Raw genomic sequence first — 72089 nt, 5'->3', positions numbered from 1 at the left:
CATGCACGCACGGGCACACGCACGCACGCACGCACCCACGCACGCACACTCACGCATGCACACAAGCGCGTGCACACTCACACACCGACGATTTGTAACAGACCAAGAAGTCGCACCACCGCTTCGCCTTAGCCCTACATTATCCTTTTCTTATCCAACGCGCCAGTAACGCGCGTAGGCATAAAAAAATTGCGACTTTTTTGTAACGCCCTTTGATACAACGACGACTAAATCGCCCACTGAGTGATCACCACAAGGTTGGCTCCGGTGGAACAGAAGCTTTTCCCGCAATGCGTGAAGCTTCTCCGCAATAGTCACAATTTAAATCCTTCAGGAGAGAGAGAGAAATTTTATTGAAATGAAATAAACACAGAAAGGTCGGCCTGACGGTAGTATATCTGGCCAGCTATTCTGTGTGTGGGAAGGGAAAGTGGAGGAAAGAGTGTGGATAGAGGACGGGAGAGATGAAGATGGCGGAGAAATAAATGAAGGGCTATGTATAGAAGATGCCTATACCGATACGGTGTATGTGTTAAAGTTAAGCCGGACGGGCCTCAACTACAATATCTCTGAGAGGCCGCTGCTGCGCAGAAATGTCAGCACAGCTTTAAATGCACTGTAAGAACGCTTCGCGTCTGGCCAAGGTCCCAGCAGCACTTCCTCCGACACCACACGACAGTCCAAACGGGCCAATGTTCTCACTAATTGTTCTCGATGTTGCGCATAGCGTGGACAGCGGCAGAGAACATGCGAAATTGTCTCTTGTACATGGCATGTCTCACAGTCGGGGTCACTCGTAAAGCCAATGAGGTGCTTGTAGCGACGGGTAAAGGCTACGCCAAGCCGTAGTCGGTGAAACAGCGTGGCGTAGTTTCGCTGAATACCAGGAGGTAACCGAAACTTGCAGTCGGGGTCCAGGCGGTGTAATGTTCTATGACGATTGTCAGGGTGGGACCAGTGATTCGCCGAGGCGTGGCGGAGAATGGTAAACAGAAGGGCGGTCGTGTCCGTCCTTGCGAAGGGCAGACGTACAACATCTGCATTTGCAGAAACCTTCTTTGCCTCCTGGTCAGCCCAGTCGTTACCAGCTAGCCCGCAATGGCCTGGTACCCACTGAATGGTGAGGACATGTCCTTGTTGCAGTGCCAATGAGCATAATTCGAGTACTTCCGCAGCAAGGGCATAATAAGGTCCTTGCCTCATAACTCCGTTGAGGACCTGGAGTGCTGGCTTGGAATCACAAAACAGGGTCCAAGCTTGAGGTGATTCACGGGAGACTAAACGAATCGCCTCCCGTATGGCAACCAACTCAGTGGCAGTAGAAGTTGTCTTGTGGTCTAGTGTGAATCCTCGGGTAACGCATAAGCTTGGAATTACCACAGCCGCGGTGGACCGGGATGCAGTCACAGAGCCATCAGTATATACATGTACAGTTCCAGCGTACTTGTCTGTCAAGAACGCTAGAGTCAACTGTTTGAGGGCTATTGATGGCAAAGAGGACTTTTTCCCATTTCCCGGGATGGAAAGGTAAATTGATGGTTTTGATAGTACCCACAGAGGATCCTGGGAAACCACCATTGGGGCGAAACCTGATGGGATCTTATGTTGGTGTTGCAAAATGGCTGCCGCAAAACTACTTCTCGAACACGTAGTAGGAAGAGCCGATAATGAATGGTGTTCATGCCTTGTGAAGCATCTAAGGTAGACTAGAAGGGGTTCGCCCAAAAGAAGTGCATCCATTGGAAAAACACGTGCTTCGGCAATTGTGCCCACAGTAGAGGTACATCGTGGTAGCCCCAAGCATATTCTGAGGGCTTGTGCTTGCAAACCCTCCAATGTGCGCCGGGAAGAAGTTCGCAAGTTGAAATGGCTGGCAGGCTGTAACGAAGATGCCCCAAAAACAGGCTCCGGTACAACTGGAGAAGAGCGCTCTCAGATGGACCCCATCTCATCCCCGCCACGAAGCTAACATTGTGGAATCGATATACTGAAACCATGTTTTATATTTTGGTAGAATTCACTCTCAAGATAACATGATGAGAAAAGTATTGCAGAACATTTCTAAAATTACGAGTAATTGGGCTGAAAAGATCGCCGCCCTGAGAGTTACGCTCATTGCTGGTCGCCTGGTGGCCGATTGCTGAACTACATACCCTTAGTCCAACCTGTTCCCAATCCAACGTTTTGAAAACTTGTAAACAAGCTGTGAAAAACATTGAAGAGATTGTGTCGCCTTGTCTGACGTGCTTCCGTATAGGTATTTTACGGCTCTCCTTAAGGAGGGTGATGGTAGCTGTGGACCCATTGTAAATATCCTCTAATATTCTTACATAACGCTTTCTACACCCTGTTTCGGTAATGGCTGAGTGACTACTGAGGTTTGGACAGAGTCAAATGCTTTCTCATAATCTATAAAGGCTACATATGGGGGCTCAGTATACTCCGCGCACTTGTCTATCACCTGATTGATCGTGTGATATGTTCCGTTGTTGAATAGCCTTACGAAATCCTGCTTGTTATTTAGGTTGACTGAAACCTAAGGTAGCAGAAATTCTGTTAGTGATTACCTTGGTAAGAACTTGTAGACGACTGACAGTAACCTGATCGGCCTGTAATTTTTCGAGAACGTCATGTTAATTTTCCTGTTAGATTAGGATGATCTTCGTGTTCTTCCAAGATTTCGGTACACTAACTGTCATTAAACATTGGGTGTACAGGTTTGCCAGTTTTACTATAGTACAATTTGCCCGCCATCCTTCAAGAGGTCTGCTGTTGTCTGATCTCCACCAGGTGCTCTGTGCCCTTTCATTCCTTTCAAAGGCTTCCTTACGTCTGTTGTTACTGGTGGGATGTCTCCTCTGAACTACTTTCTCGCTCGGCATTATCCTGGATGTCCCGGATATCCTCGATCAGTAAGCGTAAGACAGCTGACATACGGAAGCATAATATGGAGAGCATCCAATATGCTGCAAAGTATGGAGGCAGCCAAGAGGCGCCTAGGCGTGGGGAAAAACAAGATGTATCAAATAAAAGCCCCGCAAAGCAATGCCATCACAAATAGGGATAAAATAGTCATAGTAGCCGAGGAGTTCTGTAGAGAAGTGTACAGTAGCCGGGATGAACATAAGGACCGGAGAACAAATTGTAATTATGGTGCACTAGCGGTAGTTCAACGTGGCGCCCGGGTGGGTCATTTTTAATGACAATAATGGGTATGACATGTGTTCATTTTTTTTTGTTAGTTCTTATAGTTGGCTAGTTAATTGTGAAGTGGTACACACTCAGGATCCAGGAGCTCCTGTCTGCTGTCAATGCATGGGCTCCAACTGTAGGCGCGTCGTTGTAACGTAAAACGAATGGCACTCATGTTTTACTGTGACTCTCTCTAAACAAATTGCACCATGATGGTGCGCTCGAGCGAGTGAATCAGTGAGCGGAAAACGTTTTATTGAGCCGGTGAAGTGTCAGTGGTTCCCAATTTGAGAAACCCATGTGATGAGCGGGCAGCCCTTGGAGGAAGAATTGTCTAGATATCCAGTTCGCTGTTAGTCACCAGGTCCTCCCACAGCTCATGGGTGGGAAGAGTGGATGTAAGAACGAGAGGGTGTTTTGCTTGCACTCTTAATATGATATGAGGAAGAGTGCCAAGTTGTAAGTAAACACAACTTCGATTCGGCAAGAGATTGCGCTGGGAACACACGATGCAGGCCGACTGGGTGAGGGGTATTTTTCATGATGGGAAGTGCTATCTCAGCAGATATGAACGATGCTCCTCGGTACAGTTTCGTGATAAGTAACATGGGCTTCCTACGGCAGGCGCAGGGTTGCAGGAAGTCTCAGCAGATGGTGAGCGCTAACCTTTCCGCTTTTTACCAATCTGCCTTCTCTTTTAGATTTATAATAAATGACAAAGCTAATACGGGAGAAGCGTGGTTGCAGAAAGTGCCAACAGATGGCGAGCGCTATGCGAGTGCAGAAAATTCAACTGAATTCGACATCTAGAGGGGTGTAAATTGGAGAACTTTGCTTGCCTTTTCATCCGCATGTTGGAAAACAATCCTGAAATTGATTTTTTTGATTTTTGGGAAATTGGATGGGCAGAATTTGCAAGCATAAACGAATACGATATATCAACTGACTCTATGGTTATCGACAAATGTGTAAAAACACAATGTGTTCCAGAAATCCTGCTTACCTCTATTGGGTGGGTGTTATAGAAAAATGTTTTAGAACAGTGTTTAGATACAGAGAAAGTTACCTATCTCAATAAAAATTAGTTCAATATCTCAAATGGCCCGCGATAAAAAAAATATCTAAAAAACTGTTTTACCGCTTTTCACTCACCTCATTGTGGACTTTTTCTACTTTCTAGAAATATTCACCTCCAAATCCATTATAGACCTCCAATATTGACCACCAATGTTCACCTCCAAATCCAAAAAAAATCAGAAGCCGTTTGAAACAGCAGTTTGGCTATGCGTGGACATCACCTGTTAGACCTTTTTGGCTCGTCAGCCGTGTCATTTGTAAAATACAATTGAGCCACTCTAGCGCCGTCGCAGGGCAAAGCTATTAAAAATCGTTTTCTGCAATTGTATGAGTAACATATACTAGATAAAATCAATTAGATCTATGAATCGGTGCAAGATTTATTTAAGAAGCTTTAGGAACAACAAATTTTTTCCGGAATGCGGAATCCCGTTGATAGTGTTGGTTAGGACGATATGCGAAAAACTACATTTTAAATATTCTTAAGGGGTACATATATCAGAGAAAAGCGCTTGAAATGTGAATGGGTGAAGGAGGTAATCATGAATTTAGGAAAATACAATTTCCCCCTTTCTTATGTTTAGGAGTACAATTTCCAGAAGTTTGCCCTTAGTGAGCTTTTACGCCATGTCGCAAAAGTACTCCCGGTGTTTCAAGTCTCTAGATGTAGCAGTTTGCGCTGGGCGCTGATAAGTCATTCAGTGAGTGAGTGAGTCAGTCAGTCAGTCAGTCGGTCGGGCAGTTCATTTTATAGGTATAAATGACAGGGCTCCTGCAAGAGACGCAGGGTTGCAAAAAGTGTTACACATGGCGAGCGCTATGCCAATGCAGGAAAATTCAACTGAATTCCAAGTCCAGAGGGGTGTAAATTAAAAAAAAACATCGCTGGCCTTTTTATACGCATGGTAAGACAAAATCCTGTAATTGATTTTCGGCCAATTGTATGGGGACCATTTGGAAGCCTAAACGAATAGGATATATTTACCGTCTGTGTGGTTATCAACGAATGTGTAAAAACACCGCGTTTTTCCGAAATCGTGCTTGCCTCTTTTGGGTGAGTGCCATCGAAAAATGTTGGAGATAAGTGTTTAGATACCCGACTAAGTTACCTCTCTAAAAAAATTACTTCAATACCTGAAATGGCGTGCGATAAAAAAATAATATCTAGACAAAACTATTTTACCGCATTTCACTTTCCCCACGGTGGAAATTGCATAATTGCGGCAATTTGTACCTTGAAGACCTTAATTACAATGTGCCCACAAAATCTGAAGCCATTTGAAAGAGCAGTTTGGCTAGGCGTGGACATCAACTGTAAGGCCTTTTTGGCTCGTCAGCCGTGTCATTTGTAAAATACAATTTGGCTCCTTTAGCGGCGTCGAGGGTGAAATCCTTAAAAATATTTCACGGTTTTTGTATGAGTAACATATGCTAGCAAAAAGCAATTGGATAAGTGAGTCAGTTGAAGATTTATTTGAGAATCTTTAGGAACACCAATTTTTTTCCGGGATGTGGAATAACCACGATGGTGTTGGTTAGAATGAAATCAAAAAACTACTTTTTAGATAACCTTAAGGGTTACATATTCAGCAAAAAGCGCATCAAAATGTGAAGGAATGAAGGAGGTAATCACGAATTTAGGAAAACACATTTTTTTCTTTTTTTTGGTTATTAGTAGAATTACCGAAATCCCCCATTACTGAGCCTCTACGCCATGTCGGAAATGTACTCCTGAATTTTCAAGTCTCTAGATGTAGCAGTTTTCGCTGGGCGTTGATAAGTCAGTCAGTCAGTGAGGCATTTCATTTGTAAGTAAAAATTGAGTCTGCGGCGTGCTTACAGCGTTGCTAATTATGGACACGAACGTTGCGGGGCGGAAGCGTATTGAATCTCCCGATGTATATGAGTCAGTCATTACCATTGTCATCATGAAAGCAGCCTGGTCATAAACGTGATCGTCCCCGCTAAGGGCAGCCATGGCCACAGTCTGGCTTCAGTCGTCAATAGTATCTCTGGTGCTAGTTTTTTATTATGACGTGCAGGTAATGCGTTCGAAATTACCATTTATAATTAAGGTACAAATGTGTTTTCTTTGCGGAGGCCGAAATGACAGCAAAATAGACGCTACATTCATGCACGTTCGTGATAAGTAACCGCAAAAATGGTTGGTTCCTAAAGTACACCGCTTAGCGCCGACTTTGTTTCCGTTCATTTTTCTGGATTTCCACTTTTTGGTCTTGTGAACTAGGAGTTGTAACACCGCCACAGGAAAACCAATGAACCGAGAGGTACACATTTTGTCGTCGAGTTGAAACACGTCTCAGGCAGGGCCGAAATTATGATACATCTGAGTAGGTTTTTAGGCCCCTGTTGCTCTCTTTGCAGGTCTACATCAAGCTTATCAATCAACTAAGACATCTCGGAATGCAAATGTAGCATGGTTCGTGCAATAATTCACTTCATAAGTGTTATTTTCAGCCGTGCGTTTTAAACTCGATTGAGTCCCCAAAACCTCACAGTGAAGCTATTCCCCCCAAAACGATGATCCAATGTACTTCTTGAGAAATAGTGCTACGAGTTTTTTTGTGACAGTATTTCGAGGAAAACTAGATATAATATTGAGAAAGGCTACTGCTAGCGTCAGTAAGAAGTCTTATTTGATGCACTGTAAAGTTAAGTTTAAAATATTGCGTAAATCACATTACAACCCATAGATTGGGTGTCTTCATCATCTGAAGCACCTTGTTAACAACGTAAAATATAAATGGTGCATGATTTGGTGCATTTCATAATAGAAATCTCGTGTCATTGATTTAAGATGTTCAGTACTTATTAAGATAACAACCCTTGGTGTACTTCATGTACCTTGTTATGCCGGACCTTTATAGTAAATACGGGAGCCAAAAAGTAACAAAGGTACCGTACGCATTTCAGTATGTTTGCGCGCAGTTACCGAATCTTCGTTTTATTCTTGAAAAAAGGACCTCCTCTGATTAAGCTAGTCATGCAGATGACATCAGAAATGACGCAGCAGACGACCGCCAAGGTTTCTTGCTCCCGACTTCGGGGGTTTTACAAGTTTTCCACTGGTTGATCAGAGCGGGGTTGCAAAGAATTTAGCTTGCCCTATATGTTTAACACGCTCGTCAGGACTAACTTCCATGAAGTCACCAGATACATTCCTAAGAGCACAACAACAGCATGATAAGGAAATGGCATTTTTGACGAGCATTGTATGACCGAATCAATATTTCAGAAATTGCTTAACAGATAGTTTAGCGTGCTTACATGTGGCACCTCTAACAAATTGTAAAGATAATTGAATATAATGAAGATAACCGTATTTCAGTGCTTCAGCAGTGAAGTTATGCCAAGACATCTTTTCTTGAAACTTTTTCAGTTGTCAACCGGTGACCTTAGTCTAGAAGGTTTGTCAAACGTAGCTAAGTAATCGGCCACATAATGGAATACTTTCTAACAATACCGTGAAATTATTTGCAAAGAAACGGTCAACTTTGACAAAACAGATATCGTTTATTACAGACAAAACACGATCGAACAAAACCCGACCTTACGAATTTTCCGGTCTAACAAATAAGTCCGGATTCACCCGCCAGTGCCTAAACTGGTCAACGACTTTATGAATTCGAACCAACGACATTGATTCAGCGCCATTCCCGACTTAACGAATGCTTTGTACCTCCTCAAGCGTTCAACACGAGCACGAAGAAAAAATCCCGCAGTTCCTGGGAACAGCTTCTTTGGCATAACGAGGTGGCAGCAGATCCGAGCTTTCACAATTATCTGAGCGTCGACGCAAATTGGGACACCTACGCTACAGTTGTTTTGAACGATGAAGAAATCGTACACAGTTTTTCCCACACACAAGAGCTATCAGGGGAAGCTGAGGACCCACAAACTGCTGACGCACCTGTGCCCGCTCCCAGCTACGTGACGGACGCCATAGTGACTAAGCTCAGGTGCTTTGTTTGGGTTCACGAAGGAACAGAGGACGTGTTGAACACCCTTACCTGCTCCAAAAAATTTGTCCGTTCGAGAGTAACAATGCCCACGCAGGCTAAAATCGCAACGTTTCAACATTGGAGCTGTTGTACAAGCCGTACGTTCGCCATTTCAGGAAGAAATACCACGAAAGTACAGAGCGCTCCTGAGTGGTGCCTCGTGGAGGCCGCCGATATGCCCGTGGCTTGTCTGTGGTTATAGCAAAAAAACTTTTAGCGATGCCGTAAAGCGCCACCGCTTGGTATCAGAAACACGACTATATCGATGCATATTGCGATGACTACTTCTAGCACAGTGAGAAGTCCCGAGGAAACATATAAATAAAGCATTTCAAACTTGCAAAAACGCGTGGTGATGTGTCGTTATGTGCTACCGTAAAAAACAAACACTACAGCTTCACTATGGTTCAAGCCTTGCGCGACTTAGTGCAGGCTTCGCCAGATGAGCTGGTCAAAGTGTACAATGCTCAGGCTGAATTTGCATCCACCAATCGCCACGAAGAAGACGGCCACCTCTTCGATGGTTATGATGACGATTACTAACACCGCAACTATGCACTAAAGGATGATGTGAAAACTTGACTAGGGGTCCGCCAATTCTTCGCCATTCAAGTCCAGCGCGTGAGTGCAGGCATCCCTGAATATTGTTACGGAGCAAATAAATTCGGTTGCCCCGGAATCTCTAACGTTTTATTGTTGGCAATTTCACCGCCGACTTTTAGCGCGTTGTTCGATTATCCGCACACGAGCGCCGCGGCCGCCCTAATTACGATGTCATGGTAGCTGCTGGGTTGCGCCTCACTAAGATAGTTGATTTATGTAATTAACTGCGTGTAAACTGACAGTCCCAATTTTACGATTTTCTCAAATTAACAAAATACTTCGCGGTTCCAGGTGACTTTGTTAGATAGGGTTTTAGCTGCATTGGGGCCAGTCGCGGTCCAGTAAACATCAGCGACAGCAGCGCATCCAACTCAGTGCCGTGCAAAAAACCAAAGAATTCAAGCAAGAGTAAAGAATTTCCATAGAGTCTTGGATGGTGGTGCGTCTTGCATTCTTGAAAGACATTTCCAATAATTCATTGTTTTATTTATTGATTGATTATGAGGCTTACGCAGAGAAGCTACACATGCTGTATGAGGGGTGCCCTAGATTAATTTTGACCACCTTGGGACCTTTACGGTGCGCGGAAAGCTAAAGCCACTGACTTTATCGCTTTTCGTCTGAACTTGAGAAGCTGACACTGCGGCTGTTGAATGTTATTTGGTTGTTTTCGTAATATATTGGAATTATTAAGGCTCTCATGAGGAAAGTAAGCATAGCAAAGTTACTAAAACATACCTTCAACGTCAATTCAAATTGCAGTTGAATCTGTAAGGCTATACCTGTTGATGTAGTTCACTATAGCACGGCAATTTGTGACAAGAAAAGGGTACTCCTCGTGCAATACCGGTAAACATTTCGGAGAAAGCCGGGACAGAATGCCGTCTCATATAACGCTTACTAATGATACCACGTGAATAGATGACAGGCCTATTACTGTTGGCGGTGTAAAAAGCACCCAGGTGAATCTGTCAGCATTTTTGGCCGGCTGCGCAACTTTAGAGAATTTGCCACTAAAGCTGGCTTCCATTCGTCTTGCAGTCAAATTAATACCCACCTTTCTTGAGTTTTTTGCACTTCATCTGACACCTTGTAACCAAAAGCAGCATCTGCAATAAACACAAAAGAACCTTCCTGTCAGAATCAAAAAACAATCACATCAAGATCATTGCATACAAAATGTTTGACTAATAAATACAGGGGAAAGCGCCACGCATTAGCCATCTGACCTCCCGGCCACTGCTATGCAATCATTACAGCTGCACATTTCGAGTTCTCGAACCCGAGCACTGACTTTTATTCCCAGCGCCACTATCTCAACAGGATCACAAGGGGTTTCAAGAAAATCTTTGGTCCTAGTGGAAGAAGCTTCTGGTGATTTGTCTGAAGCTCAGAATCACACATAGTGAGCACATATACACGCGTGTGACGAAATAGCTTTTTCGCGCCACATTCAGAAAAACGTATTACGATTGCTATGTTTCGAATTTTTCAAATTTTAAGTGTTGGTTGCACGCAGTCTACGGTGCTTCAGTTGGTTCAGTGAACATTTGAATCCAGTCTTGGCAGGAGCGGTGACGCTACCGCAGTGGGTACCCAAGCCCCACAGATTCGAGAGATAACAGCGGCAAACATTTACTCATCAGCCGCTTGAAGAATTCACAGAATATTTTGTATTACTTTCAGAGCGGCAAAACCATTCGGAACTGGAGCAAAAGTAAATCCGTGATTTCGTCCCTTTTCGGATAGGATAACACAAACAAGAGCGGCGAAAACTACGTCGGACACAGGTGATCATGACTCGTTTTGTATCGAGATACCCGGATGTCACCTCCCCCTCTGTGGATCGCCGCCCCACCCTCTCAGTTTCTTTACCCATACGCACTCCATTCTTCGTTTTCTGCTCACAAACACTGGTAAGGCTTGTTCTAGAAAATGTCAGCTTCGCTGCAAAAGAGAGCTGTGTTTTAATCAAACCAATATGGTTGCGTAGTGCTATAGCATGTCACTTCTAAATACAAACAGCGCTCTCACGCGTGCCAAGTTAGCGAGAAAATGTAGCCTGTTCGGTAGCAAGGAAGCAAGGAGGATAAGTTATCTGTTACTTCTAATGGCTGCGGCTTCCCTTGCTACTGGGGGGCAACATTGTCTTACTAGGTATTGTTGGCACAAACGCGTAAAATAAGGCATTCTGTTTTGAGTCCTCTGCCACAATCACGTCTACTGCAAAGATCTACTGCAATGTTCTACTGGTGTTTATTATCTTGCATGCTTGGTCAACTTCAAAAAAGAATGAAACTAGTTTCCCTTTACGCCAAAAATAATTTTTTTTCTTAGGACACCCTACACAGCACAGTAAAAAAATAACGAAGAATAAACATAAAAGCCATTAGGTGGCCTATGTGGGCCGCAGACGGGTAGAACATACCTTTCACACGGGGAAGAAACAACCAATCTGCGTTGTTTGCCTTCAAGGTTTACAAAACCAGTGGCAAGGTAATTAAAACCGCAGTCGTGTTTCAACTTAATTCTCAACTCGTAGCGGCATTTTGTGTCTATTGTGCCATTCACTGTGTTCTTAAATTTGTTGTCCCAAATTACGGTCGATTATACTCTACAGAGTTCGGAGTAACTGTGGAGCTCGACATTTGTTTAAGCAGTTTTTTAACAGTATTGAGACAACCGCAGTCGCCCACCCCCCCTTTCATACGCACGTGGCTCAAGGTGAAAGATATTTAGAGCATTCAATCATCTTTGCAAGTCAGTGACCTCAATGAAAATTCAGCTCACTGTGTGGGAAGACTGGCCCAGTGGCTGCCGGGGATTAAAAAAATTAAGTGGCGTATTTAGGTACTTTCTAATGGGTATATGATTGACTGCCGAGCAAAGGGCGTCTGCGAGAAGCCAAAGCGAGAGACAGTTCTTTGTCGGGGCTGGCTATCTTCACACTTGAACCGGAAACCCCGGTACTTTAGCAGCGTTACGTTGCATTTTCTCCTCTATTCGATAACGCTGCAATTTCATTTTCTTGCAAAATGGCCCAGTGTGTGTTCGGCTGAATGTATTTTATTCTATATCCAGGAGCATAAGGAGATCTAAAAAACAGAGTGGCCGAAACTTACGTTTACGCAGAAATATTGTTCGGGAACACATTTATCTCCTTCTGGGATACGCGAATCGTTAATGTTGCACAACAAGACAAATAATCAGCACTTTATCGTAGCCAAAAACGTAACACGTAACCGCAAAATAAAGTACAAAATACAGTGTTACCAACGTGGTAACTCCATTTTAATTTTGGTCGGTCTTCTAAAGGGGAGTTATAGGCGATAAAAGAGTCGTACAGTGCTCAGTCTCGGCGGAGGTGTTGATGCACGGCCGATGAAACAAGGCGCTACTACGTCATAAAAGTGTTGCGAGAAAGCGGTTAGTGCAGCACTGGTACATCTCCAGATTTTTTGATTGCAAAGAATATTTGCTTGCAGTTTCCCTCTAATTTCCCGTAAAGTTCGTATTACGACATTGGAGTGTTTTGAACGAACAAACCTCGACTTTTTTCGTAATCATGTCGTTAGAAAAAACCTTTGGAAGTCCTTCTTCAAAACGTTGGTAGCACGAATGTTTTTCTCCGACTCTTTTAATCGTCTCTCTCGCGGTTATCGTTCCAAAGTAGAGGTGTCCTTCTAGGTTTAAGAACAGTTACTATAGCGCGACCATTGCTGCGACAATATTTTCGTGGTATATACTTTCAGCACTGGCCAAAGAAATAATTTACTTCTAAACCGTAATTTGGGGGTCATCTTGTGACATTTGTTTTTTTTATAGTTCCAAAGTATTTTACCACTGACACTTTCAGACGGATCCGGAAAAAGCAACGAACGGCAGAACAAAACAACAAAAACTGTAGTGAAACCGGAAATTCTTCTATCAGCTCTCAAGATTTCTTCTTGCAGTATAAGAGGTATGTCTAAGCGCAAGCATGGTATCTTTTGAGGTACTGCAAACTTTAAAAACTAAACATTTTGTCTCAGTTTTCCTCTGGGTCCTGATATTCATCACATGGCAAGACCCCGCCGTCTGCGCAGACCTTCCTAGTAAGCTTGTGCGCAACGTAGAAGGCGCTGTCAAATAGGTCTCCATGACGCGACACTTTCCCTTAGAAGTGAGAGCTCTCTGCCTCAGCAGACCTATTTCTTTATCTCTTAAACACGTTTTTCAAACCAACACCGTAATCGTGGAAACCGGGTGTCCAAGGCCTGCAGATTTTTAATCGTTCTTGTTAAAGCGCTTGTTGGCAGTTATCGTTCGTTTCATGTGTTTTGCGAACAACCTTTTGCCAAAAGCAAGGCCAGGGCCTCGGATGGTGGGTTTGAGTTGGCTTCAGTGGCAACGTTTGTTGTCCTATACAAAGCTGAGTTTCAGGCCGGGCTCTGTGACGTCTTTAAGCCATTGCGTAACTCATTTGTGAGTGTTACGACATATGGTTTCTTGCCGTGCTCCTCTACCCGTCTAGCCAATGGTGTTGCCTGCAAGGGAAAGGGAGTACGGTGTGAACGTTGCTGTCGCCCCATCCGCAGCACTTCTGGTGATGATTTTGGCAGGATGCCTCTAGGGATTGGCCTAGGGATTGGCCGCAAGCTTCGCTTGACTCCGATTGTGCTTGCGTTTGACTCCGTGATTCTTCAGATGAAGTAGGATGGAAGCAACAGCCCCGTCAGTGAGTGTGCTGACGCAATTAAGTGAGAGCATCAGCGCAAACACTAACAGACCTTTAGATACCACTTCAATCTCGTCTCACTCGCGTATAAACGCTGTGATGAGTGGCTCGGTGGGGGCACGGTGAAGGTAGTGAAAGATTTCGCATCGCGGGAGACACCAAGTGGCGGCTGGGAAAAAGACAACCCGGAGAAGAAGAAGACGAGGGCATGGTTCGAGCAAGCGCTGTGAACCCGGGATATGCAGGGCGACTGAGACAGGGCACGGTTGGACTGGGCATTTTCACGTCAGACGTCCGGCCAACGTGCTGTCAGCTACGAGACCGTCGCCATCGGTGACCAAGGCCAGCTTCCGTCTGGGTGCGGCTCGGGCACGAGTGATCGCAAGGCTCTGCAGCGTCGTCACGTTCCGGCTCAAGACAGGGTTTCTGCTGCTGCGAGGCCGACGTTCGTGGTGCGTCAGCGGCCCCCTGCTCCTGCTCGGACCACCGGGTTGCTAAGTCCTGGCCACGACTTGCGGCCCTGGTGTGCTTGGTCGCGGAGGTGTTCCGGAGCGTCCCACAACAGCTCGTTGGCGACCTGTCCGTGAAGCGGCTGGCCAAGTTTGCGAACGTCACCCTCGAAGACCACTGCGCCCCAACAAGGCATACCTGTGAGCCGTGCTTAACGCAACAGTTTTGCGGGTCTATCGACAGCCACTGCCGTGGAAAGCTAACCGAACCCCGTTTGCGAAAATTTCTTTTTTGAGCGACCTTCATTTCCTTGAGTGGCTAAATATGTTGTAAATGCATTCTGTCCTGTGTGTGCATCCGGCATTCCTCTCATTAGGTTCTGCACGATCCTAGCGTAACCAAAGTGGCGAGCCTGCCATGATCCGCCCATTGACATCCGCAGTACTGAGATGGATGCCGAGCGCATATTCGTGACGTGAGTGTACTAAAAACATGGAAGTGGAGAAGTTATTGGAGATAGGGACGCAGTTAGGACTCTCGGGGCAGGAACTTCGGGCGTGGATCGACACGTAAGGTACGGAGCAGCTTGCTGATAGGGCGGCTGAGAGAGGTAGGCTTAAGGAAGCTGCGAAAAGAGAAAAAGAGAGGCGTGAAGCCGCCTTAAGAGCTAGGGAAGCAGCGGAGAGGGCAAAAGAAGCTGCGGAGAGTGAAATTCGAATCCTCGAGCTGAAGATCAGTCTTCAAGAAAGATCGCGAAACGCCTCAAATGTCACTGCCGAAAGTTAAACTAGCGCCGCTGTATCCGTGATAAATCCTCAAACGCTCCTACCCCTATTTGACGAAAGCGCGATGATCTTCACGCGTACCTTCAACGGTTCGAGTGCGTGGCAGCTGGACAGGGGTGGGCACAGGACAAATGGGCCGTTGCACTCAGTATGTGCTTGTCAGGAGAAGCACTCACCGTGATTGGGAGGATGACTGCGGAGGAATCACTGGACTGCAGCAAAGTCAAAAAGGCATTGCTGCAACGGTTCAAATTCACTGCCCAAGGATACCAAGAAAAGTTCCGCAAAGCCCGGGCAGAAGACGGCGAAACGGGACGGCAGTTTGCAGCCAGGCTGTCGAGCTACTTTGATCATTGGGTTGAGATGGCCAATATGTCTAAATCTTTTGAAGGCCTCCGTGACTTAATGATCTCGGAGCGATTTTATCGATGTTGCCATGCAAAGCTCGTGGTGTTTTAAAAAAAACGCGAGTGCAACAGCTTGGAGGGGTTAGCGGATGTTGCGGACCACTTGCTGGAGGCACAGAACCTTTCTAACCTAGAGAAGCTTCCAAGTGACGCGCCGGAAGGTCCCAAGAGTGCGGCCCACACACCGATAAGAGCAGCACAGAAGTGCTTCTTGTGCCATCGTCCCGGACACCGCGCACAGGACTGTCCCACTGTGGCCAGAGTAAGCACCACCTGTTCTGAGTGTGGCAGATCAGGTCACAGTGCGGATAACTGTCGAAGGGGATCGGAAGGCGAAGACACGGTAGCTGCATGTGGCATTTACGAGACTCCAAGCAGAGCTTCGAAAGCGATGTCCTACACGAGCCAGCCGTCGCACGCGAATGGAAGTGATCCCAACTCTAAGGACGTCAGCGACAGGAATTCACCTTTTCTTGCAAAGGGGCTGCCAGTCGTTTCAGGACGACTGCTTGGTAAAGCCGCTAGAGTCCTCAGAGAAACCGGGAGCAACACCGCCATCGTCCGCCATGACCTGGTCTACGACGACTGTTTCAGTGGGAAGACACGCCGTGTTGTCCTTCTAGACGGGACCGCGAAGGAACTACCGGAGGCGAAAATCCAAGTGCAGACGCCGTATTTTGTAGGAGAGATTAGCGCTGGCTGCATGGCCTGTCCCCTTTACGACCTGGTTCTTGGCAACATTCCAGGCGTAAGGGAACCTCACGATCCAGATACTGACTGGGAGTACTGAGATATTGGCGACAGTAAAACGGGTACGAGCAGCCTAGGGCGAACGCTGCCTTTGGAACCGCACTACCTGTTTTCCGCCGTGGCAAGCGCTGAAGCCCTGCAGGACATACGCTTAAGAGCGCCACTACTCCGGCACCCTAAACTCAACCGTGTGAAACTAGCCCAGGAACAGCGCGAAGACCCCACTTTGAGGTCTATTTACCGGAAAGTTGGAAAGGAGTCTCGCTCTGCAAGAGGCCACCACTACACTTTCATCGAAAGTGAGGACCTCTTGTATCGGGTCTGTTGCCTGTAAAATGGAAATGAGTTCAAACAGATAGTCAGGCCCCAGACCTTCAGAGAGCCAGTCCTTCGAGCTGCGCATGAACGCCTCTTGCCTCGACACGCCGGCATCCGGAAGACGACTTATCGGATTTTATAGGAATGTTACTGGCCGGATTTAGGACGAGATGTGAAGCGTTTTGTGCGATCATGCAACGCCTGCAACCGGAAAACGCCTGAAGCACAAGTTGCTTCGGCATTTCTGCTCAACGTTCCTAATACCGTAACTTGCCTGCAGCACACCGGTATCGCAATGGAAACGTGTAATGAACTTCCCGACAACCCAGGAGGTGATGCAAGCAGGCACGATACACGATCTAGACTCCGACACCTGGATACGCAACCTTGTTTCTGGTGTGGCATACTCCGTGCACCTGCCACAGAAGCCGATGGCAAAAGATTTCCCGCAAGTGAACAGGCGTCCAGCAGTGTCGTGTTGTGCGGGCGCGTGTGTAACGTGACGGTGACATAAAGTCGTTCATCGTAGTTTATTGTTAAGTGACTGCATGCTGGGCGTGATTGCATTAGTATAAGTCCCATTTTTTTGCCCTGCCTAGGTATTAGTAGAATAGTTGTTTGGTCCCCTAAGAACTTTCTTAAGGTGGGGTGATGTGATGAGTGGCTTGGAGGGGCCACGGTGAAAGTAGTGAAAGAAGATTTCACATCGCGGGAGACACCAAGTGGCTGCTGGGAAAAAGACACCACGGAGAAGGAGAAGACGAGGGCGTGGTGCGAGCAAGCGCTGCGAACCCGGGATGTGCAGGGCGACCGAGACAGGGCACGGTTGAACTGGGCGTTCCCACGTCAGACGTCGGGTCGACGTGCTGTCCGCTACGAGACCGTCGCCATCGGTGACCAAGGCCAGCTTCCGTCTGGGTGCGCCTCGGGCACGACTGATCGCAAGGCTCTGCCACGTCGTCACGTTCCGGCTAGAGCCAGGGTTTCTGCTGCTGCGCGGCCGATGTTCGTGGTTCGTCAGCGGCCCCATTCTCCTGGTCGGATCGCCGGGTTGCTAAGTCCTGGCCAAGACTTCCGGGCCTGGTGTGCTTGGTCGCGGAGGTGTTCCAGAGCGTCCCACACCAGCTTGTTCGCGATCTGTCCGTGAAGCGGCCGGCCAAGTTTGCGACCCTCACCCTCGACGACCACTGCGCCCCAACAAGACATACCTGTGAGCCGTGCTCAACGCAACTGTTTTGCGGGTCTAGCGACAGCCACTGGCGTGGAAAGCTAACCGAATCCGCTTTGCGAACATTTCTTTTTTGAGTGACCTTCATTTTCCTTGAGTGGCTAAATATGTTGTAATAAATTCCGTCCTGTGTGTGCGTCCGGCATTCCTCTCATTGGGTTCTGCTCGATCCTAGCGTAACAAACGCATGCAATAAAGAAAATTACACCCATATCCCCGAAGGGAACCATAAATAGGATATATAAGCATTACGGGGTTCTTTACATATCCACCAAATTTGGCTAACCAACATCACGAAAACGCAAACAGAGCCCCCATGACGCTCCGCATCCTACTCATGGTTCTCCTCGGGGAGATGGATGTAATGTTTTTAGATGTGTTTTACTCAGTGGCCTTTTCATTCTTCTGCACTTAGCTCATTCTAAATTTGAAATAAATCATTCGGGGACATGCTCGCCCCTATTGGTCGATGCATACTTTTTGACGCCTAACTCTTTAGGCAGCTTGCCAAATAATTTATACTCCTGCGGTCTCCCACTTCCTGAAGGTTGTGCATAATTATGCATAAATAAGTACGGAATGAAACTTATTCCACCCCCTACTGGAGAAACATGGAACGGTTTGCAAGGACGAACTTAATAAATTCGATCGGTACTCAGGAAAATTATAGCAAATGTATTCATTGACGACACTGTTCGTAATTTGCTTGAAAAAGTTGGTCCGATTGGTAAATAAGCTTTATAAAAGTACCCCCTCTTCAGGAAATTGGTTACACGAAGAAATAAGCGCACTAATACCCTAGTAAATTATTTCAGTAAAAATTTGTATCTATACGTTACGCGACATCCTTAAATAGCGGAAGGTTTTATGTGGCCTGGCAGTGAGAAAATTCGTTCACGCTGTTTTCTAATAGTTAAGTATAAATGATTTCTTTAATTTTTTGTGTAGTATTTGGGACACCGTCATATAAATGCTAGGTGCTTTTGCAGGAATGTAAAGTTGTCGAAATCCGTGTGCGGAACGGAACAGAGCCGAAGGGAATACCGGAACCGTGCCGATATTTTGCCATAATTGAATCCGATATTTCCATGCCATTTTTTAGCATGTCCGGAGCTAAATTGAAAACACCAATTACAGTTACCGGTTCAACAAGAGGCGGTTCCAAACACCGTTTTTGATATAGCGCTATCAGTGTAACTCGGGATTTTCCTTCTTTGTAGGCCACGAGCTTAGTGATCATCCACAGTAAGAAGTTTAATTTCCTGTTGTCTAATGTTAAGGTTGATATATTGCGTAAATCACTTCACAACCCCATCTATTTGATGCTCTCACAGTCCGAGGCACCTCTTTGGCAACGTAAAATATTGAAGGGTGCCTGATTGCATCTATTGCGTAATAGAAATCTGCCATCATTGCTTTAAGATGTTAAGATTTTATAAGATTTTATTGAGATTAAATTCCTTGGCGAACATCAATTACCTTGTTATGTCGGTGCCTGTATATTAAACATGGGAGCCAAGCAATGACAAATATACAGTGGGCAATTCAGTAGGGTTACTCGCAGTTGCGGAATCTACGTTTTACGTGTTGGGACAGGGACCTCCTCCGATTAAGCTAGTCATGGCAGATTATCGCAGAAATGATGCAGGAGGTGACCACCCTTTTTTTCTGCTCAGACATAGTGATAATTGCAAGTTTTGCACGGGTTCATTACAGCAGGGCAGCCGGCATTGAAGCCTCCCTTCTATTTTTAACTTTCCCCTCAATATTAGCTGCCATGAAGTCATCAGGTGACTTCGTTATAGCGAAGCGAAAACATGATAACAAAATGGCATTCTTTATGAGCTTTGCATGCCGGGACAAATATTGCAGAAATGTCTGAACAGATCGTTGAACCCATATACATGTGTGAACTCTCACTTTGTCAATATAATTTCAACTATCTTTATATCGCTAAAAGGTAGCACCGGACAGGGATAATTGGAGATTAATCGGAAAGGCCTTTACCCTGCAATGGGCGTAGATAGGCTTAAATTTTTGAATTTTTTTTAAATTTTTAAATACCTTAAAAAATTATATTCAATCTAACCGTCTTTCAGCGCATCCACAGCGAAGTCATGAAAACAGTTATTTTTTTAGCTTTTTCAGAATTCTCCTTCAGCCTAATGGTTAGGCGCCTTGTCAAACAGCTAAATAATCGTCAACATTATGAAATATTTTTTAACAATATCGCTGAAATTATTTTCAAAGGGCGATCAGCTTTTCTAGAACAGATATTTTTGAATAGAGGAGGCTTTCACGGTTCAATTCACCTCCCCGACTGCAGCACAGGCACGTCGCTCCCATGCAAATACCCAAACATTTAGGCAAGTTTACAGAGCTTCTATAAAGACCGGGATGATTGTGCCTCTTGCATGCTTGAATACCCATTCCATTCATTTATTGAATATGGCAGTTAACGAGCAGAAGATACACCCCCTGGGGATCTTTCAAATGCCTGGAAATATCGACACACGGGCATTACGCTTTTCTTCTGAATCTGAAACGGGGCCAATCGCTTGTTGAATATCATTTCGCCGTTGTGTAATTTAATGTAATCTCTAACGGCTGGCATAAAGAAAGTGAGCATGACGAAGTTACTCAAAGTTAACTTCTTCATCAATGCTAATTGCACTCCTATCTGTGAGAGTTTACCAGTTGAGCTAGTACGCCATTGCAAGTGAATTGGGGACAAGAAAAGGACCCTCCACGTGTAATACCCATAAAAAATTTGGAGAAAGCAGGAACACAATACATTCCCGTGTGTCGCATCGTAACAATAGCACTGCAATAAATGTCAGGATCGTTAGTATGGGCGTTGTAGACAAAATCAAAGTAAGGTTTTCAGCCTTTTTGGCCGCAGAAGACATAGAGATTTCGCAAAAAAAGCATGGTCCTGTACCTACTACACACAAATTGATATCAGCCTTCATTGCGTTTGTTTGCATTCCCTCTAAGGCCTTCTCAAAAAAACAGCATCTGGAATTACCCCAGGAGAACCTTTCCTGTGAGAGTCATGAAATAGGCACTTAAAGAATATTAGATTCGGGGAGTTTGAATAATTAAGAGAGGCCAACACGCAACGGATTGACCGTCCGGCCTTCCCACAGCAGGAACGCTATCATTACACTGGCGCCTTTCAAGTTTTGGAACCCGAGCACTCACTTTTACAGTTAGCGTCACCATCTCCTCAAGTTTACATGTGGTTAAAAGCAAAGCTTTGGTCCCGGCTGAAGAACATTCCAGGGAACGTTCAGAAGCTGAGAATAACCTGCCGTGAGAACGTATACACGGGTGTTACGGAAGGGCCTTTTCCGCCACATTCTGGAGAGCTTTATTACGATTGCCCCGCAACGTTTTCTGCTCGCGAACATTCGGAGGGTTTGCCTAGGAATGAACAGCTTTTCTGTAAAGAGCAGCTGGATTTCAATCGAAAGCAACACAGTTGCGTAGGGCTGCGGCATGTCAGATCTCATTAGAAACAGTGTCTTAATGGGTGCCCAGTAAGCGAGAATGCACTCTGTTCGGTATTAATATGGAATGATAAGTTATCAGTTACTAGTAATTGCTGCAGGTTGCTTTGCAAAGAGCTACAACATTTTTTACCGAGTATTTTCCGTACGAACGCGTTAAATGAGGCATTCTGTCTTGCGTCCCACGCCACGCACCTGTCTATTGCAAATCTCTACTGCAAGGTTCTGCTGCTTTTATTATTTGGTATGCAAGGCGAACTTAGAAAAATTCTATTTACGCCAACGATAATATATTTTATCTGCTGGCCCTTGCAGATGAGAGTAAAACCACAGCGAAGACTAAAGAGAAAAGCCTTTTAAGCTGCCTGTGTGTGCTGCACCCGTGGAGAGAATTCCTTCGACACGAGCAAAACAAAAGCATGAAGCAAAATAATCAAAGCACCATCGAAAGGACCAATCGGCAGTGTTTACCTAGAAGGTATCCAAATCATGTGCAAAGGAAATGAAAACCCCATAGCTGTTTCCAGTTAATTTTGAACTCGTAGTGGCGTTTTGTGTCTATTGTGACACTTTTCTATAATTTGTTGCCCCAAATTACTTTCAATTATTCACTATAGAGTTTGGAATACCTGTCGAGCTCGCCATTTGTGGAAACGGTTTTTTAGCAGTAGTTGTCATTCCCCGCAGTTTCCCTCTCCTAATACGCGCGTGGCTCAAGGTGAAAGAATAAATTGGCGCATTCAATCATCTCTGCGGGTAAGTGACCTAAGAGCTAATTGAGGGCACTCTCTGGGATCACCGGCCAGCTGGTTGCCAGGGCGTAAAAAATTTAAAGGGGCGTATGCAAATACTTTCTAATGGGTATATATTTGACTGCCGACCAGAGAGCACCTGTTGAAGCCAGTTCGGAAGCGAGTTCTGTGCCGTGGCTAGCTATATTAAAATTCAAACCGGAAGCTTACGTACGTTAGTAAGGTTACAATACAAATTCTCCTGAATTTTAAAACGTAAGTACTTCCTTTTCTTTGAAAATAGCACGGTGTGTGTGAGGCTAAATGCATTGAATTGTACACCCAGGTGTATAAGGACATCGTAAAAACAGTGTGGTCAAAACTAAATTCAAAGTCAAATTAGCGCTCGGGAACACATTTATCTCCTTGCGAGATGCTGGAATCGTTAATGTTACACAAAAACGTTAGTAATCAGTGCTTTACGTATCGTAAACCACAACGTAACAAGAAACAGCACAAGAAAGTACAAAATCCCGTGTTATCAGCTTGTTAACTCCATTTTAGGTTTAGTTGGTACCCTTAAGAGAAGGTACAGGCGACACAACAGTCACACAGTCTTATTCTGAGCGGAGGTGTTGATCCATGGCCGATAAAAGAACAAGGCGCTGCGATGTCATAAAAGTGTTGCCAGAAAATGGTTAGTGCGTCGCTGCTAGATTTCCAGATTTTGTTGTTTACAAGAATAATTACTTGTCCTGAAAAGTCTGTATTAGGACATTGGATGGTTTTGAACGAAAAAACATCGACTTTTGTCGTGATCATGTCGTTAGGCCCACCACCTGTAGGAATTCCGCATGCCAAACCTTGGTAGCGGAACATTTTTTGCTCATATACTCTGAAACCTCCCTCACGTGGTTATCGTTGCTAATTTGATGTTCCCTCCTGGGTTTAAAAGCAAATAAGATGACGCGATCACTACGGCTAGCATATTTTAGCCGTGAATAGTTTACGATCAAGCGAAACTAATACTTGACTTCTAAACTATATTTGGGCACTATATTTGTGTGGTTTGTTTTATATTGTCCCTAATGTTGTTTTACCGTTTACACTTTCAGACGGATTCTGTTCTTTCCATTCATTCCTTTTTTTTACCTGTATCTATCTGTGTACCAGCACCAAGGTCTCACGGCTGTTCCTGGGCACAATAAATATACATGATTGATTGATTGATTGATTGATTGATTGATTGATTGATTGATTGATTGATTTGATTATTATGGGGAAGCCAGGCGCTGTGTTTATATCCCTCGTATCTTCAATGATTTGCCGGTTGAAACTTTTTCGGCAACATCAAAACAGGCATTAAAAATCTCGGTTTTGTTACTATGACATGATTTCTTTTTTTCACAAGGGTGCATGATAAGTATTCATAATCATGTACACAACGTTGAAGTGCAATCGTATCCGCGTTGAAATATTGTTGCTTTTTTGGTCATTTCTCGTTGATTTTAACTTTCCTATCTTGTTTGACCTTCGTCATTATTATTTTTGTGTTAACATTGATGTAAAATTTTCTGTTAACTTTATGCTGATACTTTCTGTGATATTGCACATCTGGCCGCCGACTTCGCCGGCCAAGTTCCTCAAGCCACCAAAGGCTTTGACACGCCCGTCTCGTTTATCTTTATTCTTTATGTGGAGTAAACGTTATTATTATTATTATTATTATTATATTATATTATTATATAATAATATTATATTTATATTTTATCGTCATATCGTCATAGCTGCAAGAAAACAAAGAAGACAATTTTTAATGTACGAAAGAATAAGTGTGCGCAGAAGACGAGGACGAAGAGACAAGAGGGCAGGACGGGCGCATCCTCGGCATCCTCTACCGCATAATATTATATAATATTATTATATAATTATTATTATCTGGTAGAGCCGCTGGTAGAGCACCCCAAAACCCCCGTAAAATTGTCAACCAAGCCCAACTTGTGCCAGCCGCCGACACCAAGGCCTGAAGCCGGAGTTTGGACTACTGCCGGATAAACTGAAGGCGGAAGACGTGACATCTGGTGCCATGAACAACGCATCCACGATGACCAACGCAGCGAGATTTCCTGTAATTCTGGAGCAACCCCGGGAGCTACCATAATTTAGGGGTCACCTACGGAAGAACCTGAGGAATGGCTGGAGAATCTTAAAAACGAACTAACGTTTAACCGATGGGATGACGAAGAAACACCCAGGTGAGTATTGTTCTACCTTCAAGACTCCGCACGCATTTGGGAGCACAACTAACATACACTGACGACTTGGGAGTTATTCAAGTCCTAACTTTTGAAAGCGTTCACCACTGTGGTACGCAAGGAACGGGCCGAGCAGCTGCTACAGACACGCACTTACCATCCTAATGAAAGCGTGCTCGTGTTCGCTGAGGAGTTGAAGCGACGTTTTCGCCGTGCGGACCCAGAAATGAGAGAAGAAATGAAACTAAGGTTTCTGGTGTGGGGGGTTAAGCAAGACCTCTCCGCGTGCCTTGTCCAAAACCCTCTGAAGACTGTGGCCGAATTTGCGTACGAAGCGGCAGCGCTGGAAAAGACGCTTGAAATACGAACGAGGCAGTAAGACCACCCTCTCAATGCTCTCGTTTCAGAGAAATGTGGTGCCACGGCTTTTAGGTCCGACACACTACGCGAGATCATCCGTGCAGTGATGAGGGAGGAGCTTCGAAAACTTTTTCCAACGAGACCACAACCTGAAGTTGCCTGCCTGACCGACACGATCCGCGAAGTTCAACAGGCATTGCGGAATTCTACGCCGTCCGAAGAACCCCTCGGGACCCAAGCAACGACCTTCTCCGCGGTTATTCGTCACCCTGCCCTGGACCAACCCGGCCTCAAGAAGTCCTGCCGTACCGCCATCCACTGTCACGCGCCAGACCCCGTGCAGCCCAAAACAAGACGCCGAGGAAAACCGACATAGTGATAATCGTCCGCTGTGCTACGATTGCGGACAGGCCGACCATATGTACCGTCGCTGCCCCTACAAGAGACTCGGTTTGCGGGGGTTCTCCGTTTACGCACCACACCCCCTACCCGGCCAGCGCCGATCTGTAATCGAAGAATACTTGTCCACCACCAGCCCTAGACTAGCCCGTTTTAACCGTTGGCCGTCGCCCTACCCATACCAGCCACCGAACCGCCGTAGCACTGACGACTTCGTACATGGAAGGTTCCCCAGCCTAGGCGGGGGAAACTAAAAGCAGCAACTAATGGAAGTGTAGTTGTGTAGCACCCTCTGGTTAGTGCTCCTAGCCGGTGCCTTTGCGCCGGCTATGAAAGAGAAGAATAAAGAAACGAGCGGCGCGTGCTGGGTGCGCCAGCACGGCAGTGGCAGTTCGATTCGGAAAGCCTGCCACGCTGGTACTTTGTCCCTTGCGCTGCGCTGCGACCCCGCGGTACGCTACATTGGTGACTCCGGACTAAGACATGACCGACCCCAGCAACCTCGCGCCCTCGGGCCCTCTTTTGCCTGACGTTTCCTCGCGGCCGCCGGACGTCGCAGTCGTACAGCTCCGTCTGCCCACCTTCGTACGCAAGAACCCACACGTTTGGTTCGCCCAGGTCGAAGCCGTCTTCGATCTGCACCGCGTCACCTCGAAGACTACTCCGTTTCGCCACTTGCTTTGCAACCTGCCGCCTGAGGTGGCTGATGAAGTGGCAGACGTCATTGGTGCACCTTTGAATGATGCTCCATACCAGCGGCTCAAGCAGCGTATTCTGGACCGAACCACGGCGTCCGAGAGCGCGCGCCTCCGGCACCTGCTCACCCACGAAGAGCTTGAAGATCGCCGCCCTTCCCAGCTGCTCAACACCATGCGACAGCTCGTAGGCGCGAGCAACGTGGACTCGAACGGTGCACTTTTAAAAGAGCTCTTTCTGCAGCGCTTGCCACAGTCCACTCGCACCCTTTTGGCTGCTGCAGGGGACTTGACCCTCGACCGCACCGCCGAGCTTGCCGATAGAGTTCACGACGCGACTTCTCCCTCAGTCACTACCCTCGCTTCGACAGCAGAGTCATCGGCCGTGTCCCGCTTGGAGGCTCGGATCGATCAACTGGCCGCTTGAAGCGCTTAAGACGTCCTCTGATCACCGATGCGGCTCCTCCCCACGTCCTGGCCGTCGTTCGTCTTCCCCGGGAGGTTCTTGCTCGCGCAGCCCTCGAAGCTCGTCTGTCTGCTGGTACCATCGCACTTTCCAGCACCGCGCCCGTCACTGCACTTCCCCATGCAGCTGGTCGGGAAACGCGAGGCGAGATCACTGATGGCGGCATGTGACCTCACCTTACAACCCGGCCGCCTTTTCCTGGTCACGGATCGCATTTCTGGTTTGCGCTTCCTTGTAGACACGGGTGCTGAGGTCAGTGTACTACAAGCCACCAAGGATGATCGTACGTCTAAGTCACCTGGGCCTACGCTTCGTGCAGCCAACTCTACCTCTATCGCCACGTATGGTCTGCGGTCCCTCACCCTTAACCTTGGTTTGCGGCGTGCCTTCCGGTGGGTCTTCGTAGTGGCCGACGTCAATCAGCCCATCCTCGGCTCCGATTTCCTGACCCATTTTGACCTAGACATCAGCATGCGTCACCATCGCCTGATGGACAGCAAGACGCGCCTTTCCATCCTGGGCGTACTGTGTACTGTCGCTCCAACTGGCAACTGCACGCTGCTTCCCTCGTCGCCGTACGCACAAATCCTCGAAGACTTCCCTGAGGTTACGAGACCCTGCAACTTAAAGCAGCCGCCCAAGCACAGCGTTACCCACCACATCGTCACGCGTGGTCCACCAGTCGCAGCTCGGCCGCGCCGCCTCTTCGGTGAGCGTTTGGCGACTGCTAAACGCGAATTCGAGCACATGCTGGAACTCGGTATTATCCGCCCGTCGTCCAGCAACCACGCGTCTCCACTGCACATGGTTCCTAAGAAAAGTGGAGACTGGCGTCCGTGCGGCGATTACCGGGTGCTCAACGCTCAGACTGTCCACGACAGCTATCCCCTACCCCACATCCATGATTTCACAAGCCACTTGGAAGGGTGCTTTATCTTAAGCAAAGTTGACCTTGTCAAGGCATATCACCAAATCCCCGTCGAGCCTGCCGATATCCCGAAGACGGCCATCACTACACCCTTCAGTTTGTTTGAGTATGTGCGCATGCCCTTTGGGCTACGCAACGCAGCTCAAACATTTCAAAGGTTCATTGCCGAGGTGACGCGCGGCCTTCCGGCTGTATTTGCGTACATTGACGACATCCTCGTCGCGAGTCCCACTCCACAAGATCACGAGAGTCACCTCCGAGAACTCTTTGAACGCCTTCAACAATTTGGCCTGGTTGTCAACGCCCAGAAATGCGTCTTCGGGACGTCCGAGCTCGAGTTACTGGGCCATCACATCTCGGCGCAGGGAATTCGCCCTTTACCCTCTCACGTTAAAGCCGTGAAGGATTTCCCCGAACCTACCAGCCTCCGCCAGCTTCGTGAGTTCCTGGGCCTGGTGAATTTCTCGCGACGCTTTATACCCCACTGCGCCGAGCTTCTGCATCCACTGACTGAGCTTCTACGCACAACCAAGAGCTCCTCATCCGCGATTTCCTGGTCCCCCGAAGCTCAAGCCGCTTTCAACGCTGCTAAGCAAGCCGTCGCTGATTCGGTGCTCCTCATCCACTCGAGAACCGACGTCCCCACTCGCATCATGGTGGATGCATCCAGCGTTGCAATAGGCACTGTTCTCCAGCAGAGAATCGATTCCGAGTGGCACCCGCTGGGTTTCTTTTCTCGGAAGCTCCAACCCGCCGAGACGCGCTACAGCGTTTTTGGTCGTGAGCTGCTCGCCATTTACGCCACCATCCAGCACTTCCGGCAGTTTTTGGAGGGCCAGTCTTTTTACGTCCTTACGGACCATAAGCCTCTGGCGTACGTTTTCCGTACAAACTCCTCCAAGTACGTCCCACGGGAACTCCGTCAGCTCGCCTATATTTCGGAATTCACGACGGACATTAGGCACATCAAAGGCACCGACAACGAGGCTGCTGACGCACTTTCACGCATTACCTCCATCAGCACTGCTGCATCTGCTGTAGACTGGGAACGCCTAGCTCAGGCGCAGATTGAAGACCCTGAGCTGCAGGCACTGCGGGACCACCCGGGTTCCCTTCGTCTACAACTTGTGCCTCATCCGTTCGTGCCTGGCTCACTGTGGTGTGACATTTCAGCGGCGATGCCTCGACCCTTCGTTCCGGCTGCCTTTCGTCGACATCTGCCACCCCAGCATCCGAGCCACGCAGCGCCTCATTACACAGCGGTTCGTCTGGCCGAGCATCAACACTGATGTCCGCCAGTGCGCCCGTTCGTGCCTCGCTTGTCAGAGAGCCAAGGTGACTCGCCACACGAAGACCCCAACGCAGCCTTTTCTGCCACCTAGCTGTCGCTTTGACCACGTTCATCTCGATTTGGTCGGACCATTTCCTCCCTCCCGTGACTGCCGGTACATTCTCACAATGATTGACCGCTTCACCCGTTGGCCCGAAGCCGTATCAATTCCGGACATCACGGCAGAAACGGTCGCAAAAGCCTTCGTTTCGACATGGGTTTGCCGTTTCGGCTGCCCCGGCATTGTTACCACGGATCGAGGCAGGCAGTTTGAATGTACTCTGTTCACTTCCCTCAGCCGCTTGCTTGGCACTAAACACTGCCGCACCACGGCATACCACCCCTGTGCCAACAGCATCGTTGAGCGGCTCCATCGCCAGCTAAAAAGTGTTCTCACTGCGCGCTTGGATAGAGAGCACTGGGTTGATCACCTTCCTGTAGTGCTTCTTGGCCTGCGTGCCGTCCTTCGTCGCGACCTCGGCTGTTCAACTGCTGAACTTGTCTACGGCGCAACCCTGCGACTTCCTGGTGATTTGTTCTTCCCTACGGCCTCCTCGCTTCAGCCGCTTGAGTACCTCCAATGAGGTGGGACCGTCCCACCTCGGTCTTCTGACCACCGCATTTTTGTGCATCCCGACCTGGCGTCTTCGACACACGTTTTCCTCAGGCGGGACGCTGTAAAGGCGCCTCTTACCCCCTCCTACGATGGGCCGTACCGGGTCCTTAAAAAGACCCACAAGTTTGCCACCATCCTCTTGAATGGCCGCGAAGAAGTCGTCTCGTTGGACCACCTCCAACCGGCCTACCTCGAGACGCCCAACGAACTCCGCGCACACATCGCAGGCCTAAACTCACCACTGTTCGCCCCCAAAACCAACGCCCACCTACCTCGCCATCACGTCACGTTCGACATTCCGTCTGGGCGGGGGGCCCTGTAGCGCCCTCTGGTTGGTGCTCTAAGCCGGTACCTTGGCGCCGGCTATGAAAGAGAAGAATAAAGAAACGAGCGGCGCGTGCTGGGTGCACCAGGACGGCACTGGCAGTTCGATTCGGAAAGCCTGCCACGCTGGTACCTTGTCTCTTGCGCTGCGCTGCGACCCGGCGGTACGCTACAGTTGCACAACGGTGGCAAACCGAAAACCTTCCAACGATTTACCCACGAAAAGGAAAAGGCAACGATTTACCCTAGACGATAATCTAAGACATGCCCTCAGCACGACGACCTGATCTAACCCTCATGTGACTCCCGAACACGACTGCAGCAACACAGATCGACGTGTACCAGACATGACCCATCCTGCCGCTACGAAGACGACGACGACGACGACGCATAGTACCCAGCACCACCACCAGATCACGAAGCCAAAGACGACGCAGTTGTCTTCAAAGAAAACAAGTTTATTGTGGTGCATTCCTGCTCCCATAACACCTCAAAGAATACACAGGCGGCGAAGCAGCAACCAACAAATTGACGTGCGCAAGCGAGCGTCGGCGAGTGCACTGCCGTGAAGGGGCTGCTCCTGAAGTGGAAGGTTTTGTAGAGAGTGACGAAAGTTTGCTTCTCGACCGTGGTGTCTTCTTCGCAAGAGGCATTGCGCGCTTTAAGCAACGCAAACCCCACATCGTAGTCGCTAATTTCACCTAGGAGTAGCAGCATTTAAACAAGGTGCAGCAATTGGTTTCCTCGACGAAACGCAAAACGCACGTGACGTGATCGCGGTCACTGATTAAAAACGCGCACCCGAAGACACCTTCAAGCTTCCGCATCCCTTCCACTTAAATTCGCACTACCGCAAGAAGAACAGAACAAAAATATTGGCTTTGCTTCGTCGCTACAGCGAGTGTTTTTTGTCGAACTAAAGATTACGTCAGACACCTCTTGCGAAGCACTAAATAATTACCGGTAATGGAGGCCGACCTACCCGATAGTCCCCGTACCGCGTCTCTTCACACGAACGGGAAGCCATCCGGACTCAAAGCGACGATATGCTCAGCGACGACTTTGTACAGCCATCGAAAAGACCCTGGGCTGCGCCAGTTGTACGCGTGGTGAAAAAAGCCTCCACATTAAGTTTCTGCGTTGATTATCGGCGACTGAACAAATTTACCATAAAGGACGTGTACCCCCTGCCGCGAATAGACGACGCCTTCGCCCACCTCTGCAACGCAAAGTACTTCTCATCAATGGATCGGAAGACCGGCTACTGAGAAATTGAAGTGGACGAGAGAGACCGAGAGAAGGCTGCATTTATAACCCGGACGGCTTATAGGATTTCAGGGCGATGCCAGTTCGCCCGTGCATGGCGCCAGCAACGTTTCCAAGAGTCATGGACACTGTGCTAGCTGGCCTGAAGTAGCACACCTGCCTCGTATACCTCGACGACGTCGGGGTATTCGTCCGGATTTTTGGCGAACACCTTGGAAGGTTGGAGTCTGCACTCGAGGCAATTCCACGCTTGACGAAAAATAGCACCCCATTCAGTTAAGAAAACGACCAAGAAAAAGCATTCTGCGAGCTGCGAAATCGCCAGCAAAACCCACCTGTGCTCGCACATTTCGACGAAGACTCCGAAACGGAAATGCACACAGACGACAGTGATATAAGCTTGGGTACCGTCCTTGTCCAAAAGCAAAGCGGTTGGAACACGTAATCGCCTATGCCCCCTGTGGTCTGTCGAAGGGGAGAAAAACTACTCCGCCTCTGAGAAAGAGTGACTTGCTATTATTAGGGCGATTTCAAAATTTCGCCCATACGTGTATGGTAGACCATTAAAAGTTGTGACAGAGCACCATGCACTTGGGTTGGCTCGCCAATTTGAAGGACCCCTCTGGCCGTCTTGCGCGGTGGAGCTTGCGCCTACCAGCGGTCGACGTTAGAATCGTCTATAAATCCGACAGGAAACGCTCAGACGCCAACTGCCTGCCCCGCGCCCCCCGTCGACCCACCACCACAAGCGTCGGACGAAGACGGCACGTTCTTTCGGACGAAGACAGCAGCGTGCCGACCCCGACTTACATGTCATGATCGACTGCTTCGAAGGACGCAACATCGCCATGCCTAGGATCTACAAATGCAGCTCCGCAGCATTCAGCCTGAACAACTCCGTCCTCGTGTAGCAGAATTTCAGCCCCGGGACGAGAAATAATTATCTGCTTGTCATCCCCGCATACCTTCGCGACGAAATTTTGAAAGCGTGCCACGACGACCCGTCTTCCAGACACCTCGGCACAGCTCGCACAATTGGAAAAATCAAGGCGAAGTACTACTGGCCCCGCCTTACATCCGACGTCACCCACTACGTCCGGAGCTGCCGTCACTGCCAGCAACGAAAAACGCCTCCGTCGAAACCCGCCGGACTTCTGCAGTCGATCGGCGTCCCATCTAGGCCCTTCGAACTGATTAGAATGGACCTGCTGGGCCCGTTCCCTACATCCCGATCGGAGAAGAAGTGTATTGTATAGCGACAGACTACATGACGTGCTACGCAGATACCGCCGCTCTTCCGAGGGGCACTGCACAAGACGTCGCAAAGTTCTTCATAAGCCAAGTTGTGCTGCGACATGGAGCCCCGGAAGTGTTAATCAAAGACCGCGAAACGGCGTTTACTGCGGAGCTTATGCAAGGAATCTTACGCTGCAGAAACACAAATCACCGAAGAACGACGGCGTACCACCCCCAAACGAACGGACTAACGAAACGTTTGAACAAGTCGATCGCGGATATGCTGTCCATGTACGTCGACGTTGAACATTAGAACAGGGACGAAGTGCTCCCGTATCTCACGTTTGCGTACAACACGGTTATCCAGAAAACTACGCAGATGACGCTGTTCGAGCTTGTCTACGGAAGACGGCCGACTACGATGCTTGACGCCATGCTTCCACATGTTGAAGACGACGAACTCAACGCCGACGTCCAAGGATACCTTCAGGGTGCAGAGGAGGCCCGCCAGCTCCCTTGAGTTCGCACAACGGACCAGTATATTGGATTCCCGACGTTACAACCTCCGTCGCCGACACGCCGAGTACCGCCCAGGGGATCGTGTGCGGGTTTGGACGCCCATCCGACGACGCGGACTCAGTGAGAAGCTTCTCCGACAGTATTTTAGACCTTACCGGATTCTACGCCGTGTTGGACAAATTACCTATGGGGTGATCCCCGATGCTGATTCCGGAACATCGCGACGACGCACGCGGCCCGAAGTCGTCCACATGGTTTGCCCTAAACCTTACTACGCACGATGACTGACATTTTAGATGCGAAAGATCTCATGGATGGGGCTATGTCCCTCCCTTGTCGTTGTCGTTGTTGCGCCGCCCACAACCCCACTACGCATGCTCGGCTTGCTGAACCCCCTGTGCTAAACCCTTCTATGGCTCCTGGGGCGAAAGTGTTGCCTGTGTCTTCATGGGCCGGCAGGATACGAGCACGCTTCACGCGCCTTCGACGTTTCATTGTCATTGGCAGCCGCGTGCGTCGGCGAGTCTCGGCGTCCCGTGGTTACAAGCAGCCAAGAACCATCCGGGGAACGTGGACCGACCTCATCTTCAGCAACTTTAGGGTTCATCCACTACAACAGCCCTTGACTTTACATTTCACAGACCATAAGGCGATCATAATCAAAGCGGAACGCACATCACAGCTCGACGTCGCCTAAGTTGAACATGATGATGATAATGCCTAAATAAAGAGAAACCCATACCCCGTGAAACCTCTCTCTCTCTATCTTAATGCCTCTCCATTCTAACACCCCCCTACCCCTACAAAAAAATTTCACCATCTTCCCATAGAGGTACCCTGAGTTGTATGCGAAACAGCCAAGGGGTCAACGAAATTTTCCATTTCGTAGTGCCGGTAAGTGAAACGTGTGGTAGTTACCATGGAAACCAAACGGTAAATATAACGGTAGCTACGTACCTCAGCCTCACGGAAACGACGAATTGAAAACTAACGGGCCCTTGAATCCACCCCATTCCTGCTTCGTATACTACCCAGGGTTCCCCTACGGGCAGATGCTGTAAGTTTTTTGTTGGTTTGTTTGGACTGCCTTTTTTTGGCATGGAATCGATGCACCATCGGAAGGGGGAGGGTAATGCCGTGAACGTTGCTTTGGGTTTGTTTGTTTTTTTATGTTTTGTTTCTACCGCTGGGTGGCGCCGGTCTGTGTTATCTGTGTGTCAAGTGAAGCACTTGATCAATTCTTTATTTTTATGCCGCACGTGTTATATACTTTGATAGGGAGAGCATTTCGAACTAACGTCAACCACCTAGAATAATCTTCTTTGATCCAGAGTGTTCTGGATGTAATTCAGCGGTTCGAGAAACATTCGCGCCCAAAGATAAATTCCCGCAGAGTAGGCGCCGCGGTATTCAACTCGCTGACGCTCGCTTGCGCACGTCAGTTTGTTGACTGCTGCTTCACCGCTTGTGTATTGCTTGAGTTGTTAGGGGAGCACAAGTTCGGTCCAATAAAGTTGTTTACGCTGAAGACAACTGCGTCATCTTTACCTTCGTGACAATATTGTCTACCAATATCGCTGAAATTATTTTCAAAGGGAGAACAACTTTTCCAATACATACATCGTTAGTTACCGCGGCCAGTCGCAGTTCAATACATCTCCCCGACTGCAGCACATGCATCTATCAGCCGTGCAAAAAAAAAACTTCAAGCAAGTGTACAGAGGTTCCACGATACCGGAAGGATTGTGGCTCTTGCATTCTTGAATACCAATTAAATTAATTCATTGAGTATATCATTTAACGCGCAGAACATACACCTACCCCATGAGGGGCGCCCTAGTGGAGGACTTCATAATAATTTCGACCACCTGGGGATATTTAAAATGCGCCGAAATGTCGGCCCACGGGCGTTATCGCTTTTAGTCTGAATCTGAAAAGGAGCCAAACACTTGTTGAAAGCCATTTCGTCGTTGTGTAATGTAATGCAAACTTTAACGGCTGGCATAAGTAACGTGAGCATGACGAAGTTGCTCAAAGTTAACTTCTTCATCAATATTAATGGCAGTTTTCTTGGTATGAGTATACCTGTTGAGCTAGTTCACCATTGCAAGTGAATTGGGGACAAGGAAAGGACGCTCCACGAGTAGTAACGAAAAACACTTCGGAGAGCAGCCGAACAATATAGTCCCGGGTCTCGCAAAGTAATAATAGCAATACAAGGAATGTCAGGCTTGTGAGTGTTGGCGTTTTGGACTACATCAAGGTGAACATTTTCAGCGTTCTTGGCTTCCATCTGAGGCCTTCTCACCAAAAACAGCATCTGACACAAGCAGAGGAGAACTTTCCCTATGAGAATTAAGAAACAAGCACATGAAGATCATTGGATTCGGGGCGTTTCAATAATTAAGAGAAGGGAACACGCAACGGGTTGACCGTCCGGCCTTCGGACAGCAGCTATGCTACCATTACATCTGCACCTTTCAAGTTCTGTAACCCGAGCACTGACTTTTATAGTCAGCGCCTCCATTTCCGCAGGTTCACATGTGGTTAGAAGCAAACTTTTGGTTCCGGCTGAAGAGAACTTTCGGAAGCTGAGAATCACCTAGAGTGAGAACCTATACACGCCTGTTACGAAAGGCCTTTTTGCTCCACATTTAGCAGAGCTTTATTACGATCGCTATGTTTCAGGGTTTGAAAGACTTGGTCGCATATAATCTACACGGCTTGCGTTATTTGCGTGAACATTTTAATCAAGTCCTGGTTGAAGCGGGGACGCAACCAGACTGGGTGCCAAAGCCACGCAGATTCCAGGGACATCCGCGGAAGAAATGTTCTCATCGGCCCCTTGAAGGAGTTTATTGAACCTTTTGTATTACCCTAAGAGCGGCAAGGCTATCCGGAACTGGAACCATGCCGAAAGCAGAATTTTGTTTCTTCTCGACTCGCACATCAGAAACACAAATGGCGGAAGCTGCGTCACACACTGGTGATCATGGCGTGTTTCGCAAAAAGATACATTGATGATTTTTTTTTCACGAAGGAAAGAGAAACAGTTTCTTATAAATGTGCACTCCACGCTCCGGAACGTTTCAAGCTCGCAAACAGTAGGAGGGTTTGCCCTACAAATACATAGCTTCGCTGTAAGGAAGCGCTGTATTTCAATCGAAAGCAATGCAGTTCCGTAGTGCTGCGGCGTGTCAGATCTCAATAGAAACAGTGCCCTAATTGGTGTCTAGTAAGCGACAATGTACCCTGTTCGGTACTAAGAAAGTAAGGAGCGATGCGTCATTCGTGACTAGTAATTGCTGCAGGTTACTTTGATTTGGGGTCAACATTTTATTACAGATCATTTGCCGTACGAACGCGTAAATGAGGCGTGCTGTGTTGAGTCTCATGCATTGCGATTGTCTCCCTCAAAGCTCTACTGCAAGGTTCTGGTGGTGTTAATATTTTGCATACATGGAGAAATTAAAAAATTCTATTCACGCCGACCATAATAATTTTTTTTCTCAGGACCCCTACACAGGAGAGTAAAACACTAGCGAAGACTGAATAGAAAAGCTTTTAAGGTGCGTATGCGTGCTGCGCACGTGGAGAGAATACCTTTGGCACGAGCGAAACAAAAACGTGAACAAAAAGAATTACCCCACCTTCCCGCGAGGGGAACCCTGTGGAGATGCGACGCCACAGCGAGCATCGGCTGCTCGCTTCAACCGTGTGCGTTCGGTGTCACGTTTACGAAGTTCGGAATCGGCTGCTCGCTTCAATCGTTTGCGTTCAGCATCACGTTCACGCCGCTTCGCAGCCTTGTCTTCAGTGGTGCTAGCATTCCTGTTATCACAGTGATCGGTGCTTGTTACGCTTGCGCGGGTGATAGCAGAATTGTTAGGCTCCATTCAACGCATCGATGGAAATCGGAACGCCGGTGCTGGAACGACCGTGGCTATGACGCAACGTGGTGCGGATATGACGCAACACAATTCAACAAAATCCACTTTAATCCAATCCAATCCAAATCCAATCCAATCTAATCCAAGCCAAGCCGAGCCAAGCCAAGCCATGCCAAGCCATGCCAAGCCAACCCAATCTAATCCAATCCAATGCCCCTCGCGAGAGAGTGTTCGCTATCGTGGAGGAGAGGGGGTGAGCAGCGGAGAGTGCAGCTCGCGCGGCGAGGAGAACGGGGGAGGGGTGTGGACGGCCAACGACGCCGTATGGAGGGAAAGGCGAGTGAGGGAGATGCAGTCGCATCTAATTATCACAACACCATCGAAACAACCAATATGAGGTGTTTGCCTACAACGTTTACAAAATGAGTGCTAAGAAAATTAAAACCGCACAGGTGTTTCGGATTCATTCTGAACTTGTAGCGGCGTTTTGTGTCTATTGTGACACTTACTGTTTTCTCAAGTTGTTGCCCCAAATTGCCTTCGATTATTTACTATGGAGTACGGAATACCTCTCGAGCTCGGCATCTGTCGAAACGGTTTTTTAAAAGTAGTTGTCATTAACCGCACTTTCCACCTTTTCATTCGCCTGCGGCTCAAGGTGAAACACTAATTTGGCACATTCAATCATCATTGCGGGTCGGTGACTTCAGAGCTAATTCAGCTCGCTGTGTAGGAACGCTGGCCAGCTAGTTGCCAGGGCGTAAAAAATTTAAAGTGGCGTATGTAAATACTTTCTAATGAGTATATATTCGACTGCCGAAAGGAGAGCCCCTGTTGAAGCCAGTGTGGGAGCCAGTTCTGTGCCCTGGGTAGCTATATTGAAAATCGAAGCAGAAACCCCCGTAAGTTACATTATATTTTCTCCTCGATTTTATAACGCGGCCACTTTTTCTTTCAAAATGGCAGGGTGTGTGTGAAGCTAAATGCATTGAATTGTACACCCGGGTGCATTTAAGGGCGATTACACGAGAGAACGAACATGCGTGTGCACGACCAATTTTGTTCATTCTTTTTTTTTTTATTATATATGCGCACAATCTGGAAACCCCCGAAGATCAAGTTTGTTTTCTCCTGAGGTGCGTAGTTCGGGAGGAAAAAAATGTTTGAATGTGCCCGGAGCGCAGCGGTGGTTCCGGAAACTGCAGAGTTTTTCCAGTTTGCGTCTCTGTGTAGGTCAAGGAGTACCAGGGCTGTGTAAAACATGTTTCGGGCCATAAACTATACCAGAATACTAACCAGTGTAACGCTACATCAGCGTCCAGAAGCGAACAAAAAGTTTTTAAAAAATTTTGAAATTGGACCAGACTATAGTTTGTTACTGTTTTTGACGCCCCCTATCTACATTTCTTCTTTTCTGAAAAACTTGTAAGTCAGCCATTTTGTTGGCCATACGTGTCTGCACGCATCAGCAGAAGATAGGGTTTGTAGAAAATTTATAAGTACTAAAAAAATTGAATAACTTCGGCTCTTTTTCAGAAATTGCGCAAATTCAAAACTCAATATAAAAAAACCCCATACTCGATTTTCTTCAAAATTGCGGAAACACACAGGAACACAGCAAAAGGCGTACGTGCGGGAATACAACTCAAGTAAGATCTTTATAATATCTGCACCACAGCTTCCTCGGGCGCTCATACAGTCAAGCACAGGAAACAAAACGGGCAAATGGCAGTGGGCTCACTTTCAGCGGTTCTGGCGACAGTTAAACGCTATTCGTTTGGGTATTCCTTCGTGACAGACCACACGCGCCAGGACTGGATGCCTCGGATGCGTGGCAGACACTTCCATTCTTCGCGCTTTTCCATGCGAAACTCTTCGATGCCTGCAGCAGAAGCGTGAATCAGGGTCACCTTCTTTAGCTTGCTTTACAACTCGGCAATCATTTCAGCTGCTGAGCGAATGACGTTAGTGCTGCCTGCTCTCAACGAGTTTTTTCCGTGTCCGGTAGCAGAGAACAGCCACTTCGCAGATGTGTAGTTTGCTCTGGAAATTTCGTACAGCTGATATTTGTTCTTGAAATGGGTGGCTGCACCGCCACTAACGTAAACAACGTGGCCGTACACAGGGGCACTTTCTTCCAGGCATTCGTGCACCTTGTGGAGCGCATAGTATGCATGTGCGGTATCGTGTTGCATGTGATCGCTGACTACAGCGGAGCTCTGAACTGATTTTCTTGTAGTTACAACGCACGTAAACAGCGAAACCTGTGTTTTGTCCCAGTGGAACGACTGGACTTCATTTGGCAGAATAACTGTCCAATTTTCAGCGAAGTCGAAGTGCAGTACAATGCTTGATCGCCGTTCGAATCTTTTCGCTTCGTTTATGGCAATGGCCTGGGTCCGCCTCATATATTGTCATGGGAAATCCACTTGGTGACCCATTTGCCTAGCTCCTTCACGAAAGCAGCTGACGGTGCACTGTTTTTTATCAGAAAACCATTTTTCCATACGGCGTACGGGACGTCTTCTTCGTCCGAAACGCCCAAAGCGGACATGGTAAGGTTGTCGGCCATTGGGCATTGCCGGCACTCGCACAAGAAACACTGCTCGATGGTGAGGTGCAAACACAACGCGCCTTTAAGTTGCTCTTCCTTCGTTCAACCCCTGTAACGTTTTGCAGGGCCAAAGCAGACAGGTCGGCATTAGCACAATAAACGCAGACGCACACCTCATGCTGGGGTGAGTACAAGACCCATTTCAGGCGCAAAGAATAAAACTGAAGGTCAATTCATTCCCTCCCTTGTAACTGCCCGTGCGCCATCTGTTTCGGTTGCCTACGCATCGGAGGAACCTTTGTTTTTTTTTTTTGTTTTGCATCCCACAAAACATTGGCGCCGCAAAGGAGCGCTTTCCAGCTGGTATCGGCCAGAAAGTTAGCTCGTTAAAGAAAACATTAGGGAAACCGAGGCGGGCAAAAAAAAAGAAGAATCTCCAGAATAGTTTTTTTCGTTTGGAAATATTGGAAAGAGATTGACCGTGCCGCCATGTGGCAGTGGAATGTGAATTACCGCCCGAGTACACCCGCGCAACGTCCGGCAACAGCGGCCGGAACTTACCGCGGCACGCCAAGACGCATCGCACGAGCCCCAAGTTTGGCCTCTTATAAATTTGTTCTGAACAAAATGATGCAACATGTTTTTCCACAGTTTTGTTGTCCAAGTAAAGGAGTCTTGTTTCCGCAATTTTGAAGAAAATCGAGTATGGGTTTTTTTTTATATTGAGTTTTGAATTTGCGCAATTTCTGAAAAAGAGCCGAAGTTATTCAATTTTTTTAGTACCTATAAATTTTCTACAAACACCATCTTTTCCTGATGCGTTTAGATACGTATGGCCAACAAAATGGCTGACTTACAAGTTTTTCAGAAAAAAAAGAAATGTAGATAGGGGGCGTCAAAAACACTAACAAACTATCGTCTGGGCCGATTTCACATTTTTTTTTAATTTTTTGTTCGCTGCTGGACGCTCATTTTGCGTTACACTGATTAGCATTCTGGTGTAGTTTATGGTCCGAAATATTTCATGCACACCCCTTGTACTCCTTCACGTACACAGAGACCAAAACATGGAAAAATCTGCAGTGGCCGGAACCACCGCTGCGCTCCGGGCACATTCAAACATTTTTTTCTCCCGAACTACGCACCTCAGGAGAAAACAAACTTGATCTTGGGGGGTTTCCATATTGCGCGCATATATAATAAAAAAAGAATGAACAAAATTGGTCGTGCACACGCATGTTCGTTCTCTCGTAGAATCGCCCATAGGAGATTGCAAAAACAATGCGGTCAAAACTACAGTCGAAATAAAATTATCGCTCAGAAACAGATTTCTCTCCTTCCTGGATGCGCGAATCGTTAATGTTAGAAATGTTAGACAAAAAGGTAAATTATCGGCACTCCACTTATCCCAGCCCACAACGTAACAAGAAACAACAAAAGAAAGTAAAAAATACAGTGTTATCAGTATGTTAACTCGATTTTAGTTTTAGTTGGTCCCCTTAAGGGAAGGTATAGGCGACACAACAGTCGCACAGTTTGCAGTCTCGGCGGAGGTGTTGATCCGTGGCCGATAGAAGAACAAGGCGCTAAGATGTCATAAAAGTGTTGCGAGAAAGTCGTGACTGCAGGGATTCTACATTTTCGGATTTTGTCATTTATAAGAAGAATTGTTTGCAGTTTCTCTTTATTGTCCCGAAAAGTTTGCATTAGGACATGAAGTGTTTTGAACGAAAAAACCTCGAATTCTGTCGTGATCATGTCGTTAGGGCAACCACCTGTAGGAATTCCGCATGCAAGACGTTGGTAACCGAACGTTTCGTCATATAGTCTGAAAGCTTTCTCTCCTGGTTATCGTTTGAAATTTGAGGTGCCTTTCGAGGTTTAAAAGCAGTTAAGATAGCGACCGTTACGGCTGCAATATTTTGGTACTGGATAGTTTATTCACTGGCCAAACTAATACTTGGCTTCTAAACCATGTTGTCAGGAGTGCGCCTGCTATGAGGCGGAGCCACGAAGACGACGCACTCATGACAATATTTTGGGCACTGAGTTTGCGTGCTTTGTTTTTTATTGTTTCTAATGTGTTTTACCGTTTGCCCTTTCAGACGGATCCTGACAAAGCAGTGGAGGCCTGAACAGAAAATGTTCACCATTCAGTAAATCGCGAGAAGTCAAACCGGCCATCAAGATTTTTCGGTTGAATTGGCGTCTTGTGTACGCCCAAGCATGGTAGCATTGGAGGTATTCCAAATTTTACAAACTAGACTTTTCGCCTCAGTTTTCATTTGGATCCTGCTATTCATAACATGGCAAGAACCCGCCGGCTGCAGAGACCTCCCCAATCAGATTGTGCACAACGTAGAAGGTGCTCTCAAATATGTATCTCAGACGCGCCTACGACAAATTCCTTTAGAAGTAAGAGCGCTTTGTCTCAGCAAACCTATTTCTTCAGCTCTTAAACACGTTTTTCAAAACTACACAGTAATCGTGGAAACCGGGTGTCCTAGTCCTGAAAATTTTTTATTCATTCTGGTGAACGCGCTTGTTGGCGGTTATCGTTCGTTTGTTGTGTTGTGTGAATACCCTTTCGCCAAAACCATGGCCTGGGTACTGGATCGTCACTTTGAGTTGGCGTCAGTGGCAACGTTTGTGATCCTGTATACATCAGAATTTCAAGGTGGAGTATGTGGTGTCTTTAAGCCATTACGTAACTCATTTGTGAGTGTTACAACGGATGGTTTCTTGCCGTGCTCATACGAAGAGACCACAGACTGTCCGTCTAGCGACTGGTTTTGTCTGCAAGGGAAAGAGCTTATTGTTGGATGTGGGTTTATTGACAACGCTGCCTGTGACAAACCATCAGGTAAGGCTATACTTAATGCCCTTGGCGCGATCAACGTGTCTGTCACAAAAAAGCATCCGAGGGGGACTATGTCTTTAATTGAGTCAGGAATTGATGTTTCGCTTTCCTTTGGTTCCTTTCACTACGCCACCATTGCCACTTCTGCTTTGCCAACAAGTATGCGGGTTACAGAATTATGGTACGTCTTTGCTATGCGCCCTGATCTCGACGCTTATAATACAAGTTTCAACCCCCGTATCTTAAAGTTCGGAAGCGTACTTTTACGATTATGTTTTATCTCCGGTGCTAGCTGGGTTGTGATTTTCTTTCTCCGAATCTTTCATCATTTTCAGAGGAGGGATGTTTCGAGCCGAACGGTAACTCGTTCAAATTTTAATACTCTTGGATACAGAAAAATATTATCCACGAATAAAGCCCACGACGACATTGTAGGATTTTCGCGGTTCTTATGGGCTGTAGGCTCACTATTTGTATTGATTTATGCGCAATGTCTCATAACATCTACCGCCATCGTTCCATTGAAGCGCGAAGTAATATTTAAAGGACGTGATATTGAAGTCCTGTTCAAACAAAATCCTGCTTGTATCTGCACAGATTTTGACACATTTCATTACATAAGTTACTACAATGATAAACTCGCCCCCTCAATCAGATTCACTCTCCACGAAAATGGTTCCTGCCAAACTCCTGATCTCATGATACTGCCCGACTGCCTCGAAGGTGTCTCTCTTGGTAGGAACCTAGCAATCGTTCCTAAGGAAGTCAAATGCGACCTAGAGCGCCGTTTCGGCATAGACGCTGTAATGAGCGACGAACCAGTGGCGACCATTTTCGAGAACACACCTGTGCGACGAGGTTTCCGGCATGCCAAGTCGTACGCAGCTCTAGTCCGGAGAATGCTCGAGACCGGCTGGTTCACACATGAGGATTCGTTGCATAAACCTGACAGCTGCGTGAAATCTTCCAACGAACGACCCTTGGACACAATTTTAGCAGCAGCTGTTCTCGCCTCTGGAAGCATTTTAGCGGCATGCATTTGCTTCCTCGAACATATTCTGTGAAACCGCACTACCTTACGGCAGGTGAACTGAAGAATTGCTTTGTTTTTTCAAATATTTCTCACAAGGTCTCTCTGGTAGCAGAAATAAATATGAGGTTGCTTTCTAAATTCTTGTCCATGCTTTGCTCAGACATTCAGAATGTCTCCGAAACATGCATTGCTGCATTGTGTATGGCCCATCCATTGTTGTAGAACGATTTGCAGCGCACAGTGTTCTTCTTTGTATCACTTACGTTCTGCAATAAACTGCCATCAAATCGAAGTTGCCGTGGTCTTAGAACTAATTTTAAAGTGTAAATAAAGAATTCGTCAACATGCTTACAAGTTTCTGTCGATACATGTTGTTAGACGCCTGAAATACCTCTTTGAGTACCTCACCAAATAATTATATGTTTTCATTGCCTCCAACTTCTAAACGTTAAGGAAAATAAGGCATACAGAACGAAGAAACAAATTTATTCTGCTCACTACTGGAGCAACCTGCAACGGTGAATCAAGTACCGAATTACTAAGTTCAAAAGATACTCAATAAAACGATTGCCAATGTATTCACTGTCGACCCTGTCCGAAATTTGATTTAAAACGTTGGCAGAATCGATAGGTGAGCGTTCTAAAACTAACCCGTCGGCAGGAAGTTGGTTACAAGAAGAAATAACCGCAATAATATTATTGTAAAATGTTTAAGTAGAAATTTGTATATATACGATACACAGCATCTTTAAATCGGGGAAGGTTGTATCTGATTTAGCAGTTAAAAAATTTGTTGGCGCTGCTCTTTAATAGATAACTGTAAATGATTTTTAATATTCCTACTTTTCCTACTGAAGACAGCGACAAATAAATGAGCGTGCATTTTATAAGCTAGGTGCTTCTGCAGGAAGGTAGACTTGTACAAACCAGGGTGTCGAATTGGAATCAAAGCAATTGGAACACCGCGACCAGGCCTCTACTTTGCCGGAATTGAACCCGATCAGAAATATGATCCTTTTCGCATGACCAGAGCTCAACTAAAAACATCAATTACACTTACGGGTTCAACACGAGGCGGTTCCGAACTCCGTTGTTGATAAAACTCGCTCAGCGTAAGTCAGAAATTTTCTTATTGATGTGCCATCAGCTTAGTAGTTCACAGGCTTTTACTTCGTCGATTAGTTACAGCAATGTATCGCCGCCCTCCGTATTACTCGGCGCAACTCGAGGAAACAAGTGCGCTCAAGTTTTCAAATCGCCCGTGGCTACAGGTGGCGGTATACAATGTATCACACTTCCGCCTGTGGGCAGGCGATATAAAACATACGCTTTTCCCCTCCGGGTACAGGTCTGGCTGTTAGAAAGCGAAAATTGTACGTCGTCACAAAATGTATGTTAAACTAACGAAACACCATATTTTCAAGAACTTCCTTGCATAATATCTTTTTAAATTTAAACAAAGAACCGAATAAAAAGTTTTGATTCAATTCTTTTAACCCGTTTATTTTCGACAGCAAATTAACGATACTGAATAAAACCTTTATTTCGTCCCAAGGGGTAGGGGATGGTGGAATATTTCTCCAAGCGGGTGGCCATAAGTTCACGCCTTCCAGCAAACTGCAGCGCTTTTGTCACGGCTCAAATTTGCATTGACCGGTCGCGGCTAAGAAAGGCGCCCTTCCGGTGCTCTGAACTAAGTAGTTGTAGACTGCTATAAGAGGGGTCCTCGGGGCATCAATCGGTTATATGATCTGATATTGCTCTTTCGGTTCTAAACAGGGAGCATAACCGTCGGCAAGATCCTGGATAAATACAAGATAATACGCAGGTGGATTAGATTATTATTTCGGGCCTTTACTGTTCGGCCCTTTACCTATGTATGTTAATGTGGTTGGGAAGTGGTCACTACCATATGGTCTTCAGAAGGGAAAAGGTTTGGGCGTGTTGGTTCATTGTCACACGGAAAACAAGCGCTAAACAAAAACACAGGACGAGGAGTAGACGGGACAAGCGCTGACTTTCATCAAAAAGTTTAATGCCGCTCCAGCGCTTATAAACAAGTCTGGGAGCACGAAGAGAGGGGAAAAAGAAAGGGAAACATCAAAAACGGAGGCCAAAAAAGAAGAACAGTGACGTGCCACCTACGATAAGAAATCCAATTCGCGTTTCGATAAAGCCACAGACGGCCTGCTGACGCATTGATCTCCCGACCTCGCTATCTCGGCCGCTTCCACAATTTCCCTTGTGAGGGCCGAGCGGTGAAAATACAAGATGGTAGTCTGGTCGTACAGGGGATGACACTGGTTACCCGAGACACATTTTTTACAGTGGGCAGCCAGCTGGCCGTCGGTGGCAACGCTCCTGACCTTGTTCTTGTGTTCTTGTAAGCGAACGTTCAAGCATCTGCCGGTCTGCCGGTCTGGCCGACAATGAACCAACACGCCCAAACCTTTTCCCTTCTGAAGAACATTTCTAGTACCTTGGGCCTTTCTACTGCTTCTTCGGATCCTTGCTCCTTCGTGTCGCTTGCCGCCCATGCCGAGGTTCAAGCTCGTGTCCTATCCTTCTGCATACGCTCCAAGATCCTGCCTCCAGTTATTCTTGCCCTGTTTGGTGGCTTCCCCCCCTCACACAACCATGGAGTAAGGCTGTGCAAGATTCTGCGCAGCGAATGGAGGAGACAGGCTCGGTTCTACCGGGACTGTTTGCACTCAAGTATCTTCAGTGACGACAACTTGGGACGAGCCCGGCAGAGATGGCGTGAGTTTTCCCGGTTACTTGACCAATCTGCTGAATCCTGTTGGACCAGTGTGTTGGGCGGTCTCCGTCGCCTGGTACCTCGCAAGAAGGATGCAGGGAACAGCTGCAGGATTCACTGCGTCGGTGATATTGACCTCCCGCAAGACGTCTCGAGTACGCTGAAACTTGGTCCCAAGTTCGCAGTGCAGCCGAAGAAGGACGCCGCAGAGCTTCTTACATGTGTTCGTGAAGTGGCCAGGCCGGTGCCGGAGGACGACAGTGTTTCCTGTGTGGCTCATGGTGTCAACGTGGTCGCAAAATGCGGCCGGCAGCGCCCCGACGTACGGCTGCAACGTGTGGCTACGACTCTCAAGGACCTTGGCCTCTGCGTCCTGCCAGCAGATAAGGAGGGCGGGTTTGCCGTTCTCAGGCATGAAACGTTCCGCGCTAAGGCCAATGAAGCTGTGCAAGCAGTCTTCAAGTCCGACCGTAAGGTGTCATTGAAAAAGGTCAAGTGTCGCGCTAAGCAGTTGTGTGAGCAGCTCAACCTTATGAAAACTGTCAAGCAAATAGAGAGCAGCGACAATGTCTCTCTTGAAATGTTTTTTGCGGCAAAAACTCATAAGGTGGAATGCCCGTTTCGCGTGATTGTTTCCGAGGCAGGGACGTGGCAAAAGTGTGTCGCAGACTTCTTGCAGGACAAGCTTAAATTGCTGGACGTTGCTGACCCTTTTCTAACAAAAGATTCCGCCGCCGTAATTGATTTTTTAAAGACAAATGACCATGCAAGTTTAACTGCCTTTTCTGTTGACATAAAAGATTTGTTTTATTCTTTGCCACATGAAGGGTTGCTGTCCAGTGTCGAGGCGGCCATTGATGACTTCGGGGCGGTCGGTTTTCAGAACGTGTGTGGTGTGAGCACGAGTGGTTTCTTGGAGCTTTTATCTTTTTATCTCACATCAACCTTTGTTTCATTTGACAGTAACATTTACCTGCAAAAGCAGGGTGTTTGTATTGGGTCGTGCATTGCACCGGTTTTAAGTGATTTGTTTTTAGCCCGTTGTGACAACGCACTCTTTCAGCAGCTAGGCGAGCTTAAAGTGTTGAAAATTTTCAGATACGTCGATGACTTTTTAATTGTTTTAGACACTTCATGTTTTATTGACCCTTCAGCCACGAACAGTATTAATGCCGCTTTATCATCGTCTCACCCTCTTGTGTCGCGTATCTTGGCCGCTTTCAATGCCTGTTTCATGCCGCTCATTTTTACGTTTGAATTGCCCGAGAATGACAGCATCAGGTTTTTAGACCTGCGGCTACGTTTTGAGGATGATCACGTGTGTTGGTTGTACGAGCCTAGAGCCAACAAGCCGCCCCTGCCGTACAGCTCGGCACACTCCAAGCTGGTAAAGAGGAATATTGTGCTGTCTTTCTTGTCTAGCGCTCTCAGCAAGTCATGCCCGCATGCGGTGGATGAAAGCCTTGGAAAGCAGGTGGTGCGTTTGGACGCCGCGGGTTACCCCAGGCAGGTTATTGTTTCCGTCGCGGAAGGTTTACATCGCAAAAGAAAAATTGAGTCTTGTTTGAGCGATGAGCAGAAGGCAGATAATCAGAGAAAGGACAAAGAAAGAAGAGCTAAAGAAAAAATAGCTGTCATCCCTTACTTACATAAAATATCGCATAACCTCAAGAAAGTTGGGCAACGTTCAGGGGTCAAGGTCTTGTTCACGGCACCTAACAAGCTTTTAGCTTTGTGCAAGTTGAGCTGTCCCACGCCTGCGCGGAAACCGATCTGCGCTATCAAACACAGAGACGCTTTTGTGAAATGCCGACGTAGCGTTGTCTACAAAATTCCTTTGTCGTGTGGCAGACACTATATCGGCCAGACCGGCAGATGCTTGAACGTTCGCCTACAAGAACACAAGAACAAGGTCAGGAGCGTTGCCACCGACGGCCAGCTGGCTGCCCACTGTAAAAAATGTGTCTCGGGTAACCAGTGTCATCCCCTGTACGACCAGACTACCATCTTGTATTTTCACCGCTCGGCCCTCACAAGGGAGATTGTGGAAGCGGCCGAGATAGCGAGGTCGGGAGATCAATGCGTCAGCAGGCCGTCTGTGGCTTTATCGAAACGCGAATTGGATTTCTTATCGTAGGTGGCACGTCACTGTTCTTCTTTTTTGGCCTCCGTTTTTGATGTTTCCCTTTCTTTTTCCCCTCTCTTCGTGCTCCCAGACTTGTTTATAAGCGCTGGAGCGGCATTAAACTTTTTGTTGAAAGTCAGCGCTTGTCCCGTCTACTCCTCGTCCTGTGTTTTTGTTTAGCGCTTGTTTTCCGTGTGACTACCATATGGGTTAGTGCCAACTTCCCATTCAAGAGATGGAAAGAGTACTGCAGTGCCAATAGGCAAGCCGATGTGTGAATAAGTGTTGTGCCATATATAATAGTATGTAGGCTTGGTTTTATTGAACAGACATGCTCCTGAAGATGTTAGATATTTTTCGATAAGGCGACCTCGGTCATCCGTGCGGGCAGAGCCCCAAAGAGAAATATGTGCGTTGAGGTCGGTCGCCTAATAGTATGGAAGGTAGAGGTAGCTGATTTACAAGGTCCTCGAAATCCGAGCTCCAGAGCTGGAAATCAGGAGGGATGTAAAAAGAGAACAGTATTGTTAGCCTTTTGAAAATTATGGTACGGATGGCAACAGCCTCAAGGACGGACTGTAACTGGATAGTGTGACACGCCAAGGACTTTCGGGCAATGAATGGCAACACCCCCGGAAGATGTACTACCACCATCCCTGTCCTTCCTAAGTACCAGGTAAGTATTGAAAAAATTTAGATGTTTGGAATTTAAATGTGTTTCTTGTAGGCATAGGACACTTGACTGATTGGAGTGCAGTATTTCGTAAACATCGTCAAGATTTCTAAGAAGGCCTCTACAGTTCCACTGAATTATGTTTACTCTTCCCATTATTTAGTGTGAGATCTACAGCAGTGTGTATGTTTATGTGTCGCCTTTCGGCGCTGTGACCCTTGGATTGGGCTTTTCGGGCCTTTCTGTGGGCTTGGATGCCGGAGGCCGCTTCTTGCGCTGCGTTGCCGGCAAGAACGGCACGACATCCATCTCGTCGTCCGATGTCGTTGGTGTGCCCGTCGAACCGGGCCCCACGGACTTGGCCCCCCTTCGGGGGCCCTAAGTTTGAGCCGCCACCGCCGCGGGTGTCGGGGGCACCAATAGTGGCAAGGGCGGTGCGGTGGCGGTGGGAGCCGCTGCGGGGCCCGTGGTGTCCATTCCCTCGGCACCCTCCAACGCACTGGAGGTCGGGGAGGCAGGGATGGGAGCGGCACCGGTCCCGACGGAAGAGGTTGGCAGCACAACCGCTGCTGCCTCAGCAAGCGGCGTGGTGGCGGGTTGGGCTGCCAGAGGCAACCCGGGGGGGGGTGGGGCGGGAGGGCGGTGGCGGGACCAGGTCCGGCTCACGGTACTGGGTTCCCACCGAAACCAGACGCCGCTGCGCCCACCGGCGAGCTGCGTCGGCGTACCTCCCGAGAGAGAAAGAGGCGAACCTCTTTCTCGCCTCTGGAAAGGTGATGCTCTCAGTTTGTTTTTCCTGCTTAGATTTCTCACAAGTGCGGGACCACGCTTCGTGGGGCCCCTGGCAGTTGGCACAGGTGAAACTGTGGGTGTTGCAGTTTTCGAACGGGTGGTCATGTTGACCGCATTTTTGACAGGTAAGGCGGCCGCGGCAGGAGTTTGGTGCCATGCCCAAACCGTTGGCACTTAAAACAGCGCCGCGGGATAGGGATGTAAAGCCGGACCAGACATCGAACAAAACCTGCATTGATGTATTCTGGAAGGCTCGACCTGTCAAAAGTTAAGATAAGATGCTTTGTAGGTATTTGTCCTCTCTACGTATGTTTATGCGCCTGACCCCAGTTACGCCCTGACCTCGAAGGCCCTCCAGCAGGTCGGGTTCAGTTTCGTTCAGTACATCGGGATCGGAGATCACGCCCTGGGAGCTGTTTAAGCTGTGGTAGGGCGTGACCCGGATGTCAAGATCACCGATTGGGGTCTGGCTAAGGAGTTTTTCTGCCTGCTGCTGCTTGCTGACTTCCACCATCAATTGCTCAGTTCTTTGTTTGTTTCTTGGCTTTGTACGCCTCACCAATTATAGTTGTCAGGAACTTTGATACCAACAAGACAGACAATGAAGCGACAGATCTTTCTGTGTCAGTTGAGTCAATTGCAAGAAAACGGGAATAGTTGTTTACGGTTGTTGGAAAGACAGTTGTTGAACGTGCTGGAAATGAAGCTCCGGTGCGGCCCCTTTTCGGAGGCCGATCACGGTTGGGGGGGGGGGGGGGGTTTGAAAATATCATACGGCATACCATAAAAGCAGGGAGACGGAGGTACTTTCTCCTTTGACCTTACCCTGGTAGTCAAAGAGGTCCCGGAGCTCCCTGCCTGGTAGACAGGCAAGGAGCCCATCGGCCGGAGCTTGACCAAGGCTCCGACAGCCACCGTTTATGGCTTGTACCCTGCATCTTCAAACACCTCGCCACGGTTGGACACGGCTTATTTATGGGAGCTCGGGTTCCGCGGTGTAGCTGCTAACCGTCACCATGAATACTCAAGGTGCCCCGTGCGGGGGTGTCTGGCACTTTACCGACTCCGCTATGAGCTGAAGCGCAGGCGGCTGCGTGAACGCACCTTATGCCCTTCCTATAACCTCCAACATTTAAAGGGTGCTTCCGACGAAGAGAGGTGAAGCGAAGTAAAGCAACAAGATGCTAATGAGCACCGACAGTTGGCGCCAGCTCAGCTTGTCGCAACGAAACCGTGTTCCGTTGCGACAAGCTTCCGGTTTGAAGATATAAGAATACTGAACAAAAGCAAGAACAGGGGTGCGAGGGAATTAGCCCAAGCGTTTTATATCAGGGAGAGGGCGAATGACTGTATAAGTGATACCTCGATTGCTCTGTATAGTAGCGAAATGGTTTTTCTGAAAAAAGTGCTGTAGACATGTCTGGTTTTATTATCATCTTTGTGTGTGCACGCTCCTTCTTTCTCGTCGTCTTTTTCCCTAGGGATATAAGCACTTGCGTAGCCGAATAAAAGTAGTTGGAAGTTAGCGCCTGTCTCGTCTACACTGTTCTTCGTTCGTGTGTTTTTGTTGCGCTTCAAATCATGGCATGGCGTGTTCCGTACACTCCACGGAGCAGGAACGCAGCTGTCGCACATTTGCCAATGCGACCCGCCTGCAGGTCGTCGCTCGCCACGAACACTCATAAGACAACCCCGGAAATCAGGCTCTTTCGCTGCAGCGGACCGTGACTTCAGCAAACGATTCGCTGGCAACCAGTTCGGTTTCGTTCCCATGATATGCGAGCGTGTGTGGTTTCGTTTGGGTTTACGCAATGCTCCGGCGCGTCCGATCCAGTTTCTAATGTTGATGCGTCTGACGATGTCATACCAACTATGTATAAGCAGCGATGTACAAGTTCATATTCATGCTGAATAAACATTAAACAGATCCTGTGAAACCACATTTCACTTTCCTGTTTTACCGATTCCGATGAAAGATGGATCAACCACATTTTTAAATGCAGAGCATTTCAGTAACTCACGATGTCACCCGCGTTGACGTCCGTAGTCCGCACCGCACCCCTCCCTACTATACAAAAAAAATACTATCCGGCGCCCGGTTTCGATCCCTCGACTCTGCAGGCGGAACGCAATGTACAGTCGGTAAAACGCTTGTCTATAACAGCGATTTCAACTTCAACCAGCTACATCCGAAAACTGCCGAAACATACTCGTTCGAAACATGTCGGAGGCAAAAGCGAAGGGCTAAGACTTTAGAATTCCGCAGTAGTTTTATTCAAATGCCGCTCCGGCGGGGCAGGATAGGGCTGAGAGTACGAAAGCTGTGTTATAGACAAGCCTTTTACCGGCTGTACATGTTGCTCTACCTACTGCGCCACAAAGCCGACACAGATTGAGACGCTACGAACGCGCCTTATATCGTTGACTCATACAAATTACTGCTGACGAGCGCTCTCACGTCAGCAATTGCCGCAAGTGCAACAACATTAACGTAACGCAAACTACTTAACGTCGTGCGCCCCCGGAAATGCTCTGCATTTGGTCGTGCCCCTCGCGAGGGGGATGTTTCACTGCGTCTTCTCTCGGTCGCGGAACCCATGGCGCCATCTGGCGGAGGCGCGGCACAACTCGTAGCACTTTCTTTGAAAAAGCGCCTCAAAAGCGCGGCAACTACGAAATAGGGATGACGCGCTTTCGAGGCAATCCGCCGACGCGGCTGCTTTGTGTACAGACTCGGCGGCGAGCGTCCCGGGATTCTGGTGTTTCCGGCGCGCCGGCCCGTCGTGCATCAATTTCTTCCTTCTGTGTGCGTGTGTTTCTTTATTTGTACAACCTTTCGAAAATTATTAGTGGTAAAACGCGCCGATAGAGAATTCTATTGCTAGGAGTCAGAAGGAGCTGCATATTGAAGTCGCCTAATTTCCTCGTCGTTTCTACTCCCCTGGTGCGTCTACTTACACACTCTGCATGGAACGTCAATGAAAGCGTGAAAGCAAAATGAACCGGGACGTTGAGTAATTTTAAAGAAGTTGCCTTTCGTAACTCCCTCAACACTATGGTGTTGTTTTTACCAAAAATGCAATAAATATTGAAAAAAATATCTTCAAATTTAATCCTCTCCAATGGCAGCGGTGACGTGATGTGGAAGAACAGATTTGTCAGTGCGTTAACACCATGTTGGCTTTCAAGAGGTACAGTACGAGATGGCTGGAGGCACTAATAAATATCCCTGTGTCGCTGCCTTTGGTTTGCGGATGGAAATAACGTCAACATTTATTTATTTATTTATACTTTCATTTATTCCTACATATTGAAACTGACTTCGGCTATCGTAGGATGGGCAACATGTCCTTGTACTACCATAAGAACGAAGCAACAAAGTGCCTGGTAACTTCGAGCACCATAATGTAGTTTAGAAATCATCTTGCCTATTTGTTTCAAGTCGTCATTAATATCTACCCTATTGCTATTGAGATAAAGCCATCTTTTGGATTACCCAAACCTTAGTTGTTTAGTAACGGTCACTTTGAAGTACAATATTAATGCTTTCGCGCTTAGTTGTAATAATATTGCCGAACCGGTTACAATAGTATTCAGGAATTCAGAAATTAGAAATTTTTTACAATATATTTCACTCAAACGCAGTACCATAACACACCTGGTATTTCTTGTTAGGTTCGACATATTGGTAACTCGGTTTGCACAGCGTATGAGGTATATTTACAGTATCTGTCGAAATTTTCTATGCCAATGCAACCGTGCCCTGAGCAGGCACGCCCAAGCCGAGGCGCTGCGCCTGCCACTGTGGGCTGGTTAGGCGACTAAAAAGATCGACGGATACCTTCACTGTCGCTTTCGGGGTGTGGCTTTCGCAATTAGCGCGGCGCTATACTGGTTTCTCAGAGGAGGTGCACTTCGCTTCAGTGCAGGCCCTAATGGCAGCACTTGTGTCACCATTCACACTACGAAAAGAACAGCGAAAGTTCCCCTCACTATTTCTAGCTGCGCAACCAGCCTACAGCGCCATGCGCAGCACCCCTGCTTTGCCGCGCGCCTGCTCCGGCCACGGTCGCCGTGGCCTAGAAAAATTTGACAACGGCTGTACGTGTGTATACATCTAACATCTGTAATGCTCGATGGTCAACTTTTGCGAACATTTGGATGCATGTGCGCTGAGGCACAGAAGTCTGATAGCGATTACGTGGGGACTGATTTGTATTGGACATACCTACCTGCCCAAATGTGATTGATTGTGCCGCTTAACGCGCCGAAGCTTCATCTAAGCTAAGAGGCTGATTGCAGTGGAGGGCTTCTTGTTAAATTTGACTACTTGTGAATCCTAATTAGGTGCTGCAATCTCGATACATTGGCATTTTGGTTTTTCATCTCCACCAGAAAAGATCTCTACGAACATCATCATCACCAGCCTAGCTACGCCCACTGCAGGGCAAAGGCCTCTCCCATTATTCGCCAATTACCCCGGTCCTGTGCTAACTTCCACCAATTTATCCCCGCAAACTTATTCATCTCATCTGCCCATCTAACTTTCTGCCGTCCCCTGCAACGCTTGCCTTCTCTAGGGATCCACTCGGTTACCCTTAATGACCAACGGTTATCTTGCCTTCGCATTACATGCCCTGCCCACATCACCAGCCTAGCTACGCCCACTGCAGGGCAAAGGCCTCTCCCATTATTCGCCAATTACCCCGGTCCTGTGCTAACTTCCACCAATTTATCCCCGCAAACTTATTCATCTCATCTGCCCATCTAACTTTCTGCCGTCCCCTGCAACGCTTGCCTTCTCTAGGGATCCACTCGGTTACCCTTAATGACCAACGGTTATCTTGCCTTCGCATTACATGCCCTGCCCACGTCCATTTCTTCTTCTTAATTTCTACTAAGATGCCCTTAACACGCGGTTGTTCCCTGACCCTCTCCGCTCCCTTCTTCTCCCTTAATGTTTCATTTATCATCTACTGGTCCATTGCCCTCTGAGCCATTGTCAACTGAAGTTGAACCCTCTTACTCAGCCTCCAAGTTTCTGCCCCGTAGGTGAGTACCGGTAAAATGCAACTGTCCCTTAATGTTACACCTATCATCTCCCGCTCCATTGCTCGCTGAGTCGTTCTCAATTTAAGTTGAACCCTCTTACTCAGCCTCCAAGTTTCTGCCCCGTAGGTGAGTACCGGTAAGATGCGGCTGTCATACACTTGCTTCTTCAGGGACAATGTTAGGCTGCCATTCATTATCTGAGAATGCCTACCGTCTACCCCAGTCCTATCCAACTAATTATCTCTGCCTCATGGTTGGACCCGGGGTCGCAATTAATTGGCGTATTCATAGGAGGTTGTTGCCGTTTCTACATCAGTGCGGCCAATCCTGCTGGTGAGTGAGTTCGTTACCGGCAATTGTCACCGGGTTCAGGCCGCATCCCAAGCCCCATTGTGCAATTCTATCAATACGGGGATTTTTTTAAAATTCAGTGGGAATTGCCCGGCACCTAAATTAGAACTTCTGTATGCGAGGCGTATGCTCTGCCTCTACGCCACCGCTGCACACCCATACAACAACGTGCATGTATATTGCCGCGAACCATGCATTAGGTTTGTTTATTTGTGTTTTGCTGTTACCGCCCGGCTGCGCCTGTCTGTGATATCTCTCTGCCAAGGGAAGCGCGTGTTCCATTCTTTCTTTCTGTGCAGCATGTATTATCTGTTATGATAGGGAGAGCATCCCGACCTAACGTGAACTGCCCGGAATAATCTTCTTGGATCAAGAATGTTCTCGGTGCGAATCGACGGTTCGAGAACCACGCGCGCCGAAAGATAAAACGCTGGCAGAGCAGACGCCAGGGCATTCGATTCGCCGAGTTCGCCGACGCACGTCACTTTGTTGACCGCTGTTTCGCCGCCTCTGTATTCTTTTGAGTTGTTAGGGGAGCACAAGTTCGCTCCAATAAACTTGTTTCTTTTCCAAAACAACTGCGTCGTATCTGGCTTCGTGACATCTGGTGGAGGTGCGGGGTAGCACCTTTCATGCCCACTACAACCTCTGAAAGCCGCCAAGCCAGTCCAACAAGAGCCAGAACTCCGCCGGCAATATTTACCAGCCGAGTTCGGTCTGCTACCGGAGAAAGCGGAGAAGAAAGACGTCGCAACCAGCACCACGGTCAACCAAGCCGATCGTCCCGTCGTTCTGCAGCAGCCACGGCATCCGCATCATTCCGAGGAGCACCCGCAGAAGACCCAGAAGAATGGTTGGAGAAACTGGAGCGGGTCCGGAAATTCAACGAGTGGGACGATGCAGAAACGTTCAGGCATGTTTTCTTTTACTTGGAAGATTCGGCTCGCACTTGGTTCGAGAACCACGAGAGCTCCTTGACAAACTGGGCTCAGTTCAAAAGGGATTTCCTGAAGACCTTTACTACTGTGGTCAGAAAAGAACGCGCAGCGCTTTTGCTGGAAACTCGAACGCAGCACCCCAACAAAGGGGTCATGATCTTCGTCGAGGAGATGAAGCTACTTTTTCGCCGCGCGGACCCAGAAATGACGGAAGAAAAGACACTACGGTTTCTGATGCGAGGTGTGAAGGAAAAGCTCTTCGCGTGCCTTGTTCGCAACCCCCCCCCCCCAAGACCGTGTCCGAATTCGCGTCTGAGGCCGCCGCGATGGAGAAGACGCTCGAAATTCGAACGAGGCAGTACGACCGCCCAATCAATTCACTGGTTTCTGAGACTATTGGTGCCGGCGCTATCACCTCCGACTCACTACGTGACACCGTCCGTGCAGTGGTGAAGGAGGAGCTGCGGAAACTTTTCCCGACGACGACGCCACACCTTCAAGTCTCTTCCCTTACTGACGTGATCCGGGAAGAAGTACAGCAGGCTTTGGGAATTTCTATGCCGTCCGAAGCACCCCGCGAGGCAGAGGCTATGACCTACTCCGCGGCTGTTCGTCGACACCGCCCTGCTCCAACACGTCGTCAAAAGGCCCCGCCATACCGCCGCCCGCTGTCGCCCGCCCGACCCCATGTGGTACGAAACCAGACGCCGAGAAAGACTGATGTATGGCGAACACCGGATAATCGTCCTCTGTGCTACCACTGCGGAGAGGCCGACCACGTCTACCGTCGCTGCCCATACAAGAGACTCGGACTTCGTGGTTGCTCCGTCGACGCACCATGCCCCCAACCCGGCCAGCGCCCATCTGACATTGAAGAATACCTGCCCAACACTATCCGTGGACCAGCCCGTTTCAACCGTTCGCCGTCGCCCTACCCGTACCCGTCGCCGGACCACCGTAGCACTGCTGACTTCGCACGTGGAAGGTCCCCCAGCCCACGCGGGGGAACCTAAGGGCGGCAACTTCTGGAGGTGAAGTTGCACAACGGCGGAAAACCGAAAACCCTCCAACGACGCAACGATACGCCGAAGGCTTATTTACCAAATGCCCTCATCCCGACGACCCGACCTAAACCTGACGTGACTCCTGAACAGGACGACAGCCACACGGCGCGACGCGTACTTGACATGACCAAACCTGCCGCTGAGACGACGACAACGACGACGCACACTACCCGCCCGTCAACACGCACAAGCCGAGATGCGACGCCCCGACGCACCCGGAACTCGAGGAAGGCAGCGTCCGACATCCAGTTGTCCATCGACGGCTTTGACGTAGTCGCCCTCATCGACACGGGAGCCGACTACTTGGTGATGAGCGGGTCATTCACGTCTAAGCTGAAGAAAGTTACGACAAGATGGGACGGTCCGCATATACGCACAGCAGGAGGTCATCTCGTAACGCCAAGTGGAACGTGCACATCCCACGTCACCATAGACGGCATCACGTACCCTGCTGCGTTCGTAATTTTACCTAACTGCTCCCGCGACGTAATACTCGGAATGGACTTTTTGACGGACAACGGCGCAATAATTGATCTCCAGACCAAGTCGATAACTTTTTCCTCTGATCACTCTACGACACCGCCACAGAACCCCGATCCCCGTGCTGCTGTAAGGATCGCCGACGATCACATCACCCTGCCACCCTGCGCAACCTTGATGATCGCTGTGTACTGTGAGGATGCTGCTCCTAACATCGATGCTATCGTAGAGGGTGAGCAAAGGTTGCTTCTCAACCGCGGTGTCTCCGTCGCAAGATGCATTGCGCGCTTTAAGCAATGCAAATCCCATGTTTTGGTCACCAATTTCACCGAGGAGCACCAGCATTTAAACAAGGGCGCTGCAATTGCGTTCCTCGAAGAAACTCAAGAAGAAAGTCAAGTGATCGCGGTCGCTAACTTTTAATGCGCATGCGCAGATACTTCCAAGCCGCCGCAACCTTTCGACGTGAACTCGGCGCTGCCGCAAGAAAACCGGGAGAGATTACTGGACTTGCTCCGTCGCTACAGCGAGTGTTTTTCGGCAAACTCAAAATTACGTCAGACACCCCTTGCGAAGCGTCGAATTATAACCAAAGATGGAGCTCGACCTACCCGACAGTCACCGTACCGCGTCTCTTCACACGAGCGGGAAGCCATCCGGACTCAAGTCGACGACATGCTCAGCGACGACATAATACAGCCATCGAAAAGTCCGTGTGCTGCGCCGGTCGTACTCGTGAAGAAAAAAGACGTCACATTAAGGTTCTGCGTTGACTACCGGCGATTGAACAAAATCACCAAAAAGGACGTGTACCACCGGCCACGAATTGACGACGCCCTCGGCCACGTCTGCCATGCGAAGTACTTCTCATCGATGGATCTGAAGACCGGCTACTGGCAAATTGAAGTGGACGAGAGACACCGAGAGAAGACTGCATTTATAACCCCGGATGGCTTATACGAGTCCAAGGTGATGCCTTTCGGGCTGTGCACTGCGCCAGCAACGTTTCAACAAGTCATGGACACGGTGCTAGCTGGCCTGAAGTGGCACACCTGCCTCGTATACCTTGACGGCGTTGTCGCATTCGCCCGGACTTTCGATGAACACCTCGCAAGGTTGGAGTCTGTACTCGAGGCCATTAGTACGTCGGGGATAACGCTGAAGCCTGAAAAGTGCCGTTTCGCGTACGAGGAACTCAAGTTCTTCTGCCACGTCGTCAACGCCGCGGGAGTCCTACCTGACCCAGCAAAAACTTCAGCCGTGGCGAACTTCGCAAGGCCGAAAGACCAGAAGGGCATGCGAAGATTTCTCGGACTGTGCGCATACTACCGGCGCTTCGTCGCAAACTTCGCACGCATTGCAGAGCTGCTCACGCACTTGACGAAAGATAGCACCCCTTTTAGCTGGGACAACGACCAAGAAAAAGCCTTCGGCGATCTGAAAAAAAACGCCTGCAAAGCCCGCCCGGTCTCGCTGATTTTGACGAAAACGCCGAAACGGAAATACACACGGCCGCCAGTGATATAGGCTTGGGTGCCGTCCTCGTCCAAAAACAAAGCGGGTGCGAAAAGGTCATCGCCTATGCTAGAAGGAGGAGAAAAACTACTCTGTCTCTGAGAAAGAGTGTCTGGCAATTATATGGGCGATTTCAAAATTTCGCCCATACGTGTATGGAAGACGATTCAAGGTTGTGACAGAGCACCACGCGCTGTGTTGGCTCGCCAATTTGAAGGACCCCTCTGGCCGTCTTGGGCGGTGGAGCTTCCGCCTGCAGGAGTTCGACGTTACAGTCGTTTATAAATCGGGCAGGAAACACTCCGACGCCGACTGCCTGTCCCGCGCCCCCGTCGACCAACCAGCACAAGACTCTGATGAAGACAGCGCGTTCTTCGGAATCGTGACGGAGAGCGACCTAGCCGCCCAGCAGCGTGCTGACCCTGACTTTCGCATTATAATCGACTACCTCGAGGGATGCAACGTCACCGTACCTAGAACATTCAAACCCAGCTTACCAGCATTCAGACTGAGAAACTCCGTCCTTGTGAAGAAGAATTTCAGCCCCGGAACGAGAACGAATTACCGTCTTGTCATCCCCTCAGACCTTCGTGACGACATTTTGGAAGCGTGCAACGACGACCCGTCTTCCGGACATCGCGGCACAGCCCGCCCAATTGGAAAACTCAAGGTGAAGTACTACTGGCCCCGCCTTACACCCGACGTCACCCACTACGTCCGGAGCTGCCGTGACTGTCAGCCACAAAAAACGCTGCTGACGAGACCCTCCGAACTTCTGAAGCCCATCGCCGTCCCATCAAGGCCCTTCCAACAGATTAGAATGGACCTTCTGGGCCCGTTCCCTACGTCTCGATCCGAGAACAAGTGGATTGTCGTAGCAACAGATTACATGACGCGCTACGCGGAGACCGCCGCTCTTCCGAGGGGGACTGCACAAGAAGTCGCCAAATTTTTCATAAGACAAGTTGTGCTGCGACATGGAGCTCCTGAAGTCCTCATCACAGACCGCGGAACGGCCTTTACTGCGGAGCTCATGCAAGGAATCTTACGCTACAGCAACACGGATCACCGAAGAACGACGGCGTACCACCCCCAAACGAACGGACTAAAGGAACGTTTGAACAAGACGATTGCGGATATGCTGTCCATGTACGTCGACGTTGAACATAAGACTTGGGACAAAGTGCTCCCGTATGTCACGTTTGCGTACAACGCGGCTATCCAAGAAACCACGCAGATGACACCGTTCGAGCTCGTCTTCGGAAGACTGCCTACTACAATGCTTGACGCCATGCTGCCTCATGTAGAAGACGACGACCTGAACGCCGACGTCCAAGGATGCCTTAAGCGTGCGGAGGAGGCCCGCCAGCTCACTCGAGTTCGTATAACGGACCAGCAGCTGGTGGAGGCCGGCCGCTAGAACCTCCGACGCCGAACCATCGAGTACCACCCAGGGGATCGTGTGTAGGTTTCGACTCCCATCCGACGACGCGGACTGAGTGAAAAACGTCTGCGACGATATTTCGGACCCTACAAGATTCTACGACGTGTTGGCCAACTTACCTACGAAGTGATCCCCGATGGTGCCTCCGGCCCATCACAACGACACACGCGGCCAGAGGTCGTCCACGTGGTTCGCGTAAAACCTTTCTACAGACGATGACGAACTTTTATTTTTATTTGTAATGCCGCGAACCATGCATTAGGTTTGTTTATTTGTGTTTTGCTTTTACCGCCCGGCTGCGCCGGTCTGTGTTATCTCTGTGCCAAGGGAATCGCGTGTTCCATTCTTTCTTTCTGTGCAGCATGTGTTATCTGTTCTGATAGGGAGAGCATCCCGATCTAACGTAAATTGCCCGGAATAATCTTCTTGAATCTAGAATGTTCTCGATGCGAATCGACGGTTTGAGAACCACGCGCGCCGAAAGATAAAAGCCGGCAGAGCAGACGCCGGGGCATTCGATTCTACGAGTTCGCCGACGCACGTCACTTTGTTTACCGCTGTTTCGCCGCCTCTGTATTCTTTTGAGTTGTTAGGGGAGCACAAGTTCGCTCCAATAAACTTGTTTCTTTCCCAAAACAACTGCGTCGTATCTGGCTTCGTGACAATATTACTGGGTTTGTTTATATACATAACTGTGAAATAGTCGCTCATTGTATCCTTGCCGGTTGTCTACATCCAAGCGCTCTTGTAAAAAAAGTATTAGTGTTTCCCATGTTAGTAAGATGGGAGAAAATGCCAAAGCCACCACTGGTGGCTTTTGTTCAGCCACCGCATGCACAAAAAACACGGAATATACTAAAATAGGAAGTGAAAGCACCGACGGTGTTATTGTATTTTTATATGCAGCACATGTCTGTATCTTCAATCCTCAGTAGAAACACTTAGAGAAGACGGACGTGAGGCATTAGAAGCAATGATTTGCATGGTGTTTTTAAAAGCTGCCTTTTTGGCGAGTTCACGGCTATAATCGAAGTCCGTGCGACAACGCACATTTTTCAATAGCAAACCACTTCATAGTGGACTTGACACACCTCTGGCGCCTAAAGTCAGTTCTAGAATTTGACAAATGATTTGAACGGACAATCTTTTGGGGGGAAATAAAATAAGGCAATAATATGAGGGACCTACAGCCTTTCAATACACACCTTCATAACAGTACATGTGTTTTGGGGAGCCTTTTCTAATGGGCTGCACTAGCATGCCTAAATACGTTGCTCGGAAAAGAGTTATTTATGAGCTTCGTAAGCCGCCCTGCATAAAAATATCCGGGTACAAGGGCCTTAATAATGACCTTGTTAAAACTCACGCATCCTCAAGTGGCTGCGTATTTTCGGCCTCGGAACAACGCGGTAATGTAATTGCCGGGAGTGTGTTTTCAAGGCGCAAGATAGGAAGTCATGTTGTTCCGAGGAGCTTGGGGACAAGCGACGAGGAAGGTGAAGCCAGCGTGCAGGGAGACCGCATGGAAGATTATAGAGTTATGTGCAAAGTCTCGCAGGCCCTGCTCTGCAGTGTAAGCAAATAGTGGGACCCTCTGGTAGCCCCTGGGCACCGCTCTTCATTTTCGTTTTAAATAAATCAAAGCCCCTGTTATCTAACGACAAGGATGGTGTAAAGCCGGAGCATTCTGGGCGCAAATAATTGGACGTGTGCGATTGATTTGTCAGAATGAGATTTCTTTAGAATTTGACGTAGCCTAGAGTATGAGTAAATGCTTGCACTTTGCAAACTGCTTCGACCAATACAAACTATTTTCACCCTGTCGGAATAGCGCAATAGGATAGACGCAGGCTTCATACGGGGCGGACGGAGGTTCAATTTCGACCATGGGAGGCGTTCTTTTCACTTGAGGCGCTTGCCGTTTCACCAAAGTCACCGCCGTCATCATGTGCCCGTTTTGGAAACCCACTAGAGTTGGCTTTCCTGCATTGGGTTTTAGTGTTACGATCTAGAGCACAGGTGAGGCATGGACAGCTTCGTCTTACGGTCGACTGCCTGCACTTTAACCAATTACTAAAAAAACGTGTACCCCATGCGTCTACCATAAGATGTCACAAGGACGGTGCATATTTTTGCAGGAATACTAAATCTATTTGAGTTTTAAATCTGCGACTAAATGCGGCATGTGAACGTGATCCCTGTCTGTTACCGCGCATGTGGTAGCGCTGTTGATACCGGACGGCCAGACCAGTTGGCTCGGCGGCCGCTTCTTTCTGCAGCACTACGCAGTAAACAGAGTGCAAAGTGATTGTTTTCAAGATTTTTGTGTCAACATTTTAACTTTTAATTCCACGAGGTACGCTAGGAACGTATACACTTACATGCTTGACGTATGAAAATTTCTCGGCTTAGGCTGTGGGTAGGGTACGTAACGCAATGGCAGCAAAGTGTTGCAGACGCTGACAATTCCCAGAAAACAAAGCCCCTTTGGCGATTTCACCGGTGAATGGCTGAGCACCATTACCGTGCAGGCTTTGTTGATATTTGCTGACTGTACCGTGTATACATTTTGTAGGTAGGGCAAGAAAGGCCACATGCAAGGTACGCTAACTTGCGAAATTATAAGGGCTGCTCGAATCTAAACTACCACCATGATAAGCGAAGAATACATAACTGACGTTAGATACCCACGAGAGGTTTCTGAAATTTTGAAAAGTAATCTTGGACCGCACTTGCTGTATCTTAGCTTTGTGAGACTGTTCACTTCGTCAGCCATGTCTTCGCCGTCAAGGTGCTGTTTCGCAGTGCAGTCTTTCTCCATCGACAAAACAAGAATAGGTGATTTCATAGGGCGTTGATGCCGAATTTTTAATTTTAGCTAACGTTGCTGATTCGAACGTAGATATAGACGTGTCTGACGTGCGAAACTTTCTGTACCGAACCAAGGCATCCGAAAATATATCTCCTTAAAGAGCGCGACCATTCTGGAGGCGTGAGGGGTTCCTGGAGAGACTGAAGAAATGCTTCTTCAAAAAGAGTATTACAGAAACTGCTCACCGACATATTCAGTGGCTTACCTCCGTAAAAGAAAAGCACGTACTATCACCTTCTCTGCACGAGCGGGTCGGTGCCCGCAATTTATGAACTTCCCAAGACTCACAAGAATGGATGCCCGTTATGTCCAATTGTGGATTTTACACGTTCACCGCTCCTCCGGTTGGTCTGCCACCTGCACAAAGTCCTTGCACCGCTGGTGGGGAATACAGGTGCGCACATACGGAACTCGGAAGACTTTACTGGCAACTGCAGGGCATATTTCTGGAAGATGACGACGTCCTGGTGTCTTTCGATGTGTGTTCACTGTTCACGAGCATTCCTGTCGAACTGGCAGTCAAAACCTGCAGAAAACGTTTGGAATTGGACGAAAGGCTTCCAGACCGCAATCCGTTTGATGCCACCGAGCTTTGCAAGCTCCTCCATTTTTGCCTAAGCAATAGATCTTTTAAGTATAACGGCGACGTCTAGAAGCAGACGTTTGGGACTGCCATGGGGGCATCGATCTCGGTCATAACCGCAAATTTGACGATGGAAGCGTTTGAGAAAAGAGCCTTGGAATCATTCCATCCACAGCCGAAGCTCTTCGTATGGTACGTTGACGATTGCTTCTGCGTCATGGGCACGCAGTATGTTGGGCGCTTCCTACAGCATCTGAATGACACAGAGGCTTCGATCAAATTTACTGTGGAAGATAAATCCAATGGCTGAATTCTTTTTTCTGGACACACTCGTAAAACGCTCTCCGAGTGGACGGTCATTCAGCATATACAGGAAGCCTACGCACTTCGGAAGGTATCTGAGCTTTAAGTCGCTGCACTCCATGTCCCATAAACGTTCAGTGGTGACGTCACTTGTCAACAGAGCAAAACCCGGAAAGCCTGAGAGAAGAAATGAAAGCAATCGAAAGAGATCTGCAATGGAACGGCTACCCAAAGCACGTTATCCGAAAAGAGGCAAAGAGGGCGACGAACACGACTCCGCTTCGAGATGAGCAGGCAGAAGCGTCCACAAGAAGCGCGCCAAAGCGTGCTGCGATTCCCTACGTCCCACATATCAGTGGAGCTATCGCTCGCATTTTCAAGAAACGCGGTTTGAACATTGTGCATGTGCCCACTAGCAAACTGCGTCCCGACCTCGTCAAGGTAAAAGACCCCCTTCCACGCTCCCTGGTTCCAGGTGTTGCTTACAAGATACCATGCGCCGAATGCAAATCAGTGTACATTGGAGAAGCCAGCAATCTTCAAAGAAGATTAACGCAGCACCAGAACGACGTAAACAAGGGTCATGCAAGAACAAGCGCACTGGCGGAGCACTGCGAGAAAACGGGACACGTGGTCGACTGGGCCGAGGCGAAAGTTCTGACAACCAAGCGCAATCTGTCTTCTCGATTGCTGCTCGAATCCCTCTTCATTCAGACGACAGCCGACACTATCAACAGAACAGACGTCAATCTGCACCGTATCTATGCCACCTCATTGGGACGCCTCATGCCCAATATATAGCTTCCTTTTCCACGCACATGCTCATTGTGATCAAGGTACCCGTAGGGGTACCGAAACGTCAAACCGCTTCTTTGACTTGGTCAGTGACATAAGTTTCATCGTCACAACCATGCTTTTACCTGACCAGATGGTATACCATCAAACTCTAGACTAAGGTGATATTATTGCTGTCCGGAGATGTGAAACTAAACCCCGGCCCAACTCAATCACAGATAGAACCCCTATTCAACGCTATCACCAAGCTCGGGGAAACCGTCCTAACCATTTGTGAAGATATAGCCAGTTCAAGCCAGTACAAACTAACCATGAAACAGTTTTCTCAACATTAAAAAAACGAATTTTAGCGCTGGAAACAGTCCAAATCAAACCCACCCTGAACGCCATACCGAAAGACGCCGTCAAACTCAGGTATGAAACAGAAACACTAGAAGCCGGTAATTCCGACACTAGTAATCGACTGCGCCGCAAACCTTCTCTTCTTCGGTATTGAGGACTCTGTAAAAGAATCATGGAAATAATCCCAACTTACCCTCATAAAATTTTGCACCACTAATCTCGGTATTACGCTTGCACCAAGTGCCGTTGAACGTGCTCGTCGGATCGAAAAATTTGCCTGTGACAAAAAACGCCCGATCGCGATAAAGCTTGCTCACTTTAAAACAATAGAAAAGATTATACGCTGCGGAAACAAGCCTAAAGAAATGGCCTTCACCGTAAGGGAAAACTTTGCTGCAGCCACTCGCCTTGCACGTGCTAAGTTGCTTAAATTCATTCCGCCAAAAACGTGTGCAGTTAAGCTGATGGTGGACAAGCTTATTTTTCAAAACAAGACCTACTTATGGGACGCGAAAAATGATAGCATTAGGGAACTTGAAAACTCACCCGTCATTACAATGAATAACAACTCATTATCGCAGGTTTAAATAATTCTGCCTCGGGTAACACGTGTATCCGCCCTATGGCATTTCTAAACATAAACATCACATTCATTAACATAAGGAGCATAATTCCAAAACTCGATGAACTTTACAGTTTCAGAAATTATATCAGTGTTGACATAGTCATACTAACAGAAACATAGTTGCATGACGACTTCATAGACACGGAAGTGTTTCAGTCCAATTTAAATTTCACAATTTTTCGCCGCGATCAAGAAAGCAAGAGAGGAGGTGGCGTGCTGATAGCCATAACAAATACCCTAGCATCTTCACTTATATTTCATGAGGACAAAACAGAATTAACCTGGGCAGTTGTCTCTAACGGAGCCTCGAAATTTGTTTTTGGTGCCTGCTGCAGGCCACCAGACAGCCACCCCGGCTTCTGCGACCTACTTTATCAATACCTACTTTCAGTTGGATATAAATATCCTAAGACACTTATATACTTATGCGGGGAGTTCAACTATCCAGCAATCAGCTTGTCGTTGCTTTCAGTGCCAAATGGGTCACCGTCTAAATAACATCAATCTTGAAACACTATACTTGATTTTAATCTTCTTCAGGTCATAAGCTGCCCTACCAGGGGTAATATTATCCTATACATCCTGCTACCTCCATGCCCTGACGACATAAAAACAAATAATACGCTCCGTGGTCTTAGTGAACAAAAATTAGTCGATATTTGCATCACTTCCCCGCTAAAAAAGAAATCACCCACACGGAAGATAATCACAGATTCTAAGAGAGGAAATTTTAGCGCCGTTATTCGCGAACTTACTTAGTTCCTATATATCTTCAGATTTACGTACCTAACCCCAAGTGTCAGCGCTAATTGGGAACGTTTTAAGACTAAAATAATTAACCTCAGAGAGAAATACATTACTACTTCCCTCATTAAATCAGATTCAAACTGTCAATGATGTAACAAACAGCTAAATGTACTCTGTAACCGAAAGAAACGCTTGTTCAGAACGTCTCACCCAACCCAAAGTTCAACTGCATGAGAGTGCTACCGATCATGCGCGAAACAGTGCATAACTGAACTCAATGCTGCAAAAATTAAGTTCTTTTCCGACGACGTATTATCAATTCTTGAATCTAACCCCAACACATTTTGGAGCATGCTATCGCTACGACACAATCAAATCGCTTAGACCTCAGTAATACTGACGGAGAGCCAATCGATGTCGTCCAGTGCGATTCTGCTTTGAATTACCAGTCTTCGTCTCTCTTTTCCTCTGCTAATACCACTGATACCATAGCATTTCCTGATCATGCAGCCGTAGCAATGCCACGAATTGAAATCTCTCCAGAAGTAATATTTAAAGTGATTAACGAACTAAAAGTTTCATATTCGGGGGTGGTGACAGTAATAACAGTAAATTACAAAAAAGTACCATTTCAGTCTCCAGCCAGACACTTTTGCTGATTTTCACACAATCATTGCAAACAGGAAACGCACCACGCGATTGGAAGAAGGCTAACGTTATTGCAACTTTTATATCATTCAACCCCGTATTCCAGCAAACAACAGACCTACTTCCTCAAGCAGTATCCCACCTAAAATGCTCAAGCCAAATGACTCATCTGGAATCCATCCATTTTTTTTATCATCAACATGGTATCCGGAAGCTCGTGCGGAACTTAACTAGAGCAACTCACACATGATATACTTAACTTCATGGACGAAAGTATTCAAACTGGCGCCATATTTTTAGGTTTCTCTAAAGCATTCGACCGTATTGCTTATAACCTATTACTCTCTAAAATATGAAACCTTGGAATCTCACTCAACGTAATTTCCTGGATAGAAATTAAAAGTGCTGAAACGACAACCCCTGCAAGGCATCCAACGTGAGCACCACCGTAACCAGGAAGTAGCCCTTGTAAGATCCCAGGTAAGATACGAGTTGCCCTTGCATACCTAAAAGAAGCACTAACTGGTTTGTCAAACGTTAGATAAAGATAATATAAAAATTTGTTTCAGACAAGTGGTGGGCTCGGAAAAAAGGGAAATAATTAACTTGACAAAGTCCCAATCAATCCCACTGCTAATATATATTATTTGCATATAAGTCGTCATCAAAGCTGGGATTTCCGCGTGCAACAGTGCAGGACACTTTTTCATTATGGCCACTGGATTTTACGAAGAGACGCATCTTGTCTCCTGCTGAGATTTTTGCAGTCCACAGGACTGACTGATGAGTAGTGACTCTTTTTTACTTTCGTACAATGTGGTGTCGTTTAGGCGGAACAATTGCTGGCGATTTTTACAGGGCTAAGTCCGCCTCTACAAACAAAACGCTACTCCTATAACTGCTATCAACCAGAATTGTCCTGAATCGTTTATGTAAAAAGTGGGGTGTTTTTTTGGCTGGAGTATCTGGTTGCATACAATGCTGAGGGGTTGTCACGTGCAGAAACAAGAGACCAATGTGGGTATCAGATGGAGGAAGCACGTTTGCGTCCTTGTCTCCATCAACCAGGCTCTTCCTGAATTGTCAGCACAGCGCGAAAAAGACCAGGGACGAACGAAGACGAAAAAACGTTTTTTTTGCTCTGGTCTTTTTCGCGCTGTGTTGACAATGAATTACCAACTAGCCGGAACCCTTACGCTTTTATCTGCCTGAATGTGCGTCATCTGTCTGAAATTCAACTATTCGCCTTTAGAGCTCAGTGGTGAATTCTGCTAGCTGATATTGCTGCATTTTAGTAAATTTCCCCCAAGGGCCTTTTCGTTCATGCCGTGTTCCCGGCAAGCAATAGCGGCACCTTTTGCGGCATACGAGAACGCTTTCAGGACGCAGTCATTTGCCTTGGAGGAACGAGGGCACCGGCGAAATGATTTTATGTTTCGAGGGAAGTCTTGGCGCTTCATCATCTAGACTTCACAAAACGTGCCATAAACGAAATTGCCAGTTTCTTTGCTGAACACGGCCCCCACAATATGCACAAAGATGATAGGTGGCATATCGCCACAACTAGTACATTGGCCTGACACTCGCCAGTGTAAGAGCTGTTCAGGACTGCGGCCGTCTTTGTTATTGTTTTTGGGCGTAGCAGTTTATTTGGCGTGGGTAACGCTGACCTAATTTTTGTATGAATTGAGAGAATGCCGAGGTGGTCCGGGAAGGGGAGATGCTCATAAAAGTCTTCCTGCCAATGTTGGAGATGACGGCGAAAATATGTGGCTATACGTGTCCGTCATGTTAGGGAACGTCCAGGTTGTGTGTAGTTCCCTTTTTCTCGGAAGTTGTGATCTTTGCGCTCTGTATATGTTCGACTCCCTTTGACTAAGGTGTATCTTCAATAGCAGGAATGGTATTGTAATTTCTTGCTCAGAATGGTGGAGTATTTTCTATGTTCTTCCAGCTGTAATACAGGATTATTTGCTTTATTTTTGTCGCATGTCAAACATCTCCAGCTTCACAATGTGCAGTGCGAACCGCGAAACGTGAGCACTGCCTCATGCTGTGCGTTCGTGCGGCATCCACCTCCCGTATCTGCGGGACCTGACGAGAGAATTGAATTTAAAGCCCGCCAGCCGACGAAGCAAGAAGCGAGTAACAAGAAACCAGGGCCACCTTCGCTAACTTGAAACCTAGTGAGGGGTGACTCAGTGTATTAGTGTACATATTCAAATATTGCCAGTCTCTCTCCTGCCACCCGACGAGCTGATTGGGAGCAAGAGAAGCCGTGCTGGGAGGAGCAATCGGGCGCTGGATGAGGCGGTGTCGCCCTCTCCTGCATTGAACAGGATTTAACCAATTAGCATTCCTCATCGTCTCCAGTTTGGGATGGTAACAAAGGTCAACGCGAGCGCAGTGCAATGCCCGCCCTTCCCACTGGCAGCTTATAGAACGAACTTCACCCACCGACTGCCCATAGAACGAACTTCAAAACGCAAGCGCGGCATGTGCTGATAACGCGTGTCCTTTCTTTCGTATCCGACGTTGTATCATTGAAATCCTTTCCAAACTTAAGTTGCGCTACATTACAGAATTAGCGGAGCCCTCGAATCTCGCACCTTCAGTCGTAGCTTTCTGGTGGCAAAGGTGACGTGTTTGTGTGGACGCCTCAGGAGCATGGCTGAGAGCGGACGGCTAGGAGCCACGGGAGAATCGAAAAATGAGCCTAATGACGCTATCGCGTTAAATATATCTATGGTAGTAGAACACGACGTTAAACTTAACTCTACCGAATTTTTAAAGAAATTGCCCAAGACCACAGCCACAATGTACGGCATATATTTTATAAGAAAGATAACCTTCGCACCAACTACGGAGCAAAACAGTTGACTTACCAATTTTCAGGTATCCAAAATGAACACCCTACCGTAAAAACGTCATTTTAAGGCATGCCATTTATGTGATGAAAAAAATGATTCGTGCCTGCCTTCTTCAAATCCAACGATAAATTTACACTCTTAATTCTTCTTTCTATTCTATGCAACTCAAGCGTAACGTACTTGTTTCTTCTTATTTATGCGATGCCTGTGTATTTATTATTTATTCAAATTTTACATGCGATACCTGTGCATGAGATATTTATTCAATTTCGTTTCGTACCCATCTTCATCGTACTTAAGCTGGGTGTCCAATTGCATAACATTTGTATTTATCAATTGCGATGAATGTTTTTTCCATTTTTTTCTTTTACTAAACGAATGTTCATTTAGGACTGGTGATTCATGGGTGTGCAAGTGGGTGAATTGGCGCTTTGTGGGGCCTTGTGTGCATTTCAGCCGGTACCCCCAGGCAACCTGTAACTTTCGCGTTGTCTGAAATAAATTTCTACAATTTCAATCCGTAGAATTACGCGTTCAAGGAGCTATCGATTAGCCCGCTGGTGCGGCGGTATTCACCACTTTTCACATTTATAAAAAATTGCGCCCACCTCCCCGCGAGGGGAACCCTGTGTAGATGCGACACATCGTGCGGTTCACTTGGTGTTTCCGTTGGATTGATTCTGAAATCGCGTGAAACGTGTCGGGAACGCGTATGATTATTATGTTTTATGATTATATTATGTTTTATTGGCCAATCTTGGTCAATCTCTCTAAGTGGTATGCTTGGGGCTTCGCTGTCGCAACGACCTTTACTCCATCATTGTTGCTGTAAGTGGGAGCTTCTTTTCTTTTATTGCAAGTGTTAATCATTGCCCCATCAGGCCTTGTATCAGTAGCATCTTGACGTAGTTTGAATGAGCCAAGGATATAAGGCGCGTTCGTAGCATTTGATTCTGTCTCGGTTTTGTGGCGCAGTGGGAAGAGCACCATGTACCTCGCGTTCCGCTCACAGGGTCGTGGAATCGAAACCGGGCGCCGTAACTATTATTTTTTTTATAGTGTAGGGGGAGGGGTGTGGACGGACAACGCCGTATGGAGGGACAAGACGAGTGAATGAGACGCAGTCGCATCTAAAATTAACAGTCTGGTACACTCCATCTTTTTTTAATAAAATTGGACCAACACTGAAAGGAAGATTCTTAACTGCGTTTATATAAGATTAAGCTGGGATCACAATCATGTTGTTCAAAAACGAGACCTTCTTTACCGCCCGGAATAGAGTTGAACATCTATCGTTAACTGTTGTGTTACTTATGATACCTTCAGGCCGACTCATTTGCTACGTATGTAGCCTTACATAGAAACGACTATGAATATCCTTGAATGAATTCTACAAGTAAAGCGAGCAGATATTTCCAACCGGCTTGGCCACCATGCCGTAAATATCACCTGCCGTAAATATTTGTGTACAACGTGTCGTGCGCAACTGAATGGCGTTCGCGAAAATACAAAACCATAACAAGTTAATCAGATTTGCGAGCCAGCGCAAGTTGATCAGGAAACATTGATTGATTGATTGATTGATTGATTGATTGATTGATTGATTGATTGATTGATTGATTGATTGATTGATTGTAGGGTTTAACGCGCCGACGCAACGCAGGCGATGAGGCACGCCGTAGTGGAGGGCTCCGGATTAATTTTGACCACCTGGGGATCTTTAACGTAGGCCGAAATCTCGTACACACGGTCGTTTTTGCTTTTCGCCTCCATCAGAAAAGCGGCCGCCGCGGCCAGGAACCCAACCCGCGACCTCGTGCTCAGCAGCGCAACGCCTTAGCCATTGAGCCAACGCGGCGGGTTAACTTAATCAACACAGTTACGCAATCAGTAGCTTTTCAATGTGATCGATGCCGTCAGAGCCTGTGTATTTTCGGATTGAGTGATGATGGAATGTCTGTTGGTATCTCAACTTACTAACCTTAGCAGCTGCCCTTTTATCGATGTATTTCAGCAAAACATTTCGCAACTTTTAGATTAGAAACAGCAATGTTGTCGGAAGGGACAAATATTTACTTCTGGAAAGGTTCTAATGTGACCCGGAGGTGGTCTTGCATGTCATAGCTCTGGTTTTTTTACACAAACCTCTGGCCTATATATTGTTGGTTTAAAATTATGTAGTAAAAGCGCTTCGCAAACGTCGAAGCGCTAGGTCAATTTTCAAGCATGAACACCCTCCTCCGGAACCAAGCCGCGGGATTAAATTGTCGCAGCTGCAGGCGCATATAGCACATATCCTTACATGCCATGTTCTTTGGTCCTCAAACATTAGTACCCTGCGATCAGTGGATCCGTAGGCAAAGCAAGCTAGAATCCTTTTTACTGCAGATGGTGCGTACAGTGGCGCTGTTTTAACGCGAAAAACTCAGTGATGCAGTTCGCCCTTTCCCTAAAAATGTAATCACCGCTAACACAAACGTGAGGTGTGAACAAGCCATACTGCGCGGATCCGTAAGTCAATTATTCAGCCAAAGCCATCCCAGCGAGTATAATTCAGTCTCGCAAAAAAAGCTGTTGCTGATAACGGCT

Source organism: Haemaphysalis longicornis, unplaced genomic scaffold (assembly GCF_048455015.1).
Source record: "Haemaphysalis longicornis isolate Haplotype H1 unplaced genomic scaffold, Haemaphysalis longicornis Haplotype H1 scaffold_6, whole genome shotgun sequence".
Lineage (NCBI taxonomy): Eukaryota > Metazoa > Arthropoda > Arachnida > Ixodida > Ixodidae > Haemaphysalis > Haemaphysalis longicornis.
Note: the sequence above shows the minus strand (reverse complement) of the source record.